The sequence below is a fragment of the Pipra filicauda genome, unplaced genomic scaffold (genome assembly GCF_003945595.2).
Source record: "Pipra filicauda isolate LSUMZ 115617 unplaced genomic scaffold, ASM394559v2 scaffold25_size4600443_pilon, whole genome shotgun sequence".
NCBI classification, from domain to species: Eukaryota; Metazoa; Chordata; class Aves; order Passeriformes; family Pipridae; genus Pipra; species Pipra filicauda.
The window spans coordinates 2,990,553-3,062,641 of record NW_024104376.1 but is presented as its reverse complement, the minus strand read 5'-3'; the positions used below and the strand labels follow the sequence as shown (position 1 = coordinate 3,062,641).

Genomic DNA, 72,089 nt, shown 5'->3' with positions numbered 1-72,089 from the left:
GCTCTGCAGCAGTCCATCTCTCTCTCAGTAAAAGGTTTACTGGCTCTCCCTTCCAAACCTTGATATATTCCAATTTATATCTCCTCATTTCTTAAGATTCATAGAATCATAGAATGTTAAGGGCTCGGAAGGGACCCTAAGGATCATCTAGTCCCAACCCCCCCTACCGTGGGCAGGGACACCTCCCACTAGACCAGGTTGCTCAAGTCCTTATCCAACCTGGCCTTGCACACTACGAGGGTTGGGGCATCTACAGCCTTCCTAGGCAACCTGTTCCAGTGTCTCACCACTCTCACAGTAAAGACTAGCTTAAATTTCCCCTCTTTCAATTTGTACCCATCACTCCTTGTAACTTCAATCACTACAATTAATATCCCTTATCACTTTACAAATCAATCTGGGACCTCCCAGCACCTTATTTCCATCCAAAATGCCTCCACTCAATGCAGCAAATAACCAGCTCATCTTCACTCAGCTCATTTGCTCCTACAGGCACAGTATACCTCTGTTTTGCTCATTATTTCCACTTGCTACCATCCCTGTAGCAAATGCCAGGTTTCTCCTTCCAGAGTACATCCATCTGAGCTCTATCTCAGATATGCCAATGTCAGAAATAAATGATGAAAATAACAATAAGCAAAAGCAAAGCTGTATCGCCTGCTATCAGCTATTGTTGTGGTGTCTGATAAGTTGTGTGGACCATGCACACAACAAATGGTGCTGTTTGGCAGCACAGATTTTCTCTGAGATCACAGGACAGCCAGTGCTCTTGAACATAGGATTCAACAAGGGATTTGCTGAAATCCGAGACCACTAGCACTAAAATCCTCAGCTTCCTCAGTGTTTATAAGAAACACCCTTGCTTTCACATTTGTAGGGAAACTGTTTACCATGTACTTCCAGAGGACCAGAATTACCTTTGCTGCACAACATCAGTGGAGCTCAGGGTGAAGAATGGTGTGTGTGTAAACGCCAGATCTCTGACCCACATCCTCCCTTCTCAGCTCCCCCTCTTCTCCAGAACACGCACAGAGGATGCAGCTGGGGAGGTCTCCATACATTTATAGAAGAAAGAAAATTGGGTCTCCTCATTGTTTAAATATCTGACCGTGCTCTGGGAGCTCAGTTAAAAAAGGTCTGTCTGATGGACAACACCAGTTGCCCACGTCTTTAGCAGGACTGATTTGAATCCCCCACTGGATGCGGTGTAGGGGATACCACTGTGGTGGCCAGTACTTCCTTCAGCTGATAAAACTTCAGAGAGCCTGGAAGCAGCCTGCCTCCTCCTCCTGGTGTACACTGCAAAGTGACTGTGCCATGGCTTCTGGAGATGTTGACAAGAACAGAGCCTCTACAAAGAGCCCTTGTTCCCCAGCCAATGCGTTGCTTCTTTAGAGCTCACGTTAGTCAATGAAATCTATCAACCGACTAATTTATGCCTTGTAATGGGTGAGGTAACAGCAAAAGCAATGTGTCTTGTTTAGTACTCGTCCATGTGGCAGATGCCAGTGGGTTTAGTGCAATAATCACCTGCATATAAAATTATCAGGTGCCAGGTGACCTACTAGCAGCAGGCTGAGGAGTGCTCTGCTCTGACTCCATTTCCAGTGTTTGTGCAGAACCTCCACATTCACTCATCACCAAAAGGAGCTGTCTGGCTTTGCCAAGGCAGGTCCTGAAAGGCTCAGGACAAAGAAGCACCAATAAAAGGCAAATGCAGGAGTTTGTGCCCCTCTTTGTCTTTCTTTGTGAGCAGAGCAAATGACCTAAGCGCTGCTACTCATTACTCTGCATCTTTGAAATCCATGTCATTGAGCAGGGGTTACTTCTGGGGCTAAATTCTTGTCTTGCCATCCTGGAATAAATTTGGAAGGTCTCCATGTAAACTAAAGGGTTGTACTTAATTTAGATCCTTATTAAGGAAAAGAGAATTCTTCTCCTGAGGTTTCTGAGGTTTTTATAACACAGAGAATTCTTTCCTTCCTTTTTGTTTTCTTTCTTCATCTTCTTTCTTTTTTTCTTTTTTTTTTTTTTTTGTAATTGTGAATTTGGAATCTTCTAATAATTTTTTCATCAGAACAATTTAAAGGAACCAAATCAGTCTGTAAGTTGCTACTGATTGTTGCTATGAATTATCCCAAAGCCTTTGTGCCAGCATATTGATTGCTTTAAAGTCTAGTGAAAATAGATGCACAGCCATAAGAAACCCTTCACAAGAACAAAGATATTATTCATCCATACCATTTAAAAAGGTAGCTTGTAGGTACATGAGTATGATTAGCAAATAAGTGCAGCTCTGACAGCTTCAAAGTTGTGACACATACACACAGCCAACAGTCTGCCAACTCCTAAAATAAACTGATTGTCTAGAAGGAAGCTTTTCTGATTAGTAATAGGAGATTTGTGTAAGAATTTCCTTTTTTTTTTTTAAGATACAGGCAGTTGATTTGAAGTCAGATTTTATAACACTAACAAAATCAAGGCATTGTTTCAAATATTTATTAGAATTATTACTGTGCATGTATCCTTATTCTGCAGTGAGCTGTTTTATAATTTATGATTTATAATTGTATAGATTCTCAATGTGCTGTACCCAGACTTTGTTCCCCTCTCTGCCTGCCAACTCAATTGGTTGCTATCTCTTTCATGCTAGATTAGCTCTTATTAGTTCTGATAGATGTTATCCTTTCAATTTGTTGCTAGCTTGACTTTGTGGATGGTTTAAGAGGAAAGTGTTTATCAGAACCAGAGCTGAGAGCAAGCCCTTCGATGCAGATTTTTAGCTCTCAGGGCTCTTGCTGTTTGTTAGACTGCTCACTGGTGCTGTGCCATGGATGAAACTGATACTGAGCAAGGGCCAGTCTGCAGATGTTCCAAAGCGATGCTCCAAAGCAGCCGTTTCTACCGAGCCTCTACAACCCCGCCTTGCCAGCTGGTGAGTTACTTTTCACCTAACACCAAAAAGCTGCTTGGCAACCTCAGTGAAGGAGGTTAGCCTCTGTGACAGTCTACCCCAACTAGAAATGTCCCCTAGCTAAGACTGGCATGCCTACAGAACTGATAGGTGGCCCAAGATGAAGAGGAATGCAATCATGTCAATATCTGCATGGTCCTCTCTGCCTGGGGACACGAATCAATGACCAAATTGCCTCTGTCTGCAGTGGGAGCTCCAGCATGTAGAAACACTTACCTGTAGATGTGGTGATCTGGAGTTGTCTTCTACCTTCAATTTCCCTCTCTTGTCAGGGGAGACGTGGAAATACAGTGGAGTGGCCCATCCCAACCTGTTATCTAGGAGAAGCTGAATGAGTCACAGTCTGTAGGTACCCCTGTCTCTGCACTCACGCCAAGAATACCAGCTTAGCCTGGATACCAGTTGCTACAGGGATGGAATTAGATGAGACCAATGTTATCCCTGCAGTCCCCTTTAGGAAATATCCTATCAAAGGCTACAGCCAGCACCATCATTTTCAGAGGGAAGGAGCAAGATATTTGCTCAGAAGGAAGGTCCCTACCAGACAATGTTTGGGGAAAAATGTACAACTTGCATGAAGATTAAGTTTAAGCCCTTCTAAAGTAACTGTTTCCCATTAATACTGGATATTACTGTCTTCTGTACAAACAATCTGTTACTGAATTTCATGACACTCCTAAAGTTTATATCTTATGATAATGAGTGCCTCAGGCTAATTGTGCATTGTCTGAGAAAAAAAATCTCCCTGCATAATTTTTTTCTGAATATATTTGTTATACTAATTAAAGGACTTCACTTCCTACAATGTTTTCTTTAATATTACTGTTAGCTTGAACTCTGCAAGTTGGAGGTGGCTGTTGCATGCCTAGAGGAGTGGGGTAATCACAGGACTGGAATTAAGGAATTTATGAGTTCCTTAAAGCTCTTTGTTTTGCTCAATCTGTACTAATTTTATATGTATGTACATGTACTTTTGTGTCAGCACTGAACAAGGACAGGACCACTGGGCACTAGTGGGTGTAGATAGCTTTCCCCTCTAGGTCCATTTACCAGCTGGATTTACCAATGTCAGAAATCTGCCTTTTGGGGAGAAATCAAATCCCTATAATTTTTTTAATCTGTGAGTTTACTGCTAAACTGACCACACTGACACCTCCAAAGTGCTAGGAGGTCCTCCCAGGAAAGGCCTAGTTTGGTGTTCAGAGATTACAGTGAGAACCAGTTCAGCTGGTTCACTGCCACAGATTAAACAAACAGAGACCGGTATTTGTTTTCCTTCACATGAATGTGTTTAGCGGGGCTCAAAATCAATCAGGAAAGAGATGTTTGGAGCTAAAAGACAGAATTTTTTTTTTATTTGGCTGTGTTGGGGATTTTTGTGTTAGAAAAAGCCTTTTGGCTTTGAAACCTGCCTGCCTCAGCTATAAAGCTATATCAGGAGGGAATCCGTCAGAAAAAAATGGACATTTGGCAGAGAAAATTTTTCAAGTTAGACATAGTAATTAATCCCGATTAGGTTTGTTAGAGTTGCAAGAAGGATAAGTATTTATTCCATGCACTCCTTAGAGAAGTTCAATTGCTGTGTGTTCTGGTCTGGTTTTGTTTTGTTCCTTCTACCTTTCTAAGCTTCAATTTATATGACATGAACCAATTACCTAACAGTGCTGCCCTAACCTTTCTTTGTGCTGATCCACTCAAGAGCAGAGACAGTCACTCTTCAATAGATCATTGTGCTTCCAAAAGGGCTGTTGTAAACCAAATGATGCCACACTGTCTGTGCCCTTCAGTGTCTTCTGGCATTGCTGATAATGGGCTTTCACTTTCCCTGGGCTGCAGGTATCTCTGCCACTTTTAACATTTAGGTGGCTAATCTTTGGGGCAGGGTCATCATACACCTAGACTGCCAAAGGCATGGAGGTGTGGTTCTGCTTCACGGAGCAGTGGAAACTGAACAGCAACAACTTCTGAATTTAAACTTAGAGCCCATGAGTGCTGAATAAGCTTGAGGCAGCTGTGGTACTGCCCAGCTCACAAAAGGGCTGCACCCAAACCAGCTCCCAGCACTGGATGAAAGCACCTCTCTTTCCCTCTTCACCTACAGGAAGCTGGATTAAAGAGTACCATATCTAAAGCTGACATCTCCAGAGGGTGGAGGTGTCCAGGAGGGACACTGTCATTGGCACCCACTGCCTGATGTTCCAGCCTGACTGCAGTGGGGCAAGAGAAAAAATAATTGTAGCTGAATTCTCCAAGATGTTTAGGAAAGCAGAGACAATTAAGAATCTGAGGACTATTGTGCTATATGATTGTCAGAAATCCTAAAAAACACAAGTCAATTCTCATTTATCTATCACCTTGACTCTGGAAAACTCAAGCACATCACCCATAGGAAATAACAGACTGACCTTGTTTTGGCTATGGCAGTCAAAGCAACAACTATGGTGGGTTTCTCATCAGGACCAAGGCTGTGTCCCAAAACTCAGGTTGTACATTGCTATGGAGAAGTCTCTGTGCAAGACCTTTGCTATTCCTGAAAGATAAGAACTGGGAAGGAGTCAGCAACTGAATTTGTTCTGGGGCCTCCAGGTGACATTTCTTCACTCTTTAATCCAGCGAGGAAGTGCAGGATAAGCAAAAAGGCAGGTTTGCCTGCCAGTAGTGACTGGTGGAGGGTTTTTGGAGGAGCCTTTAGGCTACTTTCCTCCCCCCACATTCCTGTCCCTGTTCTAGCTTCAGCAGCTCAGACAAATGGTTGGACACACTTGAGTGCACAGCCCTGCAGTGCAATGGGGATGCTGCCTTCATCATGACTTGTGTTTAGGTATTTTCAGCAGCGAGGGAGAAAAGACATAAGAATGTGTGAACTACTTCTTTCTTTCCTTTTTTGCTTACTGAGTCTTTGTTAGAAAAGCTGTAAGCTGTACACTGTGTTACGCCAAACAGCTTTGCAAATCCACTTGTATGGACAGCAAGGTCCTGCTCCAAACACTAAAAAGATACAACTGGAGTATCACGATCAGCTTTCCTCAAAAACTGATCACGCTTTGCTCAAAGCTGTAGTGCAGGCACCATTGCTGCAGCCCGAGTTTTGGAACATTCTTCTAGATTGTAGTTTTCTTGGCGAAGAGAGGTAACAAGTCAGGTGTCACATGCGAACAAGGGTTATTTCCTTGTGCTTTTCCCCTTAGCAGCTGAGAACTGGGCAGACACATGAGTGAAAGGACAGGCTCAGTTTGTCAGAGAACCAGTTGAAATCTGAAATTATTCAGTGGAAACCAATAAAGAGACGGATCAAAATCTGGCCTTGTGCCCAGTTGTGGAGTCCTTTCCGAACAGACTAAGGAAAAAATAGCTGTGGAATGCAGACCATGTCTGCAACAGAAAGTGGAATTTGCCAGTGAAGAAAACTTGTCATTTATAAAGCTTTTGAGCAACTTACTTTGAGATATTTCCAGCGTCTTTAAATAAACATCTCAGCTGTAATGAGCTTATGTGTTAAATGAACAAGTGTGGAAATTAGGACATGAGATATTTGCATAGCAGCCAGGAGATAATTACTGGTGATAGTCCAAGCTGAAGAATAGTATCTATTGTTTCCAGCAAACTGGTTTTCATAAAACAACATGAACTTCCTGTACTCAAAACACTGACATTAGAAATGCCTACAATCTTATGTAGCAAAACTCTTAATGAATACAGTACATGGGTTAGGGTTAGGGTTAGGGTTAAACTGGACAAACTGTAAAGTATTAAACCTAATCTATGGTATATTTAGAAGATCTCTATGCTATATATCTTTCTATTTAGTATTAAGTGTAAATATATGCTGGTGAAAACCACTGGATTTTCATTTCAGAATGGGTAGATTTTATGCATATTTATACATATGCAGAAATGTAGACATTAATTAATGACCTCCTTAGGTCAGGAGACTTGCAAGAGCTGGGAATCCCTTTGGAGGGCATGACCAGGAATAGTTCAAGGTTTGGTTTAAGAAGGTTGGCTTGTAATATACACTAGGAAATATAATTAGTCACTAGCAGAAGAATTCATCCTTACTCCAGCTCCATATGGGTCAGTTCTCTCAATGTGAAATGCAGCCACCCAGATCGAGATCTCTGAGACCCATTTTTGTTTGGTGAAACAGTAATTAATTCTGCATAAGAAAAAAAAAAGCTGAAAAACTGCTGATGGCAAATGGTAAATGCCACGGAGAGTTTTAGGTCAGTAAGCAGAGAGGACAAACCTGCCAGATCTACCTCATTTGTAAGCCTAACCTCTTGACTGACAGAAAAGATGTTCTTCAGTTGGAAATTTCCTGTGAAGGTATGTAGATGGAATAACGGAAACCAAATCTGTATTTATACTTTAAGTTACATGGAAGCTGCAAGAATGTCTTGGTGAAGAAAAACCCCCTTATTTGCTTTGTTTTACATTTCTCCTCCCTATGCATCTGCCCTGGGTCACTGCTGGAGGCAGACACATGGGCTGTGTGTACCTGGGGCTTACATGCTCTGCTCATCCTTATATTCCTGTGACTCCTGACAAAGAGCAAACTGCTGTAAAAATGGTTTCAATTACACCCAGGTCTCAATTACATCAAGTTAAGCTGGACTTACTATTAAATCAATTAGCAATCAAGGTTCAGTGTCTTAAACAGTTCTATGGACACTGGTGACACTTCTCCTGACTTTCTTAAAACTTCTCATGAATTTACTAGGACCTCTGTGCAAGTGAGAACTGAGCAAGGTGTTGAACGTTTGCCTGAATGCTCTTTTTGTCCTCGCTGTCAGTCTGTGTCATACCAGCAGATGCTGGGAGCAAAAGGCCAGGCCCCATGTGGTCTCGGCGACAGTAGTTTCATGGCAGCAAGCAGAGCAGTGCCAGGCTAAATCACTTCACAGATTGTATCATCAGGACTAGAGAGGATTATAATATGTGTAATTTTTATCCTGCTGGCCAGAAAACCCCCTGATTATTTCTTTGTGTTAGTTTCCTCAGTCTTTTTACTCTTCCAAGGTCAGCTTTTGATAGGAAACAAGTGGTCAGATATCGATACAATATGTGTGGCAGAGGAAGGCAAGATCAGAGATGCCATAATATGGCTGTACACAAAGACAGAATATTCTTTTCCAGGGAAATCGGTGTTTGTTATTTAACCCTCATAATTTTGTTCATCTACTCTGCCCTCTCCCACTAAACACAGAGGCCTTCTCCTCAGTGTCTTTTCACATCTGTCTGTTTTCACTTTTACCATCCAGCAATGTCTTTGGGACAAACACTGTCACTGCCTTTTACTCCACTGGGAAGTGGACAGAGGTCCCAAGCCTCAGAAATACACAGACAAGTACCTTTGAAGAGCCCTTGAATAGCCACACCAAACATATTTGTAGAGAGTAACAAGCAGAGTTTGGGACAATTCTGGGAACTAATCTCAAATCCTCTAATAGCTGAACAAGTGCACAATCCATCTGTTTGGCTTCTCATAGAGGTGGCCCCTTCCCTGGGACTACCAAAGGGTCATGCCCTTGGGTTGTAATTGCAGTGGGAAAATTATTCATTAAAGAAGGGATTGCTTCCTCATGTGTGAGGTGGTGGAAGGAAGGAAGGAAGGAAGGAAGGAAGGAAGGAAGGAAGGAAGGAAGGAAGGAAGGAAGGAAGGAAGAGAGAGAGTCTCAGAACATAGGGATTGGGCTAGGAGTGCTGAGATGGAACTGGAAACAACCTCTGATTGTTCCTAAGCTCAGGGATAACAGGCTTAGTTTATTCTTCTAAATACACAGAACTGCATACGAGATCCCTGGCCCCAGTTTTTCCTCCTAATTAAAATTGCCTGTAATAGCTGAGAATCTGGCAGTCTACACAGATCAGACTTTCCTTCATGTTTCTATTTCGGAATGAGTGTATCTCAAGGTGTCATAATTGGTCAAGTTGATGATTTACCGTTTTATCCTCCCAGTTTTTATCTAAATGATAATTTCTGTTCTTCAGTTATTCAACCCAGAAAGAGCACTGATAAGATTTTCAAAAACACGGTCTTGGGAGAGCCTTGCCCTTAGACCAACAATATCTCATCTTGCACCGTGCAAGTACTGTACTCAGAAGGAAAGATAGGAAATATAATCTATTCTTCCTCATACCTCTGTGCCACAGGGAATCAAACAGTGGAAACCTGCATTCCAAGCCCTTTCACCAAAAACTGCCTCTAGGAGTCTTATCAAACTGGGATTCTTCTCCAGTGCTTTAGGCAATTAACAAAACCTCCTTACATTCCAAAGGATCCCTCCCTAGCAATCTTTGACACAGACACACATAAACACACATATTCAAAGGGGTTTACTCTCCTATCACTTGATGCATAAGGATGGCCAGGTGAAAAAAGTTAAAGTGTTCAGAGATCACAGTGACAATAAAAGTCATGGGTACGCTGATGTCAGGGGACGATACCTGGCTGTGCTCAATACAGCCAACTTGTCCTGATGCAATGTATTGGAGACATGGTAAAGATACATGTACATGACATAACATCATTTTATATGTAAGAATATTTCATCAATTTACCATGTAGGAAAACCAGTGAAGTAGGTAGACCCTCCAAACAGCTTGTAGACAGCTTTGTTGATAAAGGAAAAGGAATGGAAGTGCCTTGTAAATTATTGGTATCACATATTGCACATGAACTTTTGACATGGCCGTCTCCCTGCTGTCGTTCACTGCATGCCATAATCCCTTCCATTCCTGCCAGATTTCAACCTGCTCCACATAACCCTTCTATTCCTCCAACAGGGGATTTCAACAACATCATAGATTTTGTACAATAATCACATTTTATAAGTCATTCTTGCAGTTAGCCTTCTGGCATGCAATCATTTAACATGTTTTAGACTCTCAGATCGATTCTCAGGAGTTTGCAAGTCTCAGCCTCAGGAACAGGATCCTATCTCTGGATAAAGAACAAAAAAACACTAAAAAGTGCAGAAGCCAGACTTCCAATAATCTGCACATACGAGCAAAGTTTTCAGAAGAGATCAACTATCTTTAATCCCCTGTGCAGAGGTTAGATGTTCAAAAGTGCCCAATGCCTTAATAGCTCCCACTATAGTCCTTTTAGGTAGAACCTAAAAGCCCATGTTTTGATTTATTTAGAGCCTCTTGACTCAGTAATGAGAGCTGAACTCCCTGAAAAACTCACCTTCTTTTTACCAACTATGACTAACTAAGAATAAACATTGCAGTCTGAACCTAAAAAAAAAGAAAAAGACCTAAGACAATAACTTCCCCTTTTACCTTTTTTTGTTTTCAGTTTGGTGCGAGATGCACAAAAATGGTACTACTCAGGAAAATCATTGACTGGAAATTTTATACCAACATTTGATTAAGTGGAAAAACAACTTAGAATTTCCAGCTTGATGTGAAGGTAGTTGCATGGACTTCAAAATTTCTTCTTACGCAAAGCTCGAGTATTTGTTTGAACAAGGTGCGGTAAATAGCAAGAGTCTGAAACTCAGTTTTAAGGGGGTTTTGTGAGCAACATATCAGACAAATAACTCAAGGTGTGTTCAGTGTTGCCAAGGTCAGTGAAACCCTTTATGTTCTGCTGGCTACCATCTAATTGTGTAACCTAAAATTACTTGGGTGACCCGCTCATGCAAACACATTTTTCTCCTGATATTTAAGTGACAGGAGAGACAGCAATAGATGACTGGTTATATTAGGAGAGATAGTGAAGTATTAATATGGGGATCTGCTGAAATTTATGTGAGATGCAGTGTTTGTAAACTTAGATAACCATAATCAGGAATGCTCAGGTCAAACTGGGATGGGCACAGAGGAGGAATCTTAGTATTACCAAGGGAACCTAACTTACTAGAGGAGAAAAATCTACTGGAGAAACTATTGCTGTTCCTACTAAGTCTGCCAGACAGTAAAAAACACATAGGAATAAAAAGTACCTCAGAGGCAGCATGAGGCCCATATTAAGGCCAAGCACTAGGACTGCTTCCTGTCCTTGTCAGCAGCTAAGCTGCATCGCCATTTCATTGTGGAGAACTAAGTTGTTCAGGTGCAATTCAGAGGTAGACAGAGAGACACCAAAAGCCTCTGAGACTAATCCACTAGGAGAACTCAAACTGCACTGAGAAGAGCTGAGAGCTGAGAGCAGGAGGAAAGCACCTCCTGCAGTGGAGCCTGGGATCTCACAACTCAGGTGGAAACAAAAATCCTTGGCACTTTTCCACTAAAGATGGTGGAAATGATGCTCTTACGTCTTCTGGGAGTGATGAAACCACCATGTGATAATTCCACTGGTGGGAAGAATGCCTTGTTTTAGCTGATGAGTAATCACCTTGCAGTCAGGAAAACTGCCTGTTTCATGACCAGCATATATTTTTCACCCAGAAAAATCATTACATGAAATACACCTTCAGGCAGTGGAAATGGATCCAAGAACACAGCACTGTTCTGCCAGAGATCCATTAAATGGACTAAAGAATCAGGATCCTCCTGGATTCAGACACCATACATTTTTTTTACACAGTGACCCATCTTCAAGAGAGAGCATATTCCCCTGAAGATTATAGATCGTATTGGTAGAAAAACATGTCTAGAGAATAAGAGCTGCAGCACCTCTCTCAGGTAGATGAAAGTCTTAGTCCCAGACTTACTTCCTTCTCACATGAGTTCTAGACAGAAGGCAAGAGGCAAAATTCAGTTGCAGATGCTTCTTCCTCTTCCTTCTCCATCAGGCGTGTTCCCTCAGACAATATGGGATTTGTGGCCCAGTATTTGACCTGATGCAAATGGAGAAAGGTCGTTTTGTTCCAATGATCCGTGAAAAGCCAAAATTACAGCCCTTTGGACAGCTGCCCTGACCTGAGACACAGTGAGCCAGTATGTGGAGGATCCCGAATAGGCCCATATTTTAGAGAGAGTTTCAGTCACTCTGTCAAGCAAAACACCCACATCACTTACGGAGGTACTTTGGTGTCTCAGCAAGGCAGCTTTAGTGTGCTGTCTGAATAATGACAGCTATTAACATGAAAACAAATAAATAGAAACTGGATGTGAATAAATGCAGCACGTAAATAGAGGGAAATGTAAACTTCATTATCAAGGTGGATAAGATTCTAGAATGTCATCTCAGAAGTATTAGGGGAAGAAAAAGGTAATTGATTAAAGACATGGAAACAGGAATATTGGTCACCCTGGCCCAAGGGTTTCATTGTTCCTTAATAGAGGCTGTTTTTTCCCATGATTCTACTCTTTTATGCTCTCCTCTGTACCAGTGGGAACTTTCACCCCTCTGATTACATCTTCTCTCCCATCTTCTCTAGATGGACACAGACTGTTGAAAGTGAGAGGCGGATTTTTGTGCTAGCCACTTCTTCGTTCAAATTACCTTTAAGCTCATTGAAAACTGAGGTCTAAATAAAGGTGGAATACAGCCTGAAGAATTGTAATAAAAAATGCCTAATGGCTTCTGCAGGATGTCAATTAACCTGGTTCATGAAGGGAGGATAATTGATAATTCAGTGAATATTCTAGCCATTTCAACTCTGCCAGAAATTAACTATTTTACATACCATACTCTGTAGAAATGCCCCACTGGACTTCACCCTCCAATGGTTATAAAATAAAGGCAATACATATTCTTAGCACATAAGCAATAAATAGGAAATGCTCTTATGGGATACACATAAGTTGTATCACATAAAAGCACACAAATCAAACCCAGCAGCTGAAGAGAAGATGAGTGAATGATTATTTTGCACCTCTAATGAAATGATATTATGAAAGGCATTAGACAGATTGATTAGAGCTCTGTTGACTGACAAAACTGCCCACGCTGCCCACCATTATAATGAATCTACCTAGAATTATTTCCTTGAGGCTGTGAACTGGTGTGTGCATCCGTATGCACTCCTGTCTTTGTGCGTCACAGCAAATTATTCATTGCTGTTTCTTTATAGTGCAAAAAACAGTCTAACTTGCACAGCTTCATGCTTTAGAGTTAGCTATGAATACACTCTCAGGGTAGGACTCCTGCAAGGATTCATTTTCCGTACATCTGACAGTCATTTCAATTAACACATTTATCAGCATATTTACAACATGCAGCGGGAAATAAAGATCCTGTTAAAGAAAGAAGCAAGATGAATCCAGCCTCTCAGATTAAAAACCAGGCAAATCTAAAACATTACCACAAGTTAATACTGAAGCTAAAAGCACAGTAAGAATAGAAATGATGATTGGATGTTCATACCATTAAGGAGGGTATTCAGAGAAAAAATATCATGATTAAAAAGAAAGCAAGATCAAGATCTTCTGTTATATAAATGTCTGTTCCATTTGCTTTAGCAGAACTCTGCCAACAGCCATTAGTGATGGATCTGACTTGCAGTGTCAGAACTTGTGCATTTCACATATACCTCGAGTTCAAAGTTTGGAAATTGCTCCTGGAAACAAAGACCTACATGTGCGTTGGAATAATATAAGGCAACAGTTCATGCTGAGGTCTGGCCGACTAGGAATCATCCCTGCAGAAAAGACCTGAGGTGCTGAGGGACAGGAAGTTGAACAGTAGTCTACCAATCAGCCTTATAGTGACAAATGCCAACTGCACAAAGGCCTGAGAGTTTGAGCAAGCTGATTTCCTCCTCTATTTTGCACTTGTGAAGACAACATGACCAGACTACTGTGTTCAGTTTTGGGCTGCACAAGATAACAAAGTTATCAACAAGCTAAAGTAAGTTCTTCACTTGGATGGTCAGGGACAAGATGAGGCTTCAGAAGCCGAACTTGTTCAGTTGTAAAAAAAGAAGGCTAAGGGGAATCATGTAAATATTTTCAACTACCTAAAGAGAGTTAAGAAAAGAGGTGAAACCAATTTAAGAGCTGACAGACATGTGGAACAGGAAATGGAAACTAGAAATACCAATTAGCTGTAAGGGAAAAATTCTTCACAGGGAGGGTGGACAAACATTACACCAGAGAGACAGAGAGACTGTGCAGCCTCCATCCTTGATATTCAAAGCAGGGCAGCACAAAGGCTCTGAGGGACCTGATCCAACATTGATGCGACCCTGCTTTTGCCTCTGGAAGTCTCTTTGTAAGATTTTAGAGCAAAATAGAAATGAGGTATAGGGAGAAAAACAGAAATGTCACGGCACAAAATGAGATTCAAGAATCAAGGAATATATAAGGCAGACAGAAAAGAAGTGCCTAAGTTGAATACTAAGCCAGGCCTAAAGAATAGTCATCTGGTTATAATAGGCTTAACAAAGACAAAACTTCATCTCCCTTTGGAAATCAAAGCCCTGCAGTTTTCTTGTAGGAGGTAAATGAAGACAAGAATAACCTTGAGCTCCAATCACGCTGTACTTATTCATTGCTTATTTAAGACAGAGCAACCTATTGTATATTGCTGCAATTTGTATCGCTAATTATATAGAACTCCCATTACACATTGTGTTTAAGTGCTGGAATATACATCCTCTGAAACCATTAGGAGTGCTACCACTGACTCATTTGAAGAGTCTAATTTAGCTAGCTGAATTATCTGAGTCATCCTAGCAGGTTCATCTCCACAGGCTCTTCTAATGTTGCCCTTTGGAGGAGCTTGTCTCTGTACAGAGAGCCTGGGGATACTAACCTAAGGGAGATGCTCAGTGCTCTATGAATACTGTCCTTTCTTTCCTCCTTGATGAAGAAGGATGGTAATAATTGCCTACCTCCACATTTGATGTGGGGACCAGTTGATGTCAGAGCAATTTAGCAACAGGAATACTGATAAATCTATTCTGTTTACCAGTGTATAAAAATGTCCTTGTTGAAAGATTGGAAAGATGAATTGGAGAAAGGATTGCTGACCATTAAAATGCAGCTTTTCAACAATATCAATTAATATGATGTTTTCAGGACTGTCTGAATACCCTGGAAATAAAACAGTGTTTAAAGGAGATCCAGTTAATTAGAGTTTGCAGAAACCAATCTGAAGATAGGAAAAAACCGCCATAATAAATATTGAACTAAGAAAGCTAATCTGCAGTAGGATGGCTTCAATGAATAAGGGATTGTGCTGAATTTTCCTGTCTGTGATTTGTGGTCTTTGAGTGATTACACAGGTACTCAGGGTGTTTATGAGGCATAAAAGTGTTTGAAGAAGCCCACAAAACAAAAAAAATTTCTAGAATATTCAAGTCACAGCTATGTTTGTTAGGTCAAATACAGCCACTGCAGTCAAGTATATATTCTATACAATAATATACTCTATATTCTTACATATATTGTATATTTTCTATTCTACTAAAATGGATTTCTTTCTGTACCTTTATGGTAAATGAATAAGGCAGGAGGAGAGCCACAAGTATTTCATTTCTAGAACAGAATTACCACTTCACGGAATAAAGAGAAATATGGAGAAGAAAGAGTTATAGATGGGGAAAAAAGTATGAGAGAATTAGGTCATATAAATAGGTTGATGGTGTCAAAGAGAACTTAGGGTAGAGGGCTGGTTTGGAAAAGGTCATTATGGTTGGTGCAGTGCCAAAGAAGCTGAAGGAAGGGATTAGAAAGGGTCTGGGAACATCAAAGTACTCTAAGTACTACATTTAGCATGAGTAGGGTTGAAAGCAATGTTTTCTGATAAATTAAGAACAAAGCAGGGCTATATTTTAGAAAAATATGTGCTCTGAGAGGAGGAGCATGAAGCAGGCAATGAGAATAGGATAAAAGGAAAACAGGCAATAGGTGGGGATGGTGACAGTAAACAAAGAAGTAGGGATCAGGTAAAATAAGAGTTCCTGAAGGAAGGAACTGCTCATTATATTTTATCTGATATGCAATATCTGATCTGGAGTGCAATCAGTGAAATCTTGTGCGGAGAGGAAATTGGAGAAAAGGGCTTAAGAAATGACCTGCCTCCTGGAATGCGTAATATAATTTATATGAATTAACCTCAGGAGGCTTCAGCAGAGAAGGAAGGCAAGGATAAACACCAGAAGAATTAAACTCAGAGTTGAAGAAGGAAACCTCTATGGGACCCTATTTAAACTGCTGTTGAGAGAGCTGTGCTGGAGCTACCTCTCTCTCTGAAAACTCCATGAATGATCTTGCCTGTCCTGTGCTCTGGGCAATGCCAAAGACCAGATTCAGTTCCCATGGCTGAGGCCATTGGGCTGCATCTCTTTATCTCAGGGGACATCATGATTTGTTGCAAGCATCTCCTTCAGGCGTTCAAAACACTGGAGTCACATTGACGTTCAGCAGAGATGGGCCTTATTTTACCTGAAGCCATGCAAGATTGGCACAGGCAGGCCAGATGGTCAAAATTATGGACACCCTCCACTCGCCATTGACCCTTAACCTCTCCTGAATTTCTTCTGGCTGTCTGGACAGCCTGCTTCACTAGGGCATGCTCTAAGACAGCCAAGCCCCTTTTCAGATGCAGACTGCAGCAGCCTAAAGGCTGTTTTGCCAATTTTATGTTGACTCTGGCCATCAGCAAATTTGCAGATGACACTAAGCTGGGGGGAGTATTGATCTGCTGGAAGGCAGGAGGGCCCTTCAGAGGGACCTGGACAAGCTGGAGAGATGGTTTGATTCCAACAGGATGAGGTTCAACAAGGCCAAGTGCCGGGTCCTGAACTTTCGCCAAAACAACCCCCTGCAGCACTACAGGCTGGGGACAGAGTGGCTGGAGAGCAGCCAGGCAGAAAGGGACCTGGGAGTGCTGATTGACAGGAAGCTGAACATGAGCCAGCAGTGTGCTCAGGTGGCCAAGAAGGCCAATGGCATCCTGGTCTGGATCAGGAACAGTGTGGCCAGCAGGAGCAGGGAAGTGATTCTTCCCCTGTACTCAGCGCTGGTGAGGCCACACCTCAAGTACTGTGTCCAGTTCTGGGCCCCTCAGTCCAGGAAGGATATTGAGTTGCTGGAACAGGTCTAGAGAAGAGCAACAAGGCTGGTGAAGGGACTTGAGCACAAGTCCTATGAGGAGAGGCTGAGGGAGCTGGGGGTGTTTAGCCTGAAGAAGAGGAGGCTCAGGGGAGACCTCATCACTCTCTACAACTACCTGAAAGGACATTGTAGCCAGGTGGGGGTTGGTCTCTTCTCCCAGGCAACCAGAAGTAGGACAAGAGGGCATGGTCTTAAGCTGTTCCAGGGGAGGTTTAGATTGGATATTAGGAAGAAATTTTTTACAGAGAGAGTAATCAGACATTGGAATGGGCTGCCCAGGGAGGTGGTGGATTCACCGTCCCTGGAGGTTTTTAAGATGAGACTGGATGTGGCACTTAGTGCCATGGTCTAGTAACCATGGCAGTGTTGGATCAAGGGTTGGACTTGATGATCTCAGAGGTCTTTTCCAACCTGGTTGATTCTATGATTCTATGATTTTATGATTCTATGATTCTATGAAATGTATCTCTTATTAACTAACTTTTTTACAGTCTACTCAGATCCTACATCCACTTAGGATCTCAGCATCATGGTTGCCCAACTTCCTGAAGTGTATCAGGCATACATGTCAGCATTTGTCAAGACAGGACAGCTTTTGCAAAGGCATTGCTGAGCACAGACTGGAATGGGGTGATATCTATCTCTTTAAATTAGGTTGTCTCTGTTGGTTGAATTCCCGTTACAGTCACTGGAGATCTGGTCAATACAGCCATAAGCCATCAGTCAGTTTATTCTAAAGCAGACACCCACATTTAGGTCAGACGAAACATGCCCTAGGTATTATGGATGGTATTGACTGGTTCTCCATAAACATAGTTGTATGCCACATAAATGACTTAAAGGTAAGTACTTACATTTTAGAAATGTCAAGTTAGAAAACAGGATCCCACTGTCGGGTCCGTGTCACATACCCCTAATAAGGAGGAGTAAGGTGTCGCTTGGGGGTCACAGTGCTAACCCAGGTCTTACGAGGTTCACATTAATTTCCATGAGGAATGAGGAACTCACAGCTATACAAATGCTCCAAGAGCATCATTTCAGTCCTGACCTTGCTACAAACTGCAACGGCCACCTCCTCCAAGTCACTTTGTCTCTCTACACCTTTGCCTCTCCCGTGGACAGAGTGACATTCCACATCCCAGACTGTTCTGTTGCCTACATAGACAATGAGCTCCTACTGCATGCTACAGGGCTTAGCACTTGCAAACTTGTATTTTATTTCAAACCTCTAGTTGCTACTGTGATATGAGTAAATAATGGAGAAGCCACGACAGCTGGTCAGGGGAGCTTTCAGTCCCAAGTGATTGCGCTTTTAACTAAGAATAGTATGTTTTCATACTGTATTTCTTTCTTTTGTGTGTGTTATTACTGCTGAGAAAACTGATTTATTTCAGTGTTTCCTCTTGTTTAAAAAACAGAAGCTTAACCCTTGCTCTTTCAAGAGTAAATGTAACCCTACAGGGTATATAATAAATATTTAAAATGGATAAATTGAAGGAGGAAGGGAAAAAAAATCATATCACAGAGGGATAGCACGAATTTTATTTCAGGGTAATGACATATTCTTTTGTCTCTGCCATCAAATAACTCTGAACTCAGGAAGGCTGCTGCATGCAAATGAAGGCAAATGAAATATAGGTGTCCACATGATGCAAATCATCTTCATCCAAGTGGCAGATGGGTCCCCTCAGCACAGAGGCCAAGCAGTGAATGCTGACTGCTCCCACGTTAGGAGTGGTCCCATGACGACAAGATTAAGACTGGTTAATGGTACAAGAGGGAGAGCCTTGCATTGCACTTTTCGTTCACTGTCTTAATTTTGGAGTGGATTTCCTGCTTCGGTGCTGTCAGGCCACTATGCTCCTCCAGTGGCGGAATTTATTTTAGCTGTGTTTTAAGTCACAAGAGAGAGGAATTGTATGCTGATTAGGCGATAAGCTGTCACCATCCTACCAGGCAGCTACTTCACACCTGTCTTGAAACCAAATGCTGGTCCTGAGCACTCTTTGCAGCAGAGATGTGGAATGGCAGGAGAAACAATCCTTCCAGTGCCACTGCCTTTCACCTTCGCCTCTCAAAAAAAAAAAGAGGTAGCAGTTTGACTGTGATTTCCCCATGCACTCCTGGTTGCCAAGAGTGTCAATTCAAGTCGTTATCCCGGTACTTTTTCTATTTAGGGAAACTGAGACACGAGTAAGTTGAGTATTTTATTCAACTTGCACTATGAGTCTGGCAGAGTAAGGAACTGGTCCTGGCTCTCCAAAACCATGCTGGCCATGGACCACCCTTACATATCACAAGGATCCAGTTAGACCCGTGGTTGTTCTCTTCTCAGACCTACACACTCTGCTGCAAAGAGCTTACAGTTTTGCACCTCAGTTTTTCCACATGTTCTGAAATGCCATTGACACCCCATCACAGCCATGACTTTCTACATTCCCTAAGGCTCAATGAGACAGAAATAACAAAGCACTTTGAGCAACAAAAGAAGTGATTCCTCCCATTGCAGAGTACCAAGTAGGTGTTTGAATCATTCTTCTGATCTGGTAATAGCGTAAGTCATTAGCAAGCTACAAAGTGATGATGACTGTATATAAAAAAAACAAAACAAAACAAAACAAAACAAAACCAACCAAACAAAAAAAAATTGTTTAACTTAAAAAAATAGAACACACCCCTGAGGAGGATCCTTTCAAATGCTACTCATTTAAATGCTTTTTATCCTCTAACTGTGCTGAAAAACACATCTAAATCTATAACCATTTTATATACTTAAGAATGTCTGAAATAAAAATTACTTTTATTAACAAGTGATCATGTAATATTAAAATACCGTTATCATATTTATCTGTTTACCAGCTGGAGTCCTAATTGAAATTTGTTCAGAACTCATAATAGCATTAGGTCATATTTTGCTTACAGCATTAAGTAATGATTACATCTGTGGCTTTTGTTTTTAATTAGCTGTTTTCAGTTATCTGGGAGAGATAGAACCTTTCAGGATCGTAATTCACTTTTTGATTACAATGGAAAGAGAACAAACCAAGTCATCTTACAGAAGTATGTGTAACCACATAATTTACATTCCTCACTCTGGGGCTATTAAATCTGACTGTATTTTGATTTTCTGTCACTCGTCAGTTATGTTAATTGGCTTTTGATGGCAACAAGGTGCTGGTGTTAACACGTTTGGGGATCTAAAATGACTTTTTACAAAAAGAGATGATTGTGTATTGTGTCTTACTTTCCTGGTGGCAGGACAGAAGGATCACTTTTAATGCAAAGTAATGAAAAACAGACCACTTTTTATCAGCCGTACAGCTGAACGCAGCCAGAGGTGAATTTTAAAGACGGTCTCAAATGTAGCTGTAGCTCTGATTCAGAAAAGTATTTCAGCACTCATGCTGAAATGCCTTCATCATTCATCCCAGACTACAGACGCACATGATTACTCACCTGCTTTAGGTTAAACATCTTGCTGAATCTCATCCTACAGAAAGGACAAGCCATGGCGAGCAGCAAGCCCGAAGGGAGACTTCAGGTGTGCTCGCCACTGGATACTGACACTAACTGCTCATTAGTAATAAACTGACGCCAGCAGCTCCCTGGACCAGGAGAAGTGCCCTGGCTGCCCTCTTTTTTCAAACTCTTGCTTAACTTGTTGTAAATACCCATTTTTGGAAGAACAGGATAGTAACACCACAAGCCAAAACAGGGAATAATCAGCCTTAATCTGCTGGAATGAGTGACTGCTGAGAGACAGTGAGCAGCCCTGCTTGCCTTCTGTGGACTCTGGGGTCATGGGGGGCATCCATGGCCCAGGAAAGCTCCCACCTCCATGGATGTACACTCACACACAAGAGAAAAGAGAACCTGAACATGGGCAGCCATGGGAATTTGGTGGCATTGTTTGCAGGGGAAGTGCTTATAAAGATGAATTAAATCGAGCTCGTAGGTAGACTGTGGCTGTGGGAAAAGAGCAAGGTCATTTATTTCTAACACACCTATGGAAGTGTGAGGTGCACAGAGTGGCAACACTAAGAAACTAAGTCTGATGAGCTTACATGATAGTGACTGGTATCTCTGGAGGGGTTACAGGAATTATATGACTGTAAAAAATAGGCTCAGAAGGGATGTTGAGATGTAACATAATCCACTCCCCTGCCGAGATGAATAAAGGGATGAATTGCTCATAAAACACATTGTCTGTAATTCTCTTACTCTGCTCAGAGCCAGGAGAGTTCAGCAGTTTTCCTGTGTCCAGTAAAAGCAGCTTTCGGGATCCTAAACAAGAATTTTAGAAACTTCAGAGTGGAGTAACAAGAATGATTTAAGCTTTAAAATACACCTGCAGCATTTAGTCAGTCTCTGCAAATGAGTATGGCCAGTTAATAACACTTACAGGTGAAAAAATGTACACTGGGGTTCAAAGTGCCTGACCTGATTTCCCCGCCTACACACCAGAAAATTATCCTCCCCCTCATTATGTCTCACTGTGCCCAAGCAATTTCTTTTCTGTTGACCTGAGCCAGTGCTCCAATGGCTCAGTGGTTTATTGCTTGTTTCTGAGAAGACAGGGAGAGGCTTTTTCCCCATTGCTAAGTGGCTGTGTGGTACCCGTACCAGGGCACATCTACCACGGGCATTTTCAGTGAGCACAGGAATAGAGCCAGTACCTCTCACTGGGGCTGGTTAAATGCATCCTTTCCCTCCTTGGGGTAATTGCTCTGTGAGGAATGATCCTCAGTGGTTATTCTGGAGCAAAGGATTGAGAGGTTTTGGGCAGGCTGCCGGATGCTGCTGGGACGTGATGTTCATCCCCACTTGCAAGGGAGGCAAAGGACCTTCCCATAGCAGTCGTCCCCTACCGAGCTCCTGCCATGCTCAGCTTTCTGTGACCACTCGGAGCCAACAGACACAGGGCTGAGAGTCCTCCTTCAGCCTCCAAAAAGAGAGGACTTTGTATCTGCTTTTATGAACTGTTAAAGCCGTGTGAGGTCTAATGCAAGAGGGTAGCAACATTGATTTTGCTGGGTTTTTTTGAAAACAAAGCATCAAGTTCTTTGCTCTTTACATTGACTTGCCTGCAGGACCTGTGAAATCCAGGCAGCCTGCACAGGACAAATATCTGTGCTGAGGAAGAAACCAACCTCTTCCTGATGACACCCTGCACTGTTGGGAGGCCAAACAAGGATGCAGATGTGGGCTAAGTCCCACATGGGAGAGATGCCAGCCAAGGAGACACGGACACATTCACAGGCTCAGCTTACAATGGCTGTTCAAGGGATCCTGAGAGCAGAAAGATTAAAAGTGATGCTGAGATGAGATGAGTTTCATTGGGGATGAACTTGGCAGAGAGAGAAGTTCCTGTCACTTCTTACAGCCACTGCAGCCATCACTCAGGACAAGATGGGCAGCAAGTAGTGGTGCTGTTACAAGAAACCTGTCTTGGTCTTGCTCTAAATTTTGTTCTTTATCATAACCAGTGAAGTTTTAGGGTTTTTTTCTCAGTGAAAAAATAAGGAACAATAAGACTTAATGGTCATTATTCATCAAGTACCTTACCTAAGGTGTAGAAGTCATTCTTATTTCCAACCTAGCTTTGGATCAGCTAATGCTGGGATTCAAGCCTGCCCTTTTCACAATGTAAGGCAGTAACCCAGCTGCCCAAACACTGGTTATGCTGGGGCTGTTTGGAATCTAGCAAAAGTCCTCCTGGGACCTGAATAACACTTCACAGGCAAAATTTCAGTGAAGCGAGTGCACTGCCACAGAAAAGTGCTGGCTCATTTCCTAAATTCAGAGTAGAAAAAAAAAAATCCGACTCAGTCTAAACATCAATGTAACACCATTAAAGCAATGTAGTGAAAATAACTCTGGCCTGAAGAGTCAGAGATTTAAGTGAGACTAGAATAGGCCTTTAATTACTTCTATTTTTACTCTTCAGCAGCCTCAACAGGACTAAAATAGTTCCCTCCCTCCTGTTCCCACTGTGTCAGTAGGACAGAGCCCTGCATGAGGATTCACACACTCCCTAATGTTGTGCCTCCTTAGACACAACAATAGCACCCTTAGCTTTCTCTCCCCTCCCACAGCAGGCATTCAGTGTGGATGAGCCATTCCACAGCCAAAATGAGAGGCACACAGGTGGATTTCCTTTTTAGTCTCAGCTCTGTCCCTTTTCTCCTTTCCTTATTCTGGAGGAGATGCAGATGGTAGTCGCTCCCTTTGCTGTGTGTGAGTGTCTAGATAGAAAAAAATCTCCCCACAGCTTGTGTTATTTTCTGAGCTGCCTTCTGCTCACCTCCACTTTCTCATTTTCCTCTTTATCAGCTTTCCGTATTCTCCATGTTTCTATTGGTCCTGTGGAAATGAACACATCAAAGCCATAAGTAGTAGCTTTTCGTTGCTCCTATGTCCTCTCTCCCCCCTCTTCTTTTAACATTAATATTAATAGCTACTGTACCTTTCTTTGCTGTTGCTTTCTTCTTGATCCTCAAGGGAGCAAGCCTTTTCTTGGACTTTCTGCTACTGTGAATGCTTGTTTGAAGGAATGCTAGGGCATGCTGGGAAGCACAACACTGGTGATGCCTGTGATACAATATTGGGCCGAGCAGCAAAGATATTAAATGTTATTGTACTTATCGGAACAGTCAAACATACTTTTATCCCAGCCACGTATGGCTGGGGGTTTTTTTCCTTGTTGCTTTCCTAGCAAAAATAGCTTTTTAATCAGTCCAAAATCTCCCAGGAGAAGAAAAAAATAAATAACCTCTTTCCTACGGCCTCCTTGATGCTATTCCACAGGGCTGCTGCCAGAGCAGCAAAGAAGCAAGTGCTGCTTCCCGCCTGTTGTCAAACCACACACACACACACACATATACACACTACAGAGACACACATCACCAGCACCCCCACCACTGCCTATTATTTAAAGCACTGAGTTAACAAGCTCTCCTACCCTCCAAGGTTTACCTGCCTGTTGCTGGTCCCTGGGGCTGAGAGCTGAGCTCCTCGCGCCTGAACCAGCCCAGCTCTCACATTTGTATTCTGTGATGCAGATGCGTGTCTGGAGTGCTGGAAAGAAATCCCCCAGGTTTTATTTCACTTACACACAAATAATGGAAAAATGGCACGCGTGGTGAGGTGAGGTTTCTGCTCCATGGGGGCTGCATGCAGCCCGTGGTTAAGCTTGCTCCTTGGGATCACAGCAATGTCCAAAAGGCTGAAGGTGAATTTCTTAATGCCGTTGTCACAAGGAACAGGTACCGTGGTAATAACAAACTCACTGTAACCCTCAGAGGGAGTTATTCCAAGCATGATTTCTGCCTGGATGGATATAAAAGTTATTATTTGCTCCTGTCTTGACACCAGGGATCCTCTCCCTTTGAAAGCAAGGACTTCTTTAGTATGCAGAATCATAGAATCATAGAATATGCTGAGTTGATAGGGACCCATCAGGATCATTGAGTTTAACTCCCAGCCCTACACAAAACATGCATCTGAGGTGGGAGGGATTGAGGCACTCTGATGACTGCCCTCACACTTCTTTTGTGACGTGCTGCAACTGGACACAGCACGTGTCCTCTCTTCCCTAGAGCTGTTGATGTGTTGATGCTATGGCCAGCAGAAAGACCCCCATGAGCACTAGTGGGTTTGCATCAGCTGGAGAAAGGACTGAGGGGAGGTCATGAGATGGCTTGGTGCTGGATTTCAAGTTATGACCCCTTCTTGTCTTTTCCCTTTTCTTCTCTAGCAAAGACATTTACAGGCCAATAGGCACAGATCAGCAGCCCTTTAGTCTCGTGGTAGTCTGGGGAAATCTCCCTTACCCTGATCAACATGCTGTAGGACTGAAATGTACTGTACTGGCATCACAGCTATGACTTGGGAAGAAAACTAGTGGGGGAGGAGAAAAATAATACACCGAGAATTTGTGCAAAAGCCCACTGAAACCAACCAAAGGAGCTGCAGATTACAGAGACACAGGTCAGGCTCCTATTGCAGCCTTTTTGGAGAAAAAAAGCCTCACATAAGAATGGTCTTATGTCCAGCAGTGCCAATTTTACCCATTTCAACTCCAACCTGCAGCACCACAAGAGCTCTAAAGAAATAACAGATTGTTTGCCACAAGAGTCAAAAGAGTCGTTAGTCCTAACAAACAAAAGGAAGTGGGCAGACCTATTTGCTTGTAATAATCATCAGTTTGAACTTTTAAAACATGGCAGCAGCCTCGAAATCTAATGGAGATGCCTTGTGTTTGCAAACATGAAACCTAAATAAAGTTTCAGGCAGTGATTGGAGGATGTTTTTGAGATCTCTGCAGGAAATCTAATAGGAAAATTCAAATGAGGTCATATGCTTTGCTGCTTGTCTACAAGGTTCTCCCAAAGGTCTCCCTGCTCTCCCAGCGTATGAGCCTAATTAACCCCCTGCACCTGGTTGCCAGGCATGGAATTTTAAGTCATTATGGGGATGTGTGGCTTCCTTAGCAGCATGCCAAACTCTTCATGTCACACTCCAAGCACTGGAATTTGCCTTGCACTTCTTTGTTCAGTGTTGCAGGGGATGGCCAGCTAGCCACACACGCAAAATTTAACTGAAGGGACCAATTTACAGGCGGTCTTTGGACCAAATGGGATAACAATTCCCCCAGAGGGTCTTGCAGGTCTGCAGCACATTGGAGCAGGAGGCTTTGAGTCTGAGTTGTCCTCAGATGTTTTAAACTACTTCACAGGCATTAACTATGCCCATTTCATACACACAATCCTACCTTAGCCAGCTCCCCTGAGCAACACGGACGGTGTGTGAGATTTCTGCATATTCAGCTGGCAAGAGACAGCCTGAGGAATCTACACTGCTCCCACAACGCTTTACACATTCCTCATTAGAGAGTCTGGATTGAAAGAATAAAAACAGTAACCAAGAAAAAAGTCTAGGAGCAGCAAGCAGAGCTCCACGAATCAGACAGGAGCTTTGGCACAGGCTGCTATGGAGGTTGCCTTTCTTGCACTTGTGTTTCCATTGCAGCAATAAATGCCTGGCTACCCTGTGACTTGGTGATGCAGAAAGTGCACCTTTGCTTACTCCACTGCTCTCTCGGGCTCTCTCACACCCTGATGTTCAAGGCTTTTTCATGGAGTGCAGAAGTCACAGAGCCAAACTTCCTCAAGTGGAAAAGGACTCCAAACCTTCAATTTTCACCTCCTGAGGGGGTGCTTTCACCACTACACCAATAGGTAAAACAGGGGCAGAAGTATTTTAAGAGCCTCCAAATATATGATCTTAGTTTGAGATTTCAGACTCTGAGTTGCAGGACAGATAAGCCCAGATGAAAGTCTTGCAAACTTCTTTATTGGTTTGCCACTTGAATGGTTGGCTCAGCACATTAGATGGTGTAAATCACAGAGCACCTGTCACAAGTAACTATTTTCCCCACCATTCATTACAAAAGGAATTGGGGAGTTGCTCAGTAACGTACTAAATTCACACTAATTTTACTGTACTAAATTGAAAGCAGTGTCAATTCCCAGAACCCGAGCCAGCTTGGAAGAGCTGCAGTTTCAGTATGATCATGCCCAAAGAAGGGCAACGAAGATGGTGAAAGGTGTGGAGTACAAGTCCTATGAGGAGCAGCTGAGAAAGCTGGGAGTGTTTAGCCTGAAGAATAGGAGGCTGAGGGGGGATCTTATTGCCCTCTACAGCTACCTGAAAGGAGGGTATAGCCAGGCGGGTGTTGGTCTCTTCTCTCAAGTAACAAGTGATAGGAAAAGAGGAAATGGCCTCAAGCTTCATCAGGGGAGGTTTAGATTGGATATTAGGAAAATTTCGGCATGGAAAGGGTTGCCAAGCATTGAAACAGACTGCTTAAGGAAGTGATGGAATTACTGTCCCTGGAAGTGTTCAAAAAACATGTGATGTGGCACTTGGGGATATGGGTTAGTGGCAGACACGGGTTAGTGGTGGACACAGTGGTGCTCAGCTAACTGTTGGACTGATGATCTCAGAGATCTGTTCCAACCTTAACAATTCTACATTGCATACATTGCAGACATCAAGCACTCTCTGACTAAACCCCTCTCACCACCTTAAGGAGTATTTAGGCCCTTCATGTATAGCTGGGCATGGTAGGTTTTCATTTCTAGAAGAATCCTTATATATTGGAAACCCTCTCTGCTGTCAGAAAAAAGGCACTGAATTTGCAGTCTGCCTTCTACAATGCAATCATTGCAGCAGCCTTGGTGACATCTATTTTGATTTAATTCCACTTTGCATCTTCTTGTCCTGAATATTGAGACAGCAGAAGATTTTTCTATGGCCAGTAATGGATTGTTAAAACAATCAAGTATACTAGAACAATTTTCACAATTATCAGGAATAAGCTGAAAAAAAAGATAACTTTCAGCAAAAAAATTAATAAATGACATGCCAGTTTATTTTTAACAAATCAGGAGATGATGGCACAAATTCTGACAGTACACACACTCTGCAGGTTCCTAAAGATGAACTCTACAGCAATTTGCTATGTGTATTTTAAGTCAGCTTCTATGAACAGTTAGTGCTACTAAATGTCGTCACACATGCAAATAACTATTCTTTTATGGTTTTAAACATCTTCTAAGAAGACATCACTGTCCTATTACATTCTGTTGTAATGATTTGATTAACCATTTATGTTAAGTACCTGTAAGTCCTGTGACCTATTAAATAAAGGATTTACCTTGACTCAGGAGTTTGCATCTACAAATGTTACTTAGTGGGTGACTTTCCCTTTCTCTGGTTCAGTTCCTACAGATATAAAACAGGGATAATGATAATGACCTCCTTAGTAATGCCATTAGGGATTTACTAATAACCTAATCATTATTGGGGAATAAAACTTTATGTGAAGAACCATTTATTAAAGCATCCCCATGGCTTATTCACACTCTAAAAGTGATTTCTGAATGGAGCCTTAAAGGGAAGGTTGATGAAAAGTGCACCAGCAGCAAAGATTCAAAGCTCATGGCCACATGTCCCACAAATAGGTGTGCACCAAGGCATAGATGTGCACAAATTCTGAGTAGATCCTCATCTTTATGTCCCTCCTCAATCATTCTCAGCTACTCCTTTTGCTGAAGGAGGAGGAGTTGAGGGGTATTTCTTTAATCTTTTGGGTGCAAAAGTATGGGATCCTTCCATGTTCAACCTGGTCAGCAAAGGAGCGGCAAACACTTCCCCTGCAGCTGTTTCTGCAGCATTACACCCATCAGCAACAAGGGAAAGAATGAGGAGGAGCTGTTCCTGGAACAGGTATATTGGCTGCAGGTGAAAAGAGCTCCCTCATATGGCCTGGAGCACACACTGGGACATTTCAGATCATGCCAGTGGTGAACAGTATACAAAAACTTCATCTCCCACCTTATTTTGCTTCTGCATGGACAACCCGAAATATTAATAATGTATATCTTTTTCTTTTCCCTTCTATGTAGTAACCATTTTCTCTATAAACTCTTTGTCACACATTCCCATTTAAGCCTCTGCAGAGCACTTGGCTTTCCCAGATGTAAAATTTGCTAGGACTGCAAAACTTTGAGATCTGACTGGGTGAAAAATGTGGCTCTTTGGGTCTACTATCTCCTCAAATGAGGACTTTAGCCTCTATGTTTACTTCTAAAAATAGGAATTCATCACTGCAAATTACAGTAAGGTTGCAGCTGAACATTTGAAGCACAAGTAGTGTTCTCCTCTATCCTTCCAGTTGCAGGGAATGATGTGGGAAGAAACAGGAAGAACAGCTGACCAATACCTGACTCTGAACCTGGTGTCACCGGCAGAATTTTGTTTTTTCTGATCATGAGTTGATCTACATGACACCAGGCTTGCTGACAACAGATTGGGTATGCCTGAGTCAAAGGGGGAAAAGGAACTTTGCACAGGAGATAGCAGGGCTCACTGAAAGAGCTTTAAGCTACATTTGAAAGGGAAAAGGGATAAAACCAGGCTTGCTAGAGATAAGCCCAGGGGCAGCACATCAGTGTTTGAGGAACAGTGTACCAGCAAGGTTCTTCAGTCTGCTGTCTCAGTGGAGGTAGAGAGGGAAATCCATGCGTCAGCAAAGACACAAGGGTTATTGACGTGTTAGAAACCACAGAAGTGCCTGAGAATGGTCACATACGAATTATGGCTTCCCACCCAAAAAGATGGTGGGATTCATTGCCCAAATGAAAGGCATCCACATCAATGCCTGCAGCATGGGCAACAGGAGGAACTGACATCATTGTGCAGCTGGAAAACTATGATATAGTTTCTATGATATAGAAACATGATTGGAAGACTCACACAACTGGAGTGCTGCATTAGATGACTATAAATTTTTCAGAAGGGACAGGCAAGGAAGGTGAGGCAGTGGGGTAGCCCTGTATGTTGGAGAGTGTTTTGACTGCCTGGGCTTAAAGATGGTGACAAAAGGGCTCAGTGTTTATGGGTAAGAATCAGGGGAAAGGCCAGCAAGGCAGATAATACCATGGTGGGAATCTGTTACAGACCACCCAATCAGGACCAAGAGGCAGACAAAAGCATCTGGGAGAAGTCTCAAGATTGCTAATCCTTGTTCTTGTAGGGAACGACGACTTAACAGATGTCTGCTGGAAATAGAAAACAGCAGAGAGGAAACAGTCCAGAAAGTTCCTGGATTGATCATGAAATAATTGAATTTTTGATTTTCAGAGAAGTAAGGAGGGGGTTCATCAGAATTGCTTCCTTGCACTTAGGGAAGGTAGACTTTGGACTGTTTAGGGGCCTGGTTGAGAAAGCCCCTTGAGAGGCAGTCCTGAAGGTCAAAGCAGTCCAGGAAGGCTGGACATTCTTTAAGAAGGAAAGCTTAAACACACAGGAACAGGCAATTCCTATGTGCTGAAAAAACAAGCTGGTGGGGAAGATGATCAGCCTGGCTGAACAGTCAGCTTTGGCTGGACCTCGGGAAGGAAAAGACAGCATATGACCTTTGGAAGAAGGGAACTCAGAAGGACTACAAGGATATTGTGAGTTATGCAGGGAGAAAATTAGAAGAGCTAAAGCTAAACTAGAACTCGACTACTGCCAAAAAAGACAATAAAAAATGTTTCTGTAAGTACATTAGCAACATAGTTAGGGCTAAGGAAAATCTCCATCATTATTGGATGTGGGAAGAAACATCATGACAAAGGACAAGGAAGAAGCAGAGGTACTTCATGCCTTCTTTATCTCAGTCTTTAATAGTAAGACAAGTTGTGCCCAGCCAGCATGGGTTTATGAACGGCAGACCCTGTTTGACTAATCTCATCTCCTTCTACGACTAGGGTGACCCACTTAGTGGATGAGGGAAAGAATGTGGATGTTGTCTACCTGGACTCTAGTGAAGCTTTTGGCATCATCTCCCACAGCATTCTCCTGGAGAAACTGGTTGCTCATGGCTCGGATGGGGGCACTGCTAAATGGGTAAAAAAACTGACTGGATGGTCAGGCCCAGAGAGGGAGAGTGAATGGTGCTACATCCAGCTGGTGGTCAGTCACTAATGATCTTCCCCAGAGCTCAGTTTTGGGGTTAGTCCTGTTTGATAGATTTGGCAGCAATCACAAGGGGATCAAAGGCATTCTCAGCAAGTCCACAGATGACACCAAGCTGGGGGGGAGTGTCGATCTGCTGGAGGGTAGGAATGATCTGCAGAGAGATCTGAACAGGCTGGACAGGCTGGATTGATGATCCAAGGCAAGTTGTATGAGGTTTAACAAAACAAAGTGTCAGGTCCTGCACTTGGGCCACAACAACCCCAGACAGCGCTGCGGGTTGGGGGAAGAGGGTCTGGAAAGCTGCCGCAGCAGAAAAGGAACTGGAGGTGTTGGTTGATCAGCAGAACATGAGCCTGAAGTCCCTCTTCCCTTGCATACAGTAATCTGTTCCTGTTCATTTAATGGCAATCATAGTCAAGGGCTCCAGCTGACAAAAAGTTACATAGCTGCAACAACGCGTAAAGCAGTGCCAGTCACCGCAGGATACAGTCTGAAGTCATAGAGGCTGTGGTTGCTACACAAGGAACAACCCCTTGTAGTCAGGTAACTGATACACAAACATATGAAAGATGCTAAATCATAGGTTCTGCCCACTTCTATCTTACAGTCAAAGGTCAGGACCAAACTTCATGTTGGAACTAGTGGAACAGGAGGTAGAAATCAAATGAAGTCAGCATTCTTGTATATTAAGTACTGAGTCGAGAACAACACTTTGGAAACACAGTGGAAAGTGGCTTAGATGGAACCATGATTCATTTCAAACCTCATATGTACTGAATAGAAATGAACACTCAGCTTCACTGTAAAACATCAGCCTTTCAAAACGTGGTGGTATGTGAAGTGGCCAAGGGGCTCTGGCTTTTCACAGAGGCTATATGCTGCAATTTGTTAAAGTGAGCAGACAGCTTAGAGGGAATGGCACTTCAAAGAGGAGGTGGCTGGGCAGTGTACAGCAAGTTTAGCTTTGCAGCGAAGGAAAGAAAGGCTCTGATTCTCATGTACATCAGTATAAATAACACGGACTGTGCACACTGGCAAAGAGAATCCAGCTTAGATGCGAGCTAGTCCAGAGAGACAGAAAATTTGTCATCCTGAAAGTCTGCTCTGCAGCTGTTTCTGCTGTTACAGATGTACAAAGCCCCAGTGGCATGTAGTTTGAATCCAATCGGGCCCAAAGTAAGGACTGTTGTAAGAAACACAACTGCCTTCTTCCTTAGCTCACTGATGTGGTGAGCCCTGGTTGCATTGTCAGGAGTCCCTGCAGCATTCCTGGTAAATGACCTGGGAGGGACGTCTCATGCAAACTCACAAGACAAACGATATTAAAAATTAAAAGTGGAAAAGCAAACAGCTCGACTGGGACTTGAAAGAATAATAGTTGCACTGTGTGCAATAGCTTTTCACTCACAGCTTAAGTTCTTACGCTGAATGGCTGTTGGAAATACTAAGAGTTTGATCTGGCAAATCTCTCACATGTGGAATCTCTGGGAGACAGGACTGCTCTGTCCTAACTGTGATATTCTTACATGCTCATTTCTGCTTTCCTCTTACCATTGGAAGATATATCAACAGCATATGTGGGCAAGCCTCAGCTGGCATCTTTTCCCCAAGACAGGTGCTTAAGTGACACAAAAACCTGAATGAAAGTGCAAATGCCCTTAAGCTGGAAATCTTACTCAGGTTCCCATCCGGATACCATTTCTCTGCAGAGAATTGGTTTTCTGTGCTTTCTAGTCTGGAAGCAGTTACGCAGTGGTTTCTGGTTGAAGGTTTCCTGTCTTGGGGAAATAACCTTTGGATAGCTAGGGCCTTAGTCATGCATTCCTTTGGCCATGAATAGCATTCTTAAGCTGTATTTACGCTGTGCTAAGCATGGTAAATCCAAGTCTCTGCAGCAACACACATCATTAATAATACTGAACTTTCAGATCAGTTGCTAGGAAGCTAAGACTTCCACAGCTATGGGTGGTTATATCAGCCTTCAAGACCTGGCATCATCTCACTGGCAGGGGCCAGGCGCAGGGGACGTAAAGCATAACTCCTTTGCTAACGTCATCCCAGGGGATATACTGGATCCCAGCCTTCCTAAGCCTGCCACAGGATGAAACAGCCTTCTGTATAGAACAAACTAGGCAATGAATGTTGATATATCTTATCACCAAGTCTTCAAGAAATGCATATCCAAAACCATTAGCAAAGTCTCTCTCCTATCTCATTCCTCCCACTTTGTTTGCAGTCCTCCACTGAGATATTCAGCTATGGTGGCAAGGGAGGCAGAGCTGAAAACCCGCCCAGAGCCCTGTCTGGTGCAGGTAGGTAGGGCTGGCAGTGTACATTTCCTAGTCCATTCCATACTGACCTACCGCTGTGATGAAACCTTGTATCTCTGGCCGGTTTGAGTTTTGCAATTAAAGGGACTAATTTCACCATAGGTGTTTAGGTGAGGGGAAAGATGTGGTACTATGAAAAAGCTCTTCCAATCTCAACAGCCTTCAGAGGTCTATGTAGCTTTCTGGAAAATAGGTCTATCCTCCTGCCAGTGACGATTATCCTCATTCCTCAATACTTTTTTTCTGGTGTTTGGGAAGAGGTAGAATATTTCAGACCCATAGTCCCCCTTACTGGATCCAGCTCCACCCTTCAGGATCTGTGTGCTTGCACTCAGCTCAGTGTCAAAATTGCCATCACCATTAACAAACTCTGCACCAGATGGACACTGAGGTCTTCCCTACCTATTTATGTGTGTTTAAAAAATATTCCCCTGCAGCTAAAACAAGATTGTCCAGGCAATTATTTTATTTAAAGACCAGATCCCAAGACTTCTATCTGTGCTGATAACATATCTGTGCTAGTTTCAGAAGCACAGAAACTGTGCTAGTTTCTGGGGGACTCCTCTGTGCTAATGAGTGCACCAATATCTAGCTGAAGATTTTTAGTCTTCAGAAATTGCCTGCAGCAAGGTCCCCACACTGTCCTTCCCGTGATGCCCCTCTCTGCGAAGGAGAGAAGCTGCCCTCTACCCATGGGATCCTGCTGCAACTTCTGCAGTCACTTGCAGAACACTTCTGCAAGAGAAGTTGGTCATGAAAGTCACCTTGTACATCTTCGTAATCACTCGCCGCCATGTACGTGAGAATCCTGTCTTGTATGAAATTCGAGGTCCTGAGGTAACTTCAGGTTAAAGCCATAAAGGATTTTTTAAACTGGTGACTAAGCATTTGTCAGAAAACATGATGAAAAATGATGTTGGGAGAAAGTGAGTGTGGGATCTACCCTTATTTCAAAATTCAATTAGCAGTACAACCATGAAGAACAGCCCTGTGGTGATGTAGACTTAGTAAAGTCATTAAGATCTCAGATTACATGGGGTGCTATTTCCCCTCACTCTCCCTTTTGCTGCCCCCAGCAATCCTGCCTGTTTTGAACCTATCACAATACAAACAGAAACAAATCACCAGGGGTTAAACAGCCTAAATTGGATTACAGTCACACTGTTCAGAAAATAGAGTATTGCTGGTAATTGCATTCCATTGAATAAATATCTCTACACTAGTTTACATCACATTAGTATTCTGAGAATGATTATTCTCATTGTAATTTGCCTGTCCATGAATAAGTGTAACACAGAGCTCAGAATCCAAACAATTGATGTGTTCTGAGTGCTGGTATTTATTTCAAAGATTAAACAACATCCTGCCTGGGCATTAATAAAATCTTAGATCAAGAAAATCCTAGATCATTCTTCTTTCAATCTTTCGAAGAGTTATGAGTCAAATAATTCAAGGCCCAAAGTTGTTCTCACTGAAGTCAGTAGGAGTTCTGCTAATTTCACTTGCTTCATAACCCTCAAAATTTCTTTTATTTATATCACAGTTGCCTCTTAAATTTGCTGGTTCCAAAATATTTATGGATACTTTGTGATGCCTATCTTAATATCAAAGAATTCCAGTATAAAACAGGCTGACACAGTTAGAGCTAAACTTTACATATGATTACATCTCAGGTATTTTATTCCAGCTTTTAGACAACCACCTATCTTAGAAGGGTCCATACCTCCCTCCCCACAAGCCAGCTTTACTGGGACACTGCAGCCTCAAACACTTTGATTTTTTTCAGTGCCTGCTGTTCTTCCCTTTCTCAGGGAAAGAGACAATGCCCTGAGAGGCAGATAAAACGGGATATAAAACAATAAATGTAAAGAGCACTTTAGTCTGGCAGTTCTCTAAGCTTCATAGGGTCATGGGAGACATATCTCAAGTTTCTCAGTTTCTTTGTTCTTCCAGTTGACTTTGTCTCTGAGACCTTTGATGTTGCCCAGGGGAGTTTAGGGTCCCTTGGTTCAGTGGGCTGGCTGTGTAGTAACTAAGAGCATCACCAATGTTAGTGGGACAGCATGCTCTGGTGTGGAGGTAAGAAGATAAGAGAAGGCAACACTGGCAGTTAGACAGACCAAAATACTACTTCATTCCTTGCTCAGAAACAGCCACATCATCCCACTGAGCATATTTTGTAATGTAGCCCACAGCCCTCCCTTGAAAGAAATATGCAATGGCTGGATATCTTACAGTGGGCATTTGTGCTAATTATTCCTTTCCCTTGCCATAGGTCCAGTAATTAAAAAGTGTCCCAGGAGAACTACAGCATTATTTTCTCTCTGCCACTGAGCAGCGGGACAGGCTATAAATGATGTGGAGCTTCAGTTGTACTGTGCAACTGGCCAAAGTGTCTGCCTATCTCATCTGTCACATCAGAATGTTCCAGGAATTGACATTTCCATGTTTCCAGGAGAATATCTTAGTGATTATGACTTCTTATGGCACTACTTTGCATGGAAAAGTTTTTTGGGAAGATATATCACCTTTCTTGCACAAAATGAAAGAAACAAAGACTGTGAGAGTAAAGAAAGAGGGGACAGGTATGAAAGAACAGAGGTGAGTATGATAGGCAGGACTTGCATTAGCTGCACCTATATAAGTATAAATTTGTGAAGCTGGTCATTGTTTACACTCTGAATATAATATTTGAATAAAGCTATCAATAATGGACTGCTGCTGGGAGGCAAAACCTACTATGGTTGCCATTTTCTAAAGAATTATGGCACCTTGGAGTCCAATTTCCACAGGACTCCAGCCTGTAATCTTGTTGATAAATCACTTCCATATGTAGGACTTGATTGTAAACATTGAGAACAATCCACATTTTACTGCCACTACCAAGTGCATAAGAGAGAAAGAAAGCATGCTGCAAAAACTGTTATGAAACTGGAAAGTGGGAGCAGTACAGGGCAGCATGAAAACGAAATACAGAGAGGAGATCAGTATTTTAGTTCTTTTGCTGGCAGCTGACACCATATATGACAAAGACTGAAAGTGTCTCTACACAGTGGTGACTGTCTGAAAAACAGACATGGGACAGAGAGCCACAAAATTTATCTCAGCAGTATCTTCTCTCAGTGTCACTGGTGGAAAGATCTTAGAAAAATATTGCTTTTTGTCAGCATCATGCATGACCTGATAAAGCTGAAGTGGAGAGGGAAAGAGGGAGGCCATTACAGTAGGCTCCATCCAGGCACAGGCACCATGAGAGCCCTTTTGCCATACCAAAGCAGATCGTGGTGTTTGGAATCTGGTAGGAACAGGGAGGATTGGCCAAGAGGACTCAGGATAGTATGCTAATGGTGATGCTGACTGAGGAATCAACACTGCACCCTTGAACTTTAGGAACATGAATATCCATTTTTTTATCATACATTTTGTTTGTAAATACATCTGAAGCTCAAGCCAAGGATGTGCATTTGAGGCTGGGGGAAGTGAGGAGGTATTTGTTCTCCACCACATGGTTCTACCTTCTTCCAGGCTTCCAGAGGGATGAAGCAATCCTGCAATCTCTGTGAACATCAGCATAAGACTTCTCTCTTCATTTAAGCAAAGGGATGGATTCCTGAAGGAATTCCACCAAACTCCTTCTGCTGAAACCTAGCAGAATTGAGCCCAGTGACAGTGATAAAAGCTGGGACCACACTTCCCAGAATGGGCCATAATGCAGCATTAATTCATCCTAGTTTTTAAAGGGAAGAGCTAATAACTTTGGTCAGGAATTTACAAAAATTGAACTTAAGCCACTGACCCAAGACACAGCAATTTGGAAGCTGTAAGAGAGATAAACAGAACCTATTACATGGCAGCATCATTTAACTATAGCAAGAATGCTGATATCTGACATCTGAGTCTTGGCTCAGTAGCTACAGATACCATAAAATCACCATGTGCAATTAGACACAATCTGTGATGTGCATTTCATAATAAGGCCAGAAGTACCACAGCAGAGTTACTGACTTCATTCACAAACTACAAGCACAGTCTTTCCAGGTCACAGTTAAGGTCATTTTTAGCAACCGCACAGAATCTTCTGTTTCCTGACAGGTATTCCTAATCTTCCCAAGGCCGAGTTAATTAGGCAGATTTTATTTTGCTTGTGACATTAGCCTTGGGAAGAAAAAACAACACAGAAATAAAGTGGGGAAAAAAATCCTATTTCAGAAAAGCAAAACCCATAAATGTGACCATGTTCCATTTTTTCATTAGTATGCAAAAATTAAACACATTCTAAATTTTACTGAAACACAATAGCTGGTTTTGCTATCTGCGTTTAAAACAGTCTAATTGTCCAATATGTTAGTGGTAAGTACTGCTTTTCTTTTCATTTTTTTTCCATATGAGTTACAAATATAAAAAATTAGATCTGACCTTTCTTTCCCCAAGGCCATTACCAAAATCATATGCAAAACTGATCCTACTGGAAGCACAATTTACTTGAAGCACCTTCGCTCCACTTGGCTAAAGAAGGAGAAATAATCCATGTGCTGGTCTCTACTTATAAGCCATTTCTAAGAAACAAATACCTTAATCTTAGCAACAACAGGGTTTGGTATTTCCAACCAGAAGCTCTTAACAGAGAAACCTTTTTGGAAAAGTTAAAACCTAAGCAATCAACTTTTCAAAGCCTCTTTTGTGGAATGAATAAGGCTAGCTCCAAGCTAGAGGAGCCCAGACATGCATGGCTCTCGGTGACTTCATTCCAGCACACAAGAAGCCACCCGGCTGTCCTTCATCCCAAGCACTGAATACAGCAGTACCAAAGAGACCATACTCTTTCAGAGCCAAGTTCTCATGGCCCTGCTTGCAAGGGTAGCACCTTCTCACAAGCCTGTTTAGATTGGTAAAGAATGGCAGCAACCTATTGCCTTAAAGTAGGAATTTATTTGGGATTTGTAACGCCTGTCTTTCACAAGACCTGACACTGCAGTCATTTTAGTACTATGTTGAGCTTGGATTTTGGACTAAAGCCCATATGTCAGAATTTCTAATGTGGAAGGGAATTCATGAAACCCTTGACCACTAGAGCATCACTGCTCAAGCCTTTGAGCCCCATCATGGGGCAGTGACAAGGTCCCCTGGGTACAACCACAAGGTAACTAAGAGAGTGCTGTTCACCATGAGTAGAGTGTACACACAGTCCTACAAAGTACAAACAGGCAGGGGAGAATCAAGGAAGCAGTTTGGGGATTTTTCATCTGTTCAGATGACCTGGTATATCTGCAAGGATAAGGAAAGTTATATTCTCATACATCCATAGACAGAGACATTTCCAGGCAGAAAAGTGTTTCTGCCTTTGAAGTCCAGGAAAATCATAACTTAAGTATTTAGACAAGGAAAGCCTTGAGGGTTTTTTTCTCTTCACAGAGTTTTAAATTGAGTAGAAGATTTTATCTAGTTCTTTCTGAATCAGACTCCAGGATGGAATTGAAAGAAGCTGTAAATGATATTCACTGCATCTAGTAGGTATTATTAATGAGTAGATCTGTTGTGTCCTGTGGGAACCACAGAATCATAATTTGGGTTGAAAGAGACCTGCAGAGGTCATCTTATTCAACCCTGAGCAAAGTAGGTCTACTTAAATCAGGTTTTTCTGGTATGGATCTAGACCAGTCTTTAATGCTTCCAAGGTGGAGATTACACAGCATCTCTGGGCAACTTATGTCAAAATTAGACCACCTTCTTGGTAAAACAAACAAATGAACAAAAATAAACCATTTAATATTTCAAATGGAATTTTCCATATTTCCACTTCTGTCTGTTGGCTCTGTCATTGTCTTTCTCATGCTGGGGAGCTCAAAACTGAAACAGCACTCCAGATGCAATCTCGCAAGTGTTGAACAAAGGGGAAAGGTCAGTTCGCTGGATCTGCTGGCTACACTCTCATAAATACAGCCCAGGACAGAGTTTGCCTCGGAGGACATGCTTGAAATCTGGCTATTATATGACTTTAATTAGTCTCTACTGGAAACCTAGAACTGGCAATGTCTCCCTTCTGCACTTATAAAAGAAAGTGCAACAGAGATTCTAAAAGGCCAAGAATTGTTCAGAGTTCTTCATGGATGAAGAGTGAAATAAACAAAAAAAAAGAAAAAGGCATAAAAGGCAAGACATTTCACAAGACTCGGTAAATCTTGCTGAGTTTCATGAATACACAAAATTGTTCTGTATTGCAGAGTCATCTTTAAAGAATGTAAAATCAGACTAATTTATCATTTTTCTTGTGTAATCAAAGTACAGTTCATTAATCTAGCCCAAAGACATCACCTTCACATGGATTTTATTGTTAGATTTTGAACAAAGAAATGGCATACTCTGTAGGAATTATTTTGCCTGTTCTATTCTATAGAAGCAAAATAACACTGTCCTGTTTCTGATTACTCTTACGATCAGTAGACTGTAGATGCTAAAAAGGGAGGACACCCAGTAGAATTAGGCCCTGGAATCAGTGCATTCCTGGAAGAACACAATGCACACAACTCATTCTTCTCCCCTTAGAGTCATTTGGAGTCTTTCCCTCAAGTAAACTATGAACTGGATTTAGTTTATAGCAACAAATGAAGGACATGTCAGGTGAAAAATGGGAATGTGAATCTTTCACAGAGGACTGTTTTTATACTGCTCATTCTAATAAAAAAGTGCACTGCAAAATGGCTTTGTATTGATATCACTTTGAATTAAAGGCAGTATAGATTTAAGCTGATTGTTGCAACTTACAGTTGCTACAGTAAGTGTTTTTGTCCCTTGGCATGGTGATCTTGCTGCCTTCCAGAAAATAATGTTCTTATTTTTCCCTACAGATGATTTATCTTTACCCTCAGCTTTGCTCATGCTGTTATCTCCTTCATGTGGAACCGTAAAACACTTGAATCAGAGCAGAACACCATGTTGCACAGAAAGAGCCAAGAAAAGGGATTTGGTGTGGAGCTGACAATTTTAACATATACAGGGGTTGTCTGAAATGAAGCACCTCCCGTAAGTATGAGTATCAAGTCCAGTCTGCAGCTGGTATCACATGTGAGGATGGAAAGTATCATCAAACTGCTTTGAGTGCTACTGAGCTGAGAGGAGTTCAGAGCCCTGCCCTGAGCCTCCTCCTATGCTCTGACAGATGGCAGAGGAGGATGAACTGGGATGGCCACAGGGCTTCCCTGCAGCAGCCGATGTGATCGGTCAGGCTCCTGCCTAAAAGACAGCCCAGGGAAGGAGGGAGGGAAAGGAATAAAAAAGGGAATGAAACACCAATGAAGAGAACATTGCTTATGCTGTACTCTTTCCCTGGTTGGAATCAACCCACATAACCAGGAGGGAGAACATCTGTCTCCAGAAAGGCAAATGCATAAGACTGTCAGTTCCAGCAGGTATAAAAGTCATTATTATGAACACACACAGCATTATCCAGAGACCACTTTATAAATCCAACCCAGCACTGCCATCCAGCATGCCAGAAGCTTCCTTGACAGTAGATTCTACTAGGAACATGGTTTTCGTCTAACTAGTTCACAGTATTGAAGGAATAACCATCTGCTCCTTGCTCTCCTCCACAGGCACTATCAGAAAGGGCTTAGTGGAAGGCAAGAATGATATTGATGCTTTCTTAAACAAGAAGAACACTGGCATTTCCTCATGCTTATGCATCTTCCACAAAGGGGAAGCAATTGTTTAACACAGCAGCCACTGTACCTGCTATTTGTCTGCAAGCTGAGGATGTTGTCTCAAGGTGTGCATTTAAGGTAGAAAATGGTTCTTGGTAGCAGGCAGTAATGAATGAATCCACAGAAGTGACTTCAGCCTGACTAGGCTTGGCTGGTCCCCTGCAGCCACAAGAACTCAGCAGCATAGTTAGTGAGTTATGAGAGAGGGCTGCTTGCAGCTGAGCGAGAACCACCTCCCTGGAACGCATTTGATGTGTATGACGTAGGTAGTTTGCTTCATGTGGTTTCCACAGTCAGGCCTGGGTAAGGAGTCAGGGACCTCCTGAACACTGTGGATATCAGCAGGTTGATTCAAATTCGGACACTCCTACTCCCTGGAAAAACGTATCACTAACCTTGCGATTTTCCTCTCTGTCTCCATGGGCTGTGTTAGCAGGCACTCTGAGCACCTCAGGACCTTGATGGTTTTGTTTATCATTGCAGCACTTCAGTACAACAGGTAGGAATAGTTCCTTTTCATAAATGGAGACCAGAGGCCTGAAAGCATTGATCCTTCCATTTAATTTCATTAGAAGTCCAAATTAATATAGTGTGCTGGTTTAAGAGTTAACCAGCAGGGGAAATGAACTCAACTCAAAGGAGAGATTATAAGTTAGAATAACAATTTACTACAATAATACAGTAAGTACAATCATACAGACAAACAATTGGTGTTAACCCACAAACCCCAAATGTATAACCCAGTACCCTGGGGTATGAACAAAGTGGTGTTCCTTGGGCCCCGCTTGAGTCCAAAGTAAAGGGAGAGGGGAAGAACCTGCTGGTGGGAGAGCAGTTGCAGTCTGGTCAAAGTGATGATTGCAGTCCAGTGATGGTCAAAGTCTGGTTGAGAGCGATGAGATGCAGCCTTCCTCTGGATCCCACGAGGGGTTGAAAAATGTTCTAAGACTCCAAGATTATATATCCTCCAGTTCATGCAGGAATGCTTAGTGCTTCCCTCAGGGCGGGGAGTTCCACAAAGGGTGTGAGGACAAGAGCATCCTCCTATCTCACAGGCCTCTTAACACCTAGTTTATAGCCTGAGGAGTCAGGCTTTATGGGCAGAGGGTGCGATTAGTCTATTCACAACAGTTTCTGGGAAATGGCATGGAAGGCTATAGAATACACAGTTTTGGGTTACACCCATGCCATGATGAACTGGTCTCAGCTGTCCTAACTAGGACATATAGCTAAAGATCACTTGGTGTTCTCAAGGGTATCTTACTGCTCACACCCAAATTCACTGGTGACTCAGTCTGCTGGGGGTGTGCAAAGCTGTCTCAGACTGATGTAAACTGCAGCCCACAAGCTTCCCCCAGCCCTACCTCAACTCTAATGCCCCAGAGCAGATCCTTCAGTTGCCTGTTCCCTCCTTGTCTTGCTCAGCAAATCCCCCTCCCACAGGCATACTCATAATACACCTGGGGCAGATGCAGGTTCACTCTGTGCATCCATCTGTGGTGAGAACTGTGGGAGATAAGCAATGTGACACGAGGTTTGTGAGAGCCTTTCAACTCTCCACCCACACACTGTGAGCCAGGTTAGCCCAAGGCCCTCCCCGGTGGAGGCGGCTGTGTACAAACCCCACAGATGCTACCCCTGCAGCACTGCAGCCTCAGCAACTGGGACCAGCAAGGGGCTGAGTTCTGCTCTGCTGGATTTGGAACAGGTCCAGCAGAAAGCCCTAAACATCACCTTCACAGATGGTTTGAGGCTTTGTATCTCTCTGTTGCATTGGTTGGGGAAGAAAAATATTAACCTGTTTCCCAGTCTAATGAGTGAGTGAGTGGATTATCTGTCCAACTACTGCTCCTCTGCTTTGCCACTGATCTGCAGAGATGGTTGTAGGGAGCAGCCACGGCCAGTCCTTCTAGTCAAATTAGCAAGCAACCAAAGAAGGAGTGAAGACAGCAGACCCCACACATTCCCTACTGTGTTACCACTTTGTGTATGGCCACATGGTCTGATCTTACCAGCCTCATATTCTGGCACAGACCACAGCAAGACACTTTGCTTAGTAATTCCTCTGTTCTTCCCCATTTAAAAGGGAAGCATGAGCACATAGTCAAAGAAACACAGAACCATGTAATGGTTTGGGTTGGAAGGGACCTTAAAGATCTTCTATTTCCAACCCTCCTGCCATGGGCAGGGACACCTTCAAAATAGATCAGGCTGCTCAAAGACTAGCCCAGCCATGAACACTTGCAGGAATGGGGTAACCACAACTTCTCTGAGTAACCTGCAGTTACAAGACAGATTTGCTGGAAAGAGTGATGCATGATGCATTTACCTCACATTAATATTTTAATGTTTTATAAGCAGGATAGCAACTACTAAAGAAATTACGCCTTCCCTTTATGGTTTCTGCTTAGGTACTGCACACCAGGAGCAATCATCAGAGGTTTCTCCACTGGATGCAGCAGTTCCACCCTTTCCTGGCTGCATAAGAAAGGACATGCTGTGCTACCAAGGCAGCAAGGAGTCCAGTGACGTGCTAAAAGACACATCACAGGAGGAGCTTCTAGGGGAGATGCTCAGCATGAGACAGATGAGAGATGCAAGGGACTAGTAGTCCTCATGCTGGAAAGATGCATGTGCTATATCTCCTTCCTCGTTAAGTTACATCTGAAATACAGTTGCTATTTTCTGGTAAAAAAAAAACGGACTGCGTTTTAATTAAGCTTTTCATGCTGCTCAAGTCAGTTTGATAGTAACTCCTAAGAATCCCGGTCCCTGATGACATGTGAATTACTTCGTTTTCATTTGCTGAAATGCACCAATTAAAAACAGTAGAAGAGCTTCTGAGATACAGCTTGGACATCTCAGTCAAAAACTCTGTGGCTTTGGCAATCTCAGCAATTTATTTTGCCACGGATCACATTTAGTCACAAATTACAGTGTTGAAAGTAGATAACAGAGCCATAAGCTTTCAGTCATAGAAAAAACAGAATTTGCTCTCTCTGTGGGCTTCTCTCTGATCTGCAGTTTGCCTCAGTTTCACTTCTTTCATGCTACACTATATGGAATACCAAAGCTCATATGTTTAGAAGCACAGAAATGTCAATTTCTTGTTGATATCATCAAAGATTTATAGGCTAAATGCAGATAAAGCCTTCCTGACAACAAAGGCTCATTATATCTCTTATGTTTCATCAAATATGAATCTCAAGTTTCAGAAATACCAACATTCTCATGGTATTTGTCAACATTTTGAGTTGCATCAATTTCCTGGTTCTGGGAAGTCCTGATATTTCTCCTGGACACACAAGCAGAACCACCAAGGAGTGCCAGCTTATTTCCCACATAAGCCCAAACACGTCACAAACTCATGCTTCTGCTTTCAGAAGGTGTGGTCCAACAGAGGTATCAGCATGGTATGGCTCTAACACAACAGAAACCAATCACTTCCTGGGCAGACATGAAGAAAACTTCATCGTGAGCATGTCTTAAAAACAAAACTTTCAGATCATTCTGGTGGGTCTATCTGAATGACTCCTGATGAAGATACTGCATGACCGTGAAACATCTGAATGTTCATTAGAGAGGTCCTCAAAGCACTCTCATCCCTTTCCAGCACCTGAATCTAAGAGCCGTTGTCATTCTTTTCTTTTTTTCCAGACTGACTGAATGGGTATTTAATGAGCCCATACAAAGCTGAACGGCTTCAGTGGGACAGAGAGAGCAGAGACTTGCTGAAAAAGAGCCTACAGTCTGGTGGCTTTCAGTACTCTCCTGGGAGATATCGGTTCAAGTTCCTTTGGTGAGATGAGAGACTTCAACCTTGGTCTTTCATACCTCAAGGAAGCAATCTGAAATATTAATGCTTTTTATCAAGTGACGTGGCACCATTTCCTCTTGTGTGTGAAAACCCAACCTCATTAAAGCACTTAACCTTGGGAAAGTATTAGGCTGTGTAACGTGACTGAAAGGAAGAACTATATTCCAGCAGCTGTCAGGACTCTCTGTGCTACTCCCCACCAAATACCTCAGGCATGCCAGCTTTGAAAAATCTCATTTTAGGTGGTATTCCTGGCTTTATGAGAATTTGGTGCCCAACTCAGGGATGCAGCTTCCACTGGAGAACAGAGAGGCAACAGAAGAAATGCTGCAATTCTGAATCAAAATATCCTTGGTGGACTTAGCTATGGCTGTCACGGAAGGACACCATCCATCAAGGGAATCTCAGATCACACACCTCCCCCAGCTAAGAGCATGATAAATTTCTAAAGAACTCCATGGAAGAACTTCCATGGACTTCACTAGGAAGTGGTTTATTTCTTCTGTGCCCCTAATTCCACCGTGATGTTTAAGCACTCCTGTTCACTAGCTCCATGATGTAGAGTGCTTACATGACAAATGGAGCATAGTTTATCTCAATTCTCATAAAACTCTGCTGAAAAAAGAAATGGAAGCTATTAAATAATTCAAGGGTGTCATAGCCATCAGCTGGCTGCATATCTGTGAAACACAATGTGCTTACAGAACATGACACTAAATCCTGTCTTACTCAGAAGTGCTGCTAAGAAAAAATATAAACATACAACAAGAAGACTTTTTTCTTCTCATACTGGATGTCTTTTATTAACAATAACAATGGGAACACAGCATTTCACACCCAAGTAAGGATGAATTGTGATTTCAAATCAATATCACCTTTTTAATTTCTGGATGTAAGATATGTGTAAGGTTAAAGATGAGATACAATTGGAGCAACAAGGTGATATAGCACTGGGGCAACAAAATAACTGTAACATCTAATTCTCAAAATTAGAGGGCTTTAAGTTTAAAGCAACCACAGCTAGCACTACAAAGGTCCCTGAATCATATCAGCTACATAAACTAATAAAAGTCACCTGCTCCATAGACGTTCCACAATCTCTAAGCCAAGAGGTGCAGTCCCCTCTGTATACATCAATGGACTATGAATTGGATATTGCCCCCACTTTGGGAGAAACTCTTAAGGCCATACAGCAGGTGAAAATCGGCAAGGCAGCTGGAGTTGATAGAATTCCACCTGAAGTCTGGAAACATGGGGGCCTTGCACTCCATGCTAAATTTCACAAGTTTGTGGTGCGCTGTTGGGAATTAGGTGAACTACCATCAGACCTTCGTGATGCAGTCATCATCGCTTTGTGTAAGAAGAAAGAAGTTAAATCAGACTGTTCAAACTACAGGGGTATTACTCTGCTCTCCATTGCTGGCAAAATCCTGGCAGAAGGAATTCTACCTGAAAGTCAATGTGGTTTCAGAGCCAACAGGAGTACCACAGACATGGTATTTGTTCTCAGACAACTGCAAGAGAAGTGTAGGGAACAGAACAAAGGTCTCTATGTAACCTTTGTTGACCTCACCAAGGCTTTTGATACTGTGAGCAGAAAAGGTCTGTGGCAGATTTTGGAACGTTTAGGATGTCCCCCCAAGTTCCTTAAAATGATCATCTCACTTCATGAGGATCAGCATGGCCAAGTCAGACATGGCAATGCACTTTCTGAGCCCTTTCTAATAACCAATGGCGTGAAACAAGGCTGCATTCTCGCACCAACCCTATTCACAATCTTTTCAGCATGATGCTCCAAAGGGCAATGGCAGACCTCGATGATCAGGACGGTATCTACATTTGATACCGTACTGATGGAAGCCTCTTCAACCTGCGGCGTCTGAAGGCCCACACTAAGACCTTAAACCATCTTGTCCGGGAGATGCTTTATGCTGATGACTCCGCCCTTGTCGCCCACACAGAAGCAGCTCTGCAGCATTTAACATCCTGCTTTGCACACGCTGCTGAGCTCTTTGGGTTGGAAGTCAGCTTAAAGAAGATAGAAGTTCTCTATCAACCTGCACCTCAGGAAGTCTTCCATCATCCCCATATCACCATTGGTGAATCAGAGCTCAAATCAGTCCAGCAGTTTAATTACCTAGGTAGCCTCATCTCCTCGGATGGTAAGATTGACGGAGAGATAGACAACAGGTTAGCAAAGGCATATAGTGCTTTCAGAACACTTCATAGAAGAGTTTGGCGAAATAAACACTTGAAGAAAAGTACCAAGATCAGTGTTTACAAAGCCATAGTGCTGTCTACTCTTTTATATGGTTCCGAATCATGGGTCATCTACCGCCACCACCTGCGTCTCTTAGAACGCTTCCATCAACGCTGCCTCCGTACAATACTTAACATCCACTGGTCAGATTATGTGACCAATACATCTGTTCTTGAACAAGCAGCAGTTATGAGTATTGAGGCCATGTTGCTGAGAACACAGCTGTGCTGGGCACAACATGTCTCAAGGATGAAGGACCACCGCCTCCCTAAGATCTTGCTTTATGGTGAACTTGCCACCGGCTGCCGCAAGAGAGGAGCCCCGAAGAGAAGATACAAGGACTCCCTGAAACAACATCTCAGCCTTGGCCATATTGATCAACATAACTGGTCTACTCTGGCCTCCAATCAGGAGGTCTGGAGACACACCATCTATAACGCTGCTGCTTCTTTTGAGAAAGCACGCAGGATCACCCTTGAAGAGAAAAGACAACGCAGAAAGAATCGTGCCTTGCAGAATATTCCACCTAAGGAGTCCTTCTGCTGTGCCTTTTGCAATCAGACTTGTCTATCTCATATTGGCCTTTTTAGCCACCAGCGTGCCTGTAACAAATGTGGGTAGAGCCCTTCCCAAATCTTCTTTTGCGAAGCCTAGCCATGAAAAAATATAACCAAGCAGCTTTGGGTTCCCAGAGAGCCCTGCAGTATGGTGGGTTTTTTTCCTTAAAAGAGGCTATCAAAGTTTCAGACATATTAAATATCATATGAGTCACATTGCAACACACTACGATGGTATTTTTATGTTGTGAACTTGTAGATATATGTTGCTGCACTCAACAATAGACTGAGAGCACATGGATGTGAAACTCAGCTCTGGAAGCATTGGAAGGCTGTGTGGAGCTGAGAGAGCCAGTTCTCATTCACCCCTGCTTCTTGCAATCTTTGTGGGACTCAGATGGGGAGTTGCCTGAAGTGAACCAGCCCCACAACCACAACTGCATTTTTTCTGGGGTGGAGTTTTCTCTCCAAAAGAGAATTTACAAAGAACAAATACTTGGGCAATCAGGATGAGGAAGTGACTGGAACCTAGGAGTGACCCCAGGGAGGTATTGTATTTAAAAATGTGGGCATCCCTATTGACTTTAGTAAAGTGTTCAAGCACAGCTGTAAGTGTGGTATCTACGGTGTTGCCTCTGTGACATGTATGCAAAGCTGAATGTATCAAAATTGGGCAACAAATGCCAGCAGCTGAGCAAGGAGTCACCTAACTAAGAAGTCTCCTTGCAAGGTCAGAGGTGTGCCTTCAACTCTGCCCTGCTGCAGTTTGGGATCCCAGCTCCGTTCCTGCCCCCACTCCATATCCAAAGGCTTAGTTATCTTTAGCAGATAAGCACCAAGTCTTTTTTTTTTTTTTTCTCCCCAAAAGCTATACAAGAGGTCAGTACCCTCTCTAAAAGCATAGTCGCATGCCACTGTCACAGCCCCTCTGCCTGCAGAATTTAGCTGCTTTGATGCTTAGAGGTTAAGCATGCAGAAGTTTTAAGCATCATAATTTTAGGCACTAGTCCAGGTGATATATAGGCACTGTAAATTCTTCATGGATTTTCCACCCTTCAGGTGCAGTAATCCATTATGGATGTGGTTTATGACACAAAAATACTCGCCAATGGTTTCTGATCCTAGAAAGCAGAGACTGAACAGAGAATGTGGATTCCAAGGAGTAGTCACGGAAAGGTAACTGAAGGAGATCAGAGATTAAAGCAGCTGACAAGGTGCAGAAAATTAAGCACTGAGGTGAGTTAAAGCAGAGAAGGAAAAAAAAAGAAAAAACACGATAGCTGCAAATCCGTGTGGCTGTGCATGCACAGGAGTGACTGCCTGGACCATACCGAGTTTCTACTCATGCAGCAGATTCAAAAGGAAAGTTGGCCTTGAACATAGGGCTGCCAAACCATTTTAGTCAAGAAATGTAACTGCTTCAAAGATAGTAAGGTGTGGTGCTGAGACACAACTTCCAATACAAATGGGAAAACATAAAAAAAATACTTCTGTGTTCAGTCTAGCTCCTCCTTTTAGGATATTCTTACCTTCACACATGTACATCCTTAATTACTGAGGCAATTTCACAATGCTCTGACTATGAAGCAGGGCCCTCTTTTGTCCAACAGCAGCTCTGGAGGAGAGGAACTGCAGGGTGAAACAGGCAGTGCCTAAAAATCACATCTACATTCAACACATTTTGGACATTTGCTCAACTAGCCTCGGTCCAACCTTGCAGCTGGAATGCATCTGGTTTGGGTGGATGCAAGAGAAACATGAAACTACACCAGGGTGCAAACCGAAGTGCATATGTATTGGGGGTGGGTGTTTGGGAGATTAATTTCAAAAATGCTCCCATGGACATAGTCACCAGGTGAATCCAAAACAAAAAAAAGTCCTGATCTGACTGTCTGTCACTGCTGCAATTGCTTGCAATGCCCCACCATCCCAAGCAGAGCACAGTGCTTACCTCCCCAGCCCCAGAGGCAGCAATTCTCCCCACCCCAAAGGGCAGGTATATATTTGAAACGACAGAGATGTAGAATCTGATGGAAATTGAATTCTTTGAGTGTGCAGGCAGTGCCTAGGGCCGCGGGAACACTGTAGTTGTTCCTTCATTCACCACTGTTTAGTGGATCCTCAAAACAGCAGCGTTGCAGTGGGGTTTATAAATTACGAGACAACAGACAAAGTGAATGCATAAGACAAAATTAAAGACCTTACTGCTACCTCCCATAAATTATCTCTCAGTATTTTAACAGCATGAATTCACGTGTATGTTAAAAATAGTATGAAAAACAAACCTACCTCGTAGACTAACTAGGCATTAATGAAAAAGCGGAATATTGGTTTGTGTTCTCCAAAACATAAAGAAAGAAAAATATCCCCATCAGTTCTGATAATGCCTTTCCAGGGGAGAGGGAATCATATTCTTCTATATTGAAAAAGAGAGTGATCTTTCGGAGTCGGAAAGAAAATAAATAAAACTAATTACACCCTCCGCACGCGGAGGAATCGAAGGCGCTAAGTCAGCCCAGGAGAGCTGGGCGCTTTGGTTCTGTTCGCTTCACAACTCCCTTGTCGCTGTGCGCGGCCCCAGGGAGGCACCTCCCGCCGCTCCCGCGGGGGCTGCGCGGAGCGGCCGCTTCCCCCGCAGGACAGCGCGGTGGTTCCCACCGAGGCTCAGCATCGCCTCCCGGTGCCGTCCCGGGCAAACTCCGACCCCCGGTGACTCCCCCCGAACACACTGGCGGGCTGGGCTGCTCATGGCACCGCTCCCTTAAAGGGGCCGCGCGTGTGCGAGTTCGGTGTGAGCGCGTTGCACACCCACTGCCGCTGCCCGGAGCCGCGCAGAGCTGCGCCCGGAGCCCCGCGCCCGCCCCGCGCCCGCCAGCGGCCTCGGCGAGGAGCAAAGCACTTGGCATGTAGGAGCGAAGAGAGAGAAAAGGTGGGGGGCGGAGGGAGGAGAAGGAGGGGGGAGGAAAAAAAAAAAGAAAAAAAAAAAGAGCTGCCTCTTTAAATGCTGGGGGCTGAGTGCTTGCCGGGGCGTCCGCAGCGGATCCAGCCTCCCTCCCTCCCCTCGGCCGTGCCTCTCCGGAGCTCATGCCCAGCCGCGGAGCCGGCGGCGCGGCGCTCGGGCGCTGCCGCTGCGCGGGGAGCGCGGACCGCGCCGGGCCGGGGCCATGATCGCGATCCAGCCGCGCCGCCGCCCCGCCGCCCGCTCGCCCTAGAGCCGCTCCCGGCGCCGCGCAGCCGGGCCCGCCGGGTAAGTTCGCGGCCGCCCGGAGCCGGGAGAGGGCGGGGGGAGGCGCCCCTGGCCGGCGGCCCGGCCCGGCTCACCTGGGCGGCGGGGCAGGTGCGCACCTCGGCCGTCCCCAGCTCGGACCTCCCGGCCTCCCCGGCGCTCGCAGCCCCCCTCTAACAGGTGGCTCGGTGCCTGCCCCGCTCCCCGGCGGCTCCTGCGCCTCTCTCCTCCTCGCTGCCGCCTAACAGGTGGTGGTGCCGCCGCGCCTTCCTCCGTGCAGGTAGGGAAGTGCCGTGTCCCGTTCCCCCTCCCCCCCGGCCCCGAGGGACTCGCAGCCCCGGCGGCTCTGGCAGGGACTGCGCTGAGCGGGGAGAGCCGGGGTGCCGGCTGAGGGGGGAGCCGCGCTTATGCCCCCGCTGCTCCTCTGGGAGCCGCTCACCCCGCGCTGCCTTCATAGCCCCGCCGTGTGTCTGTCTTTGCAGCGGGCATGGGGAACCAGGTGGAGAAGCTGACCCATCTCAACTACAAGGAAGTTCCCACGGCCGACCCGACAGGTATGGACAGAGATGAAGGGCCTAGGATCGGGGTCTCCTATATTTTTTCGAACGACGATGATGAGCTGGAGCAGCAGCAGGATTCAGTGCATGACCTGGGGGGTGAGCACCCTGCCCTGCAGCCCTACGATCCCCAGCTGCACGAGGTGGAGTGCTCAGTGTATTACCGGGATGAGTGTATTTACCAGAAGAGCTTTTCAGAGGAGGACATGCAGCCAGAGGAGGGTGATGAAGGAGGTGGGGGGCATCTGAGCACCTACACCCCGGAGAACCTGCTGAATAGGTGCAAGCCAGGTGACCTGGTGGAGTTTGTGTGCCAAGCGCAGTATCCGCACTGGGTGGTCTATGTCGGGGATTTTCAAGTTGTGCACCTACATCGGCTGGAGGTGGTGAACAGCTTCCTCACCGACGCCAGCCAGGGCAGACGGGGCCGCATTGCCAACCAGCTGTACCGCTACAAACCCCTCAGCCCAGCCGTGGTGGTGCGCAATGCCCTGGAGCAGGTGGGCTGCAAGGATCGGGACTTGAGCTGGAGAAACTCTGAGTGTTTTGCTGCCTGGTGCCGGTACGGCAAGCGAGAGTTTAAAATCGGCGGGGAGCTGCGCATAGGCAAGCAGCCCTACCGATTGCAGATCCGGCTGGGTGACAAGCGCAGTCACACGCTGGAATTTCAGAGCCTGGAGGATCTGATTATGGAGAAGAGGAGAAATGACCAGATCGGTAGGGCTGCTGTGATCCAGGAGCTCTCCAGCCACCTGCAGGCTGCAGAGGAGGAGGAAGAGGAGGAGGAAGACCGTCATCATCATCCAGGTGCTCAGACTGCCGTGGAATAGCAGCCTCAGCACCACCATACTGCTTAGCCTGGGTGATGGGGATTAAAACTGAAGGCTTCGAAATTGAGCTGTTATAAGCCCTTTGGGCTGCTTCGGTGCAGCTTCATTCCAATCACATGTGAAAGGAAGGGGGAAAGCTGATTAAGTGTCTGTGCTTTAGTGCTTAACTCCTTCAGTGCTTGATGATAAAACCCCTGACTTATTTGTAGAGGATAAAACTCAGGGCAATTCTACCCCTCTCCTCTCCCACTTCTTTCCCTTCCTCTCTGCTGTGTTCACACATAGCCTTTTCCTCAACCATCTGCTAGTAGGCTTGACCCTACAAGATGCTAAATGCCTTTGACGTCTACTTATCAGCAGAAGTTAATAGTATTTAATACTATTAAGAAGGAGCCAACAATTTTCAGGACATGACCATGTAGTTCTAAGCATGAGGATATTGTTTTCCCTTCTCTGCTACTGTTTCTTTTCAGCCGTGGCTTCTGTTGGTATTACAACAAGCTTGCTTGCTTGCCTGGAGCAAAATTTTGTGGATTAGTAGCCAGTGTCCCAAAAGGTGTAAGGCAGGAAGCTCTACTAATTTTGAAGAAATGGTTTTGGTGTGCCTGGTGCCTTCCCAGGTTATAGGAACTTGCAGGTGGGAAGGGGGACCTTTTCCTTTGCTATCAGCATGTGGCTTTGGGGACAGAAAGATGTTTTTATTGGTGATGGATCCTAGGGGATGAGAAACTTTGCCACCCCAGTTAAGGAGTCTGCACACTGGTGTGTGCTGCGACTCTCACAGACTGAACTGTGCCAGTGCTCATTACAGGCTGCCTGGCTTCTCCTAAAGCAAATGGCAGAGCTCCTGATTATGCCTGTGGTACAGATCGAGGCAGTAGAAACAGGTTGCTTGTGTGTAAGAGTGTCTTGAGTAAGCTGTCCCTCGAGAGGGTGACCTCTTGGCTGGGTGCTCCTGGCTGTGAGCATGTCACAGGTTCTACATCACCAGAAACACAGCTGTGATGGAAGGGAGCACATGCTGGAAGATATCACAGGCAGGGGGGTTTGGGTGTTCCTTTTTTTCTTTCCTTACTGCAAAGAAGTTTCCTCTTCATTAAGAATTTCATGTTTCCTTTTTTGCTAATTTTTATGGTATGCAGCTGAGCTATAGCATTAGAGAAAAGGAAAGGACATGCCTCCAAAATTGTGCAAGTCCTTTGGGAGGGAGAGTGCAGTGCCACTTGCCCTGAATGCTCCCTGAACTTGTTTTCAGCTGTTGAACTGCTCTCCCACACAAGCAGTACTGTCAGATCTTTGTCCTGGGATCTGGACTGTGTGAGCAAGCAGTGATTTGGAGACAGTCTCTAAAGCAAAATTCCTTCCCCTTAAAGCACGAGATGATGATGTGAACTTGAAGATTAGCTCGAGTTCATTTAAATAATGGAAGCTAACAGTGTGATGTAAACTTGAAGCATAGTTAATACGGTCTTCCTCGCAGTTGTTTACAGTTATACCACAAATAGCAAAGTACTCTGTGTCCTTTCCACCCCTGAGAAGGGAGCAAAGTTTGTCGTTTAAGAATAGGTAGATACCAGCTTTTGATTAGTTATGTCTATAAAAAGCAACTTTGCCAATGTGAGCCAAGTAGATTGTGGTGTCATGTTTTCTGTCTAAAAGACACAAACTAGAAAAAAGCTGTGAGAGGCTACTTCATCCTCACTTCAGAGGAAAAATAATTTTCAGGGTTATGCAAATACGTCATATACTGTTCCATTAATGACTCACATGCCCTCACTTTGGCCTGTGAAACACCCAAATCCAAAGGATAGTTTAACACCAAGCTTCCTTAAAATGCTATAGCTCAGGTGCCTACACTAAGTGTTGGTTTTTTTCACCAATATGCAATTGAGTTATACTCAGGTTACTGTGGTTGTCAAACAGATGTGCAACCTTGATTTGATAGCTTAAAAACTACCCATATCTAACTGTGATATGGTTAATATGTGGATATCTGCACACAGGTTTTATACAACTACTAGTAACTACTGAAAGCTGAAATGATCACTGAAATAGTCTGAAAAGGAGTGAAGGAGAGTCTCTCTGTTGTACTACTGACTGACATGAGACAACAGATTATCTAGACCATGAACAAATGTCTGGCTGTGGTTTCTTTCATACTGAAACCTTGTACATAACAAAGTTTGTTTCACTGTGTAATATAGCTATGTAAAATAATATTTTCTTACAGATATTTTTGAAATTTTAAAAAAACCCTTCATAACCTTGCATTTGAAAGTAAGTTGTTATGCACATTATTTTCCAGTCCTCCGAATGAGTTTATTTTTCATTTGTGATCTAAAGTATATTCTAGGTCATAAAGTGTAGAAACTGCTATAAATGTCAAATATTATGTATCTACAGGGTACTAAACAGTAAACTAGTTGTGAAAATATTTTTCCCTTGTGTCTGAAACATCAGAACTATGACACTTAACTGTTTCTATCCTTCTGAGATATCCTGCGTAATCTGGCTATGTTTTTAATTCTTTATTTCCACTTTTTTGTTTTAATAAGAACAGGACCAAATCTGATTGGGAATGGAGAGCAAATCTTCTTTGACCAACTGAAATCTTGTCTTGTGCTGATCTTGGTGCTTCTCTGTACTGGTCACGCCTTTAGGGATAAATTCCCTCACAGGCACAGGGCCTTAGCAAAGAATTCCAGAGCTTGAATTGCTTTGTTAGGACAGAGAGTGAAGGGAGAGCTTGCCTCATAGCAAAGCAGAGTCTGGCACGAATTCTGCTGTGTTATAAAACCCATATGCTCCTCTGACACCTGGGATACAGGTGTTTGATATTTAAAACATAGATATCTGGAAGTTTTAAATTTCTCTACAAACTATGTTTGGGGACTTACTGTCTCCTGGCATTCCATTATGTGTAAAAGTAGAAGAGGAAGGGAAGCTTGGCACTTTTTAAATTTTGTCTGGAAGAGGGCTACCTCCACATAGGGATTTCTTATTCCAGCAGATAAAGATGCAGCTGTTGAATCTTTAACAGGCAGTTCCTTTTTCCCTACCTGTTGATTAGCCAGTGTTATTTAATAGGTGCTACTAAACACCACTGCACACATTCCTAAGCAGTCTGGTTTTAAAGCCATGGACCTCTAATGAGCTGGATGTGAGAACAGGAATTGTTGTGGTAGCACATCACAACTGCTTGGTTTCTTGTCTTTGCTGTACTTTGCTCAGTTACTGTCTGCAGATTGGGCTGGGAATTCTGGAGCTTTAGAGAAAAAGACATCCCAGAAAAACTGACTCTTTTGTGTATGTGTTTACTTCAGGATTCTTGTGTAGATCACAAAAGAGGGGGAAAGAATAGATAAAAGTACTGTTCACTGCAGCTGCTGCTTTAACATAAAGGAATGCAGGTGTGATCCTTCCGCAGAACGTGCAGTTCGGCAAAGGTCCTAAGCCTTTACTGAAGTTTAAAGTTTTGACTAGACCCTACTTTCAGCCACTTGAGAATCAGTAAGACTATTCACATCCTTTAAGTGTATATTTACATTTCTTAGTGAATGAGGGTCTGGAATTTCAATCTGAGGTCTCTAGTGGGAGCATGGAGGATCTGAGGTTGCATAATCAATAGGGGAGAACAAGCAGTGCAGTGAAAACTGTTCCTCAAAGGGCCTCTTGTCCAAACAAAGGTCATGGAATGCAGCCCAAACTTTGGCCTCAGTTTCCTCTGGAATTCCAGGGGCTGCACTGATTTGGTGAGAGGTGTGTTACACAGCAGTTGTAAGCTAAGCTGATGATCTGCTGCAGACTGCTCTCTGGTATCTTTGTCTTGTCATGCTTGAACTTTCCCTTGCGTTTTTAACATTTAAAGTTAATATAATTTGTTTTAAGAGCCCTTTGATTGTGCAAACACTTAATCATCTATATGAATTTACTCATGTGGGCATACCTACTGCTGTGATTATCAGTATGCACATGTGAAGGCTGGCAAGGCTGAGCCCCAGATGTGTAAATGTAGCTACAGCTAGGAAATGTAGATGAGCAGTCTTATTTCCCTGGAGTATTGGTGTGTTTCATGCAAATAATGTCTTGGAAAAGCCTTTGTAGTAAAACCTACAATTATCCCTTGATCGAGTAATTTTTAAAACACAATTTAGACATTCACCTTCCATGGCAGTGAACAAGGACATAAACTGAAGACTATTTTGTTATCCCTGATTCTGTGTGAATGCAAAATATTGATTACAGCAGCTCTCTAGATCTCATCTGGCCAATATAGTAGGCAATTGTAGGGTAGGCAGGGAAAATTCCCAAAAGCTAATTCAAAAACTGTATTTTCGTACTTGGAAAAATACTTTCTTCAGACTGAAGGACCCTAGACTATGGAAGCAAACTTTAAATTGCTTTGTATAAATGAAACCCTAGGCAAACTCCTTAAGTTTTGTTCATTTGAATTCATTATTCCACTCACTACTAAAGTAGGTAATATTATGTGATGAATCTGTTTCAGATTTTGAATGTAATGGTTTTCTGTTTCTCTTCTCCTTTGGCTAAGCATTACCAAAGGTCTGTCCTTGGGTATGTGAAGTGTGTTGTTGAACGGTTTCCCTCCTGTGCTTTTCTGGCAATTAACAAAACCAACTGTAAAGCTAACAGCCATGTAGGAACAAATATTTTTTAAAGCAAAATTTTAATTTTGTATGACAGATCAGAGACTAGTAACTAAGTAGAGGTAGGAAATACATTGTTTCCAACAGCAGTTTCTATTTGTAAGAAATCTACTGTTAATTGAATATGTGTTGACTACTCTTATAAATCAGTGTGAAGTGATAAGGCCAGGAGAATTTTATCATGGGCTTAGACTTTCAGTTTAGACTTTTTTTAAACTGTGAATGGGAAGAAATCAGGGTGATTTCAAACACCAGTGGTTTAGATGGTTCCTTTGGATTAATATTGAATTAGAAGCTTTCTTTAAATGCACACTTGGAATTCCTGATATTGTAACACTTCATGAAATCATCCACAATAACAAGTGTAATCACAAATATGATTTTTTCCACCATGAGCATTTTCTGTAAGCTGTCTTCTGTCAGTAAATGTTGAATTGTTAGTGCAAATATCTTCTTTTCCTGAGAAAGAAGTACACATCATTGATTGTACCATTTCCTTCAAAATGAAGGGCATTGCATAGTAACTCAAAAGAAATAAAAGATTTATAGTATCTTTTACAACCTTCTTTCTTTTCTTTGTTTTTTTTGAATGGCATGTTTTTCTCCAGCTTTTTGGAAAACTCATAATTTCTCATGATGGATGCATCAGACACAGAACAATCAATATTTTCACTGCCTTCACATGTTAGATGAAAATCTAACTCTTTGGTTATGTTCTTACTACAAAGAGAGAGGAAGAATAATCTCTATACAAGGCCAGACCATGAGATGCTTAATAGGTGATAGCTGTATTAAATCCAGTGAGGATCTGGCCCATAATTAAATTTTTAAGTGGAAAATTAATTCAGCAGCAGATCATATAGTATTAGCTGGCATCCAGGCTTGTCTTGTCTGCCAGCAACTGCTTAAGGAACAGATGTAGTGTCTGCTAGAGGGAGAAATGAGAGAACATCAGAACTCAAGGGGAGTTTTGGGGAAAATCTGTAAAACTGTTCAGTTTGTGTGATGTTTTGTCTCGTGGCAGATCCATGGATGGCGTGGGATCTGTGTTCTACCCATACCAGATGTAGAGATGTTTCTTACTCAAGGTGACAAGTCCATGTAAGATGTTACATCCGTAGTGTAACCATTCTTAATTCATCAAAACCTTCCACTATGTGCATATTCACAATGGCAAAAACAGTGATAGAACCAACAAACTGTACTTCTCCCTGAGATCCTGACCAGAAAGGGCTATTTGAATCTTGCACAAAAACACTGAGTCAGCTTAAGTAAGAATTCTTTGAGTGAAACCATCCTGAGGAAATCTAGTTGTAACAAGATGAGACTTCTGATGAAAGTATGGGTGGAGATCTTTGCTCTTCTGTGGTTTGCAGCTGTTCTTGACAGCTGTCTCTTAGGTGTGACAGTGTGAGACAAATTTTTTATTGGAGACAGCAGCTTTTAAGGCTCAGGGCTGCAGGTGTGACTCTACCATAACATCAGATCTGTGGCTCTGGCATGGACTTGGGTGACTTTGAACAAGATGTATGAGGCACCCAGCTGTGCTCAATGTGACTGTGACAGCACCTGAATTTTCAGATGTGTGATGTTAGATTTGAAAACATGAAGAACCAAAAATGTGAGCTGGGTGACTGAATCATTACTTGAAAATCTCTGCTCAGCTGTCACCTGGCACTTGAGGCCGCTGAACTCTGAAGCTTGATTTGTGTGTGTGTGTGTGTGTGTTTAGTTAATTAGCATAGTGTTTTTGTAATCTTGAGGTTCTGGGCCTTTTTCTCACCCTGAAGTTTCTCCAAGTGCATAAAGTAAAGCAGCCCATGAGTTCTTTCACAGCCTGTGCCCACAGGGAGGGATATTCAGCAAGTAGGATCCTGGCTCACATCCCAGTGGCTGCTTCCAGAACGTATGTGACATTAGATACCAAAAAGGAGCATCTTGAAAGGGACATTTTCAGTGCCCTTGTATTTCAGAATGCACCTGAGCTAGAAATAGGATAGTGTAAAATGAGTGTACAGGGAAGTGGACTGTGTTGAGCTCTCTGCACTCCTGACTGGTTGCTCTGAGGTACAGGACTTCTGCAGAGAGGTTTTTTCTTCAGTTCCCTCTTTAATACACTTGGATGACTTCCAATACAGCATTCATGAAAGTCCTCACCCCACGAAAATCTGGAAGTGATAGGAAGTTTGAATCCCCATCATCCCCAGGCAGAAGTGAAAATCAATTTTCAGTCTTCCTCCATCCTGAAACCATACCCAGATCTCTAGGACACTATATAAAGGCCTACTGCCCACCACTACCGCCTCTTATCCTTGCAAAGGAAGATAGCCTAAGTTTCAATTTGAAAGAGTGGTTGCCTTATACTCTTCCTAAGAGCCCTGCACTGTGGCAGGAGGCAGTAAGAGTGTTCTTGTAGTCAAGAGTAAGGTGCCCAAGGACTAGAGTGGAGAGGAAGGGGACAGGGCGCCGCAGACTTGTGAACCGTGGAAAATCCATATGGGTGGGAGGGATCTCTGGAGAGAATCTAACCTACCCCCCCTTGCTCAAGGCACATGCAGCTAAAGCAGGTTATTAAGGGCTGCATCCAGTCAGATTTTCCATAACTCCAAAGATGGAGACTGAGGATTTCTCCAAGCAACCTTCCACCACTTATTTGCCAGAGTTTTTTGTGTTTGAGTTTTGTCAAGGACTCCTTGATCATCTGCTTGAATTCTTGCACATAGGAATGGACCATTCTCTATTTTCCAATCCAATAAGCAGAGATTCTCCCTGTCCCTCCTTCAGTACAGCTGGAGGGTCAGGCTCCCATTGTGTCCAGGAGAGCATCCAGTCGACCTTCTTATCATCTGCGATGCTCCATAGTCTGCTGACTTCCTGCTGCAGCTCCTTTACCTGTTCCAATGGATGCTTCACCAGCGCAGACCTGCAGAAAAGGAGCCCCAGGAACCCACTGCAGCCTGAGACTGCAGAGCTGAGTCCTTGGTGGTGAGTCAACCTCAGCTGAGGGCTCAACCCCATCAGTCGCTCTTTCACTCCTACTGAGTGAGACAAGAACATGGAAAAGCTCGTGGGTCAAGGTAAAGACTGGGAGATCAGTAACCCATGACTGTCACAGGCAAAAGAGACATGTATTGGGGAAAATTATATCTATTATCAATTAAAATAGATTTGAATGGTGAGAAAGAAAAACAAAAATTAAAACAGACCTTTTCTCTCTCCCCTTCGACACCCAGGGGCACAGGGGTGGGGATGGCACTGTGGTGGGTCCCTCCCAGCCCCTCCAGACCACTCCTCCCTCCTTCCCCATCTCCTTGCCCCAGTACAGGCACTTCCCTGGGCTACAGGGGTGTCTCTGTTTTAACTGGGTCTCTCCAGGGCTGTTGAGGGGGATCCCTGATCTGGGCCTGCAGCCCCTCCTGCCCTCCTCCTTCTCCAGTCCCCTTTAGAGGGTCCGTCTGCTGCTGCTTCCTTCTTGGATGCCAGTGGCTCATCACCATTGCTGAGCATCTCTGTTGCTCACAGTGGAGTTTGTGGCCCCTTCTGGGCAAGTAACTGCTCTTGTCAGCCACAACACACTGCTGGCTGTGTGCTAGGGCTGGCCACCACATCAGTCTCTCCCTAACACCTGATCTAGAGTCCAATGGAAATGAAGGACTCAAAACACCCTTTGGTCAGGAAGATCTAGCAGAGTGTGTTGGAAGAGTTTGGAGCTTGCTAGAAACTCATATCACGGTCAATGACGCTTATTTGTCTCACTCTGGGTCACTGAGAACTGTGGTCAGTCTGTGTCGGAACCAGAATTTGTTGCTTTCATCAAGTTAATCAGAAGAAATTGACTGTGACTGTGAAGAATTGAGGATAATATAAAAGTCTATGCTCTCTACTTTTTCCTTGCTCCTGAGCTTCTTCCATCCTGTCCTATTCAGAAGAATCGTTCTGGGACAAGGCCTACTCTTTGTACAGTAGTTAGTGTGATGAGGTCTCAAGGTGTTTACAAAGTATTAATTAACTCAATCACCAGAGGGCAGAGGAAATGAAATGAGGATGTTCTGGACCATAAAATAGATGACTCACATCCATGAAAAAGGTTTAATTGAGCAAAACAGGTACATAAGTGTACCTGGCTCACCACAGAAACTGTACAGAGAAAGATGAGCCTCCAGAGAGGAAAGGATCGAGGCACCCTGACAGCACACAGAGAAATGTGTGCAGTGCTTATGTAAATGGCCTCTGTGGAGAACAGGTCTGTGCACAACTCGTCCAGCCCCGATAGAAGGCAGCTGGCAGCAGCAATCTTCTTTACAAAGCTTTCAGTAGAGCTATTGATCACGTCCAATGGGGAAAAGGTGCTTTGCTGGGATCCTCAGCACTGCATACACAATGAGAAGTAGTATATCCTTGACACCTAAAGGTGTTACTGTGGCAAAGGTGTTGTCTTCTTTGTGTTTTCTGTGCTCTTGTTTCTCATGAAAGCAATGCACCTTTGAAAGGGATGTGCAGAAGAGAGAAATGTTCAGTGGTGGGGCAGACTTGTGTGTACACCTATCCATGGTGTTCTGTGCTACAACCAGTCTCCTGGAGCTGGGCTCTGCAGCTCTCACTGCGGACTGAAGAAATGAGATACCCATGCCCAGACTTGCAGATAATGGGCACTCAGTCAACAGTTTGCCTAGAAGGTGGTTTCAGACCTCTGCTCTGAGTAATCCAGTGCACATCTTGAACACTAAACTTGAGCAAATGCTCTAACCATGCTTAGGGCCAGATCCATTTATATTCTCTGGATTGTGTCAAAGCAGAAGAGCACTACCAGCAGGGAACAAGAAACCTCCACCTTCAAGTAGGTAGAAGTCTTGCAGTTACAGTGTTCTCTGGAGAAGTGGGACACCAAGATTTCAGTTATTCCAAAAGTTCAAGATTTTCAATGGCAGTGAAAGTCCTTAACTTTTCTATGAAATACGCACAGCAGCACACCTCTAAGTAAGTGAGGGAGACAAGTCCCATGGTGGACTGTTCAATGTCAGACTCCAAGGGTCTCTGTAGTGTCTGTTTGAGCTATGTCTCCAAGAGGTAGAAGTGGTCACAGCTCATGTGCATGCACACAGATGATGTTTGGAGGTGTTTGGCCAGATCTTCTTGGCCCAGGTTGTCAAGGATTCCACCTTAAATGTTGGGGGACCAGACTTTAGGTGGGTTTACCATTATTATTACTACAGACTACAGATATGATTAAAAGACATAATCAGCTATTAAAAAAGTAGTTTCTGATTATCCCTAAGTATAAAACAGTTTATTCTTTCCATGCACAACTCTGCATTTTCCCACCTTCAGTAGGTTCTAACTCAGGTTTACCTAGTTACAGCCTTTGCATGTCCAGATGCATTTCAGATCCCCAAGTCTAATGAGTTCCCATCACATGAATTGATTATAATACAAAGCACAGGAAGGAAAGCCGTTAAATCTTAAATTAAGTTATTAAATATTACTTCAGAAATTCAATAGCAGCTTGTAGCCCATGGGAAGTGACTGCAGGGAAAAGTACCACTTGTAGTTGAGGCGGCACTTGGAGCACCTTATGATATTCATGGGGAGGAGGTGCTGACCCCTGCAGAGGAGCTGTAATTATAACGAGTCTCTTATCCAGTTATCTCAATATGTTTGTGATGGAATCTAGGGTACTAAATAAGATGCTAGCAGGATATAAATAATGAGGTGGTACATGGCTGTGTGTTGGAACTGAGCCACTAAAGCAAAATAATGGCAAAGGCAGAAGCTTAAGTTACATTGTGCTATTCCTGTGGGAAAGAGTTTGAGAGGATAATGCCACATGGAAAGCTGATTCCTCAACTTGTAGGGAGTAACATAACTCCATAGCCCTGCTTGTCTTTGTTCAGAGCTGGAACTAGCGGAGTTGCATTATTGCAGAGGTCTAACCCTAGGTGTGAGGCTAGATTCCAGCTGAATGTGCTCCCAAAGTCTAAACATACAAAGGCCATTTCTGGCTCCACATAACTAATCCCATGCTGAGAAAGGGAAGAAGCTGCTGAATGCCTGGGCCTAGATTCATCAAAGAATGAATTAATCAATGTCCCACTGAAAAGGATTTGAACTTACGCATGACTGCTGTGATAGTCTGAGACCATCAGAGTATACATTATTTTATGGTGATTTCCTGTTATTATGCAAAGCATAACTCATATTTCTAATTAAAATTTTTAATATAACACAGCATGTATGTGTCTCATGGTGCAGCCTAATAAAGACTCAAGTTGAGGCTTTAAAAAGGAGCAGTGATTTTTTAACAACCAGTGCCAATGATTTTCAACGGGATTCTGCTCTGCCCTTACCCTCTGCTGCAAAACCTGTGGCAAGAATTCTTAACAAGAACATCAGTTAATTTATACAGCATTGTACAGCAGTATGCGTTGTGACAGTTTTGCTCAAATATCTTTCACTGAGATAAAGGAGTTTCAAAGAAAAATGGCACTATTGTGAATTTTCCCTGTTTTGTAACTCTATACGGCCAGATTTACAGATTGCTGAAATGCTTTACTGCTTTGATTAAAGGACAAAGAACTAAATGAATTTACCTGGTAATTTCAATGGAGAAAAATAGTTGCTAGTAATCATGTTTCATTTTCAAGTACATTACTCTATTAACTGGCCTCCCACAAGCTAAATCTAAAGCCCAATGGAAAAAAAAAAAAAAATTCATTGAGAGTTGATCAGGGATGTATTGTGTGTAGCTGATCACTGGTGAACTGCAGCAAAGAGTGATTTAAAAAAAAAATCAGACGGCAGCTAATGCCTTATCATACAAGATTGCATGGCATTCCCCTTGTAATAAATTGAGTACATGAGAGCACTGGGCTTCTTGCTAACTGAAAGGCTGAGGTTTTCTGAAGTCTCTATGAGCCCATCAGCTCCTTCCTGACCATGGTGAAAAGGGACATTCCTTCATAGCCTGCATTAGAAACCAGATATTCCATGCAGTCACATCTGCAGACCATAGCTGTGACTAGCATAATGACTGTAACATACTTAATGTTCCAGTTGTCCCATAATGTACCATAATGAAGAATGAAGAGCTGGGGCTGGAAGGTGGCCCTGGCCACCTTTTTTAAGGGATCTGCTTGGATCGGGAAAGTATACCTTTATTTCCCATGCAAGGTGCTCCCAGGTACTGAATTAAAATAAATCCTCTGCTCTCTGTTCAATTATGGCCTTTCCTATATTCATTGTGTAATTTCTCTGACCAGCAATTTTCCTTAGGGAATCATTATTAGGTCTCCCTCAGCCTCCTTTTTCAGTCACTTCCTCTCTGCTGAGCTGATGGTTTCTGCAGCTTGAAAAGGTCTGTCCACTGTCTTTACTTTAGCTCAGCAGCTTCCACTTCTCTCAGGGCAACAGCAGGGTTAACTTGCCACTCAGTAGCTCTGACAAAGCTATTGGAACAGTAGCATTGTTGTGGGAATAAAAGCATTATAAAAAGAATCATTCTTCAAATAATACAGAGATTATCAGAATGTCTCACTCTATGCACCTTTAACAACTTCTACCTGTAGACCAAGAATATTTCCTTGCTGTTCTCTAGGGCTTTTTCACCCAAACGAGTCTTGAACTCACAGCACAGAGCCCCCCTTCTGAGTCAAGCTGGTCTTGCTATAAATCTTCTACTCTTTTCCCTGCCACCTTCTTGAACCACATCAAAATAGGATATTTCCTCTGGGGCTGAACTTTCTGAGGTATAGGAGACTGCAATTTCTTTAGTGAATGTACTTCCTTCTCTGAGCCATTTAACATGAAATACAAGTGGTAGCAGAACCTGTAGGAGATATATAAATTCATAACATTGATGAACAGTCTGTGAATGCTGCAGATGCCCACAGCATCTGTCCTTTGCCATCTGATAGACCTTGAATAGTCAGTGACATTGCAGCTGCCACAGGTGGTCCCATGATGAATATTTTTAGCCTGATTTCTTAGAGGTAGGAGACTAAATGACTGACGATCTGTGCTGTTGTATGTGTGTTCTATCTGGGATTTCAGCTCTCCGTTTGGGAGAGAGCTAGATGAGGAATCACTACCCAGCACAGGCACCAATGTTGCTCACTGCTCAGTTGGGCACTCTCAGCCTCACAGTCTTGTGGATTCCTCAGCACAAATACCATTCCTTGGGCATGGGGATCTGTGCCAGCATCCCACCCCTGCACCTTTCCTGTGTAAAATATTGATGCTCGTTAGCTGCTGCTTCATATTTCTCCAATAGACTTTCAGAGTTCTTTTTTTTTTCCCACAAGAAATTGTCATTGAGATTATAAACACCTCTTAAAGATACTTGCATAAATATGCCACGGAAAAACAACAGATTGCAAAGTGGCTGTGTCGTCTGTGTCAAGATCTTCAAAGCACAAGATGTTCTTTCTTAGCCTTTTGGACTGCTTTGTTCCAGAGATGGTGAGGCGTTGAAAGAAGTTTTCTGCAAGCTTTTGATGTCCTATTAAATAATATTTTGTTAAGTAGCTGATGTATCTCAATGTATTAAACTTACGAACACTACTTTTGACTTGGTAGCATGTAACTTTACATTGCATTAAGAATTAAGATTTTTCTAATACAAATCCAGAAGCTCACTGAATTCGGTAATTTTTGTTGCAATAGAGTACTTTGTGAGCCTGATGCTAGGCAGGCAAATGATACACCTGGTCTGACAAGCTTCCTCATCTATGAAAAAGGACAGACTTCTCTCAGAATTAATCCAACCGACCAAACAAGAAACCCTCAAAGACAGCTTGTCTTTAGACGTTTCAACCAGAAACAACATCTAGTTTGCTAGACCTCAACTTCCCACATAAATAAAACCTATCACTCACACATGGTGACTCAATACTCAGGAAAATTTTCACATGACTCTTACATGGTGTCATTTAATAACATAAAATAATAAGCAAACTGCAACAAGCAAAGACAACAGTAGGGGAAATTAGAACTTGACAATAAGGCTCATAAATGAAGTTCACCAGGGCTGGATCTTTCTCTCTCTGATATGTAATGAGATCAGAGACCTCTATATTCTCTTCTGAATCAGAGATTTATGTGCACAAATGGCCTATGTGTCTTCTAGGTGATTTCCTATTATCACTCTGCTTCCTGAAAATCAAAATGGAACAATTCTAGCTTGTCTGCTAATTAAGCATAAAGTCATCTGAATTTCTTTATTAAGAAAATTTTTTTATTTAAAAATTTTAATGTGCTCATTAAATGGAACACGTATTGCTTCCCCTTGCTTCTGAGCTACCAGATTTCTTTATATTTGTACTGTAATCTTTTCTACTCCTCTACAGATGAGAAGGAAAGGCCCAGCCTATTGCTTATACAGAATATCAGTTTGTCAAGCATTTTGTGCACCCTCTGGGATTAGAGGAGCTATGAAATTTCATTATTATCATTGCCTCCTGCATTACTGAACTACCAGGCAGGGCCTGAGCGAATATGTATGCATGTTTGTGCAATGACATTTTTAAGCCACCCTTTACCTTTTCATTTCTTTACTTCCTGCATACTAATCCAACCCCAAAGTATTCCAGGCTAGTGCCCAGAACCAGAATTTCCTTCTCTGTTTTTAAACAAGAGGCTTTTTCAGGTATTCAAGCTATTTCTCCCAAGCCCATTATTTACCGATGGGAGAACTGTTGCTTTTTGCTTAGACACATTTACAGCTTCTGAAGAGAGAGGCAGACTTGCAGACCGCTGTGAAGTGATTTGAGTTTCAACCTTTGTCTTCACAGCATGCCTTTGAAAAACAGGCCACTTGTAGACACAGAATTCAGCTCTGCAAACACTGAAACATGCACATAAAGATAAATTGCAACAGCAGAGCCATGGCTTTGTAGTATAGAGGTCTTACTTAAAAATGTGGATAGGCCTGGAAGGGCTTAATTTTTGACAAATTTAATTTTTCCACTTTGCTGCAGCAAAAAACAAATTTCAGAGCGAAGTAAGCACCAAGCTGACGGGAAATTCATAAGGCTGTTAGAGAGGGAAGTGCACTTGAAAGAACACTCTGACACTGTGGAAGTTACTGCTTCTTTGTAAACCTATACCTGAAAAAATGCTCCTAAATCAAGAGTCTGAACATGAACGATTAAGTGATAAAACCTCATCTCAGTGTTTGCTGTTGCTCCAGCTCTGCCTCACCAGAGGATTGTGCTCCCTGTTGGTCCCGTGGGACTGCACAAAGAGGTGGCACCAAGGGAAAGCTGTCCACGCTTCCAGCTCCTGACAGGGTGCGACTGTGCTTTTGGACACAGCCCTAAACAAACAGTGGTGTCAAACTTTTCAGTCCTGCAAGGGAAGTTACCATGACGCAGCTAGTCATGCTAGGCTAGGCTAGTCAGGATTAACTCTTCCCAAGGCAAGGCATTTTCCTCTTCCCTGTTATTCAAATCTGAGCAGAAGGCTCACTCACCCACTCCTCATTCTTTTTCCTCTTCCACTAGCTTGGTAAGCAGAAAGGCAAAGACTTCACCGTGTTGACAATATGTGGTTGTGGAGGGTGTGAGAAGTTTCAAATCCCTGGTGCACTTTTGGAGAATCATGAAGGTTAAAGCAATGTGAACATTTAAAGTATAAGGAAGCAGGCTGAGGAAACACGGTCCCAACAGCCTGACAGCTCTGCTGATGTCCTATATATTTCCTGCAGACTAATGTTGTGGCGAGCTGGAATGTTGTTTTGAAAGATGAAAACAGGGTGATTGATTACATTACATTATGGAATGTAATTCTAGAGAGAATATAATAAATTTATACAAAACTTTTAGTTCATATTTTTAAGCTATAATGTTGTGTAGCTTCTGAAAAAAAAAGTACAATGCAAATAAGTGGTGTGTAATGTTAGCATGGGAGATAGAGGTCTTGAATGGAAAAAAAAAAGGAGTTTCGGTATTTTCACTCAAACTTGTTTTGAATTTGTGGATGGTTTTGCTTGTTTGCTTTTTTTTTTTCAAAAAGGGAAATTACAGTAATTTCCTGCCAATTTACTGCCGCTCTTAGGACTATTATTATAGGATACCGCCGTTCGGGTTTTGTGATTTAATAAAGAAACCCACCTACAAATGGGTCAAAATATATATTGTAGATTTTAAAGGATTGTGTTAGCAAAAATGTTTTGCAAATTTGAGGAAAGAATTATGAAGCTGAATTTCAAGAATTTAATTTGCCATTCATTAGTCTTTGTCCTCTTTTGGCTGCAAATGAAGCATGCTACTTCAGTACATGAAAAGAAACAGAGACAGAGAATATGAGTCATTATTCCTGGTATATAAAACAAAATGAATGAAGTTTGCACTCTGAACTTTGATCTCAAGCAGCCATTTTTGCTTTAGATAAATTTTCAAAAGTCTGTTATAATTTTAGACTCTGTAATAACTACTACAAACTGTTTAGTTAACAAACAGGGCATGTTTCAAATAATGCTGAGAGGGATTTCCATTCAGGCACTAACATACACTTCAGTATCTCTGATGGAGAAACAGAAATACAGTATAACCAAAGACAGGTGGTGTCTTTTTAAAAAAGCCAAATGTAAGCTACTACTACAAGGAAAGGGCATTTGGAAGATACAATTTTTTATTGATAGCAGCGCCCACTATTTCATCGCTTTGAGTCAAAGATCCCACAGTGATGTGAACTAAATCCAGTGCAATCTTGAAATTAAGATTTTCTTCTTTCCAGTTTCTACCAGAAGGCTCATCTATGAATTGGAAAGTGGACTGGGGAGCTAATAAGGTGCAGACACCTGTGCACAGAAATAAAATTTTGGTTTGAGGAAGTGTCAGGCCTGTCCTCCACAGCAGGTCAGTGGCTGCATGGAAGTGTCACTGTGGATGTCAGCAGCATTGCACCATTCATTCACAGAAAGTTGATGTGAGATCAAGAAGCAGTTTCAGCACTCAGATTCAGGAGAAATTGGACTTTCTCAGTTAAACATTAACGATCATAAAATTTAACACAATTTACTTGGTTAAAACTCCACAAAATTGAAACATTAATCGATAGGTATTTTCTCAAACATACCAGGTTCTGAATAACAAGCTGAGTGCTATGAATAAGGAGCAGAGAGTTAAGTTCTTTCTTCAGCCTCTTGCACTGAACTCTTGTGGCTGTTGGTAACCCTGAGAGATTCTGCCCTAAGACCAGGGAAAAGGGGCAACTAAACACCCTTATTTTCATGTGTCAAATAGTCACTAAATGCAATTATGTTTTCCTGTTCTTTTAAGGACATACTGCTGCAATAGATTTATCAACAGGTAGGCACTGCCATTTTAGCCAATCTTTTACCAATACAATTTTCCTGTATTAAATAACAACACCTGATGGCACAACTGAGGAAACGTTCCTCCTTCTTGAAGAAGCAGTCACCTCACATGCAGGCTTTAAATTAAGAGGTTAAAATGTTAACAATTAGTGAAGTAGAAATAAGATATAGAAGGTGCTCTGTTGTGTACTCAGCATCACTGTGACGTCTTCTGCATTTGGGTCTTGCCAAAGTGTACAAAAACAAGTCTGGACTGGCTGGAGCTGAAAGGAGGTTTGGGTGGTGTGAATTCACTTGTTTGACTCAGCCTTGCAGCCCTGAGTCCCAGTCCTAAGAAGCATTTCAGTGCAGGAAGTATGACGTGTTCTGCATGGACCTCAGACTACCATCTCCCCCCCAGATTAAGACCAGCAGTGTGTTAAACAACAGGTTTTAAAGGCAGAATTGAACTGGAGTAGTTTGAATTGTGAGCAACGGAGATAGTATAAAAGATATTGTTTTACAAAGCAGAAAGGTTCCCTGTATTTTTATTTATTCAATTCTTTCTACTAAAAAAAGAGTTGTTGAGTTCAGGAGAAATGTCTGTATTCTTGCATAGAGCACTGTGTACCTGTCTGAGAATGCAAACATGAAAGTGATTGGGCACTGACTGGTAATAAAGGTGAAAGTCCACAGTTCATTTTTGTTGCCCACAGTGGAAGAAACAACAAAGCAAACAATCAGAATTAAAAGCCAAGTTAATTAAATTCCAAACACCTTTCAGTGTAATAAATTACCTCAGTATCAGTAGCACAAGATAGGAAATTTATTACTAAAAATAGCCTTTTTTCAGTCTCCCTAGGTTTTCTCTGTGCTTAGCAAAGAGAGGCAAATGCATCCAGAGGGTATTTCAGATCTTAGGAGAACTGAATTATTTTCTCATTTTTCTTTTTCTCTCAGTAAATATACATGTATATTCAGACACACAGGAACACATACACACACACAAGGAAAGAATTATATGTGTATACACTCTGTGTCTGTGGGAGCATAGAGGTTACACACATATTTTTGTGTGCATGTGCTAACAGTCCTCTGCAAGATGCACTCTGAACCCAGGACCCTCACCCACACTTACATTGGATAAATCCAGAATAATATTTATATGGCTTTAAATAGAAGCTGGTAGTTAAAGAGTTAATACATGGTTCAGCAAACTAAATATCATACCTGGGAGATATGTAGTCATATCTTCAGCTCATGTAAATTAGCACAGTACTCAAGACCTGGCTCTCCACAGACCAGCTGAGGGACTCGTCAGAGCCTCCCTTGATCAGCATTTGGGTCTCCCTGCACGTGTCTTTGGGACCATTTTGCATGGGGTTTTCTGCTGCAACGCTCTTAGACCAGACAAATCCCTTCCTTCCATCCTGGGCTGTGCCCTGGCACATCAGTTCCCTCCGACACAGAGGTGGCTGCACTCAGTTCTCTTTTTAGCGCAGTTGGGAAACAAAAGTCTGCTGATACCAATGTAAAATGCATGAGCGTTATTGAGCCACATGCACCCTGTGCAGTGCTCAGGGAAGAAGACTTGGCTTCCCACATGCAGGAGAACAATATTGTGACTCTCATTTGGAGGTCACTGCAATACATGGTATAAAGTAAATATATATCCTGCTCCAGTTACAGAAAAGCTTGGGCTGGAGCTACTCTGTCTCAATCAGATAAACACAAAATGTTTTACTTCTTAGTAACAATATTGTTATGATAGTGTGACTGTTATCATTGAGTTTCACCATCTTTTAGGATTAATAAATATAACCAGAGATAAACAGGCAAACTCTGCCTCTGTAGTCCTTAACTACATATGAAATACCATGAATATCAAGAGTGCCAGCCTTATCTTACTGCAAATACTTCTCCAATTACCTAATGCAGCTCTTGGGATTTAAGGGAATTCCTTAAATTGTGATGGCTGAGAGTCTTGAGTAAAAGGCTCTGTAGCTGCGCAACATGTTATCCCAGTAAGACTGGTTAATACTACATTAGAGCAATTGCTGTCTTCCCTCATTTTCTAGTTAAAAATCCAAAGCAGGTTGGCTAAAGGAGAGCACAGAATTTAGGTGATACATATATCCCTGAAGTGGCAGCTCCAAATCCCAACCATAGTCCCTAGTTTTCATGTGGCAGCCAGTGATTTTTAAGCAGCTCTGCATGCACTGCTGTCACTGGGTGACTGTAACAGAGAGTCAGAATACAACAAAGCCACAGCATCACTGACCAAAATGAACTCCCTCATCTTTCCATATGAATGAGACTGCTGGACCTCAGAGATTATGTCCAATCCTCCATTTGAAGAGTCACATAAAGAACAAGGAGTAAATATTGGAATATGGGCAGATACTACTTCCACTAATAGTAGTTGCAGTTCTCCTCATTCTTTTAATAGTCTACCAGAAGGAGATAACTCTAGGTTATTAATTATTTGCTTACCCTTACTGCAGGGTAAGCCTACATATGCTCTGGAAATCTATAGACACTACAACAAATTCCACCCTGGTGTGTACATTTATATTTAAACTCTAATAGCTATGGTTGAATGTTTGAAGAGCCATCACCATTACTACTGAGTGCAGCTGGTTACTTCCAGTGTCCATAAAAAAACGGGGTTTTAGTCTTGGTAAAAAAATAGATATAACTTATTTTTCATGCTTGTATGTTGCTCATTATGTCATTGTCCTCAATATGAACTTTCAACTCAGGTTGTCTCATCATGCCAAAGCTTTGATGCCTGAGGGGAAAAAAAAACAACAAAAAAAGAGCATTTAGCTTGATGAGGATTCTGTTCAGGCAAAAAGCTGACCTCTAGCTGCAGTATAAACAGCCAGGCCAGAGACTGGAGTAGATTCTTCTCTGTAACTCCTCTGAAATCAGGAGGTGCTGAAAAAATAGCCAAAACAAACTGCAGAGATGGTAAATCTCTGTGATAGTAAAGGTTTACTGAGCATATCTAAGCTAAGATGGCTTGGTGAATACATCATGTGCTGACAGTCTAAATGGCTTATCTCTGTGCCACTAGTGAGTTATTTCTGTTAACTCTCTCACTCCATAAAGCTAGTTTCACGTGTTTCCCTTTGTCTTTGTTAATGTTTCAAACTCATTGCTGTAGTATTTCAGTTTGTCGAAACTTTATCCACTTTCACTCTATTGATATTTATTTCTGTAGCCCATTAATACCTTTGCAGGGTTGATGAACTTTTTTTCTTCTCCCCTTGAGGATGAATCAGTTTCTAGGAAGCATGGAGATATTTAATCCAGTACATAAACAGGATATGACATGCAGAGGTGCTCAGTGGCTTTGTTACATCAAATCTAGTGGTGGAGATGATAGTC

General features: G+C 42.8%; 1 protein-coding gene and 1 long non-coding RNA gene across 4 annotated transcripts; one reads left to right on the top strand and one right to left on the bottom strand.

The window, feature by feature from the left end:
• Window positions 1-18,470: 18,470 nt before the first annotated feature.
• On the bottom strand, window positions 18,471-49,708 carry LOC120323430. The gene is made up of 5 exons (XR_005563846.1): window positions 49,414-49,708; window positions 48,654-48,753; window positions 23,397-23,521; window positions 23,235-23,293; window positions 18,471-18,817 (listed from the first exon to the last, which is right to left on the bottom strand). It is a non-coding gene; the product is annotated as an uncharacterized LOC120323430 (long non-coding RNA).
• A 238-nt stretch (window positions 49,709-49,946) lies between these two features.
• On the top strand, window positions 49,947-56,965 carry LRATD2 (LRAT domain containing 2). Of its 3 annotated transcripts, none has more exons than XM_027726940.2 (2): window positions 49,947-50,053; window positions 50,833-56,965. In XM_027726940.2, exon 2 carries the CDS (start codon window positions 50,838-50,840, stop codon window positions 51,735-51,737), a length of 900 nt encoding a protein of 299 aa, XP_027582741.1. In that variant the 5' UTR covers window positions 49,947-50,053; window positions 50,833-50,837; the 3' UTR covers window positions 51,738-56,965. The 3 variants fall into 3 exon arrangements, with proteins under 3 accessions (XP_027582741.1, XP_027582742.1, XP_027582740.1); XM_027726941.2 differs by lacking the exon at window positions 49,947-50,053 and adding an exon at window positions 50,336-50,371; XM_027726939.2 differs by lacking the exon at window positions 49,947-50,053 and adding an exon at window positions 50,398-50,630.
• The last annotated feature ends 15,124 nt before the right edge of the window (window positions 56,966-72,089 follow it).

What these genes read in the sequence shown, in the direction of transcription:
- LRATD2 (XM_027726940.2), top strand. Translation starts at nt 50,838, where the DNA reads ATGGGGAACCAGGTGGAGAAGCTGACCCATCTCAACTACAAGGAAGTT.